The 72,089-nt window shown below is 31.9% G+C and overlaps 1 pseudogene; it reads right to left on the bottom strand.

Moving 5' to 3' along the window:
• Window positions 1-24,075: 24,075 nt before the first annotated feature.
• On the bottom strand, window positions 24,076-69,235 carry LOC149533891 (cytochrome P450 750A1-like; annotated as a pseudogene).
• Between the last annotated feature and the right edge of the window lie 2,854 nt (window positions 69,236-72,089).

The raw sequence follows: 72,089 nt of genomic DNA, 5'->3' as shown, positions 1-72,089 counted from the left end.
GGAGCAAAGAAAATGAAATAAGATTGTTGGATACAAATTTATTGACCAAGCACAACGTGTTAAATAAAAATGACAATATTTAATGCATAAGATATTGTTTTACTCAAATTTTAACATATTAGATAAAATGGATATAGAAAATAATATAATAGAAATAATGAAATCAATTTCACACTAAATATGCATCCTATATTCATCTTATAATTATAGTAATAGTTATTTCTAAATAATATTTATACCTTTTCATAATTCAAGCAAGAAGTAGGGGTGAAAGAAACACTAAAAATTCTAACGTTCCATTTTGTACATGACTACTACATCCTCTCTTTGAGCTAGTAATATTGCTTCCTTTATACATCAAAATAAACTAAATTGGAATTTTAATGGATCTAATTAGAACATCATTATTTAGAAAATTAGAGGTTTCACAACTCCCACATCGATTACTCAAGACAAAAGAAAAGTAATGAATAGACTACTTGCATTAAGTAGTGGTGATAATTTCAATAGAAACTAGATTTTGAGGCAAGAAGGTGCACTTGGTCCTAGCCTCCAAGATGGAATAGCAAAGAGGTGTGCTTTTTTGGGAATGATGGATCAAAAAGATTCTTTCATGTCTAAGTCTACATTACTTCTCCAATCAAAGCAATGGACAAGGTGTACTAATGCAACCTCGATATTAGCAATCGCCAAGGAAGCACCAAGGCAACTTCTCCTTCTTGCTCCAAATGGAATCATGCTCAATTCCAGATCTCTAATCATATCACAATTTTTGCCCATAAATCTTTCTAGCTTAAATTTCAAAGGATCTTCCTATACTCTTGGATCTCTTCCTATTGCCCAAGCATTGACAATAATCCTTTGTTTTGCCAGAATGAAGTAGTTGTGATGAGGTCCTTGCACAACACACACTTTTGTAGAATCATGAGGTATGAACAAAGGGCCTATTGGATATAATCTTAATGTTTCTTTCACCACACAATGCAAGTGGTCCATGTCTACACTATGAGAATTTGTTATTTTCTCATCATTTTTTGCTATAAAATCAATTTCTTCCTCACATGTAGATTCCTAGTAACTCAGTCATTGCCCATTCCAATGCAATTGACGATGACTCTATTCCACCAAGAAACATATCTATTATCCACATAGACAATAATCTCTATCACACCACATATATATAATCAATTAAAAGCACATATATAATTTAACAAAGGTAAAGCCCTCGTAACAATAAAGTCCATAGTATACTCACCATAAATATACCCTTCTTATCTTCATCGCTAGTCTCCAAATCGACAAGCACATAAATGTTCATCTATTATCTTATCCAAAATGGCATCCAAATGCCGGTGGACATTCTTCATACGTCTCTTGATCCCCTGCAAGTCAAGCCACTCCAACCAAAGGATGAAATCATCGACATTAACAGCTCCCATCAATACATTACAACGTTCGGCATTAGTCCCACTCTCCTCTCCTCGCTCTTCTCCCAAGTCGATCCCACCATCCTCTTCCTCCCTCACGCCTTTGAACGACTCGATTCTCTAGGCATTTAGCAGCTCTACTGTGCATTGTTTTCTCATGTTTCGCCAATACTCCCTGTACGGTGCAAACAAAATATCCTTATCATTGTAAAACAAGTATTTGGCAACGCCAACAGACGGCCTGTTGGCAAAGTTCGATTCGTATGTTTTTAAAAAAAGTAATTGCAAACTACAAACATAACCTCTCTTATGTTATCCACCTACTTTAGTTGTAGGTCTAATCTTTGTACATCTCAAATAAAGAGGACGCAACATCAATGTAAAAGCATATGGTAAAAATCACTCATAGAAGATAAGGAGAATCAATGACCAAATTTTCTATTATGATGGAAGCATAAAAAAGTCGTGCATGAATGGTTTGGAGGTTAATGGTAGCTATTTGCAAAATTCGTTGTTATTTTTCATTTTATAGTTATTTCTAAATATCTTCATTTAAAGTTAACAAATACAATAGAAACATTTTTCAAGAGGAATACAATGTAGTAGAGTTTTTTGAATTTTATATTTTAACTTATAGAAAACATAAATAATAAAGGTCTTGTAAAAAAAAAAATTTGTATTCAAAAAAATTATTATATCAATTTTATTTTATAAATATATATTATTATAATTTTATTCTAGAATATCATATATTTATCTATTCTTTTTTTTTTATTGGTGAGAGGCCGAAGTCAAGATTAGTTATTGCGTCGTGATTAATTATTATTATTTATTTAGTGCAAGTAGAATCAAACCCAGGACCTCTTTGATAAGAAGCTCATAATTTACCATTGTGTTGTAGGCTCTTGCCTATTTACTCCTATTTTAATTATATAGGTTAAAAATTTAGAAAATTAAGATATGCAAGCATACTACTCTTTATTTTGTAGCATGCCCATTTAAGTCTTTTTGGAAGAGGAATTTGATGTAAGTATTTTTTAATGTATCAACTAGAGCAAATACATAAAATAGATTAAGTGAAACTATTTCACAATTTTGTTATTAGATTAGATTCTCACGCCTATTTGAAAGAATAAAGTTGGAAATCTATAATTGTAATTTGAGAACCAAATTTACATTGTACAAAAAATATCATAATCTCTACATAGAGTGAAACATTATATGAGTAAGAAGAAATATAACAACTAAATAATTTTTTATTGATTTTGTAATTATTAAATTCTTAAATTTGAATTTGGAATGGAAAATACAAAAAATGAAGGAATCAATTTTTAGTTCTTCCAATTAATTTGTAATATTAAAATAACTCATATGAAAACATTGCCTTCCATATGTAAACTTGGAAAATGTAATCTAACATTAATTTAAAATAATCAATATTTCTAAATTATTCTTCTTCCTTTCTAAGCCCCTCTTCTTAAAATATGTTATATATACATACTTTCTAAAAAGATAGGTTTATAAAGGAAGCAGATAAAAATATACTAACATGTTAATATACATTATTTTCTCAAAACAAATATAAGAAAAAATTCATATGGCAACATTGCTCTTCATATGTAATTTTAGAAAACCTAACCTAATGTTAATATAAGAAAAATAAATTTCAAAGTCTAAAGTAACATTAATCTAAGCAAACTAAATCAAAATTTAACTCCAAAACGTAACATTCATAATAAATCTAATTACTAAACCTAACATGCTAATCTTATTTTAAATTTAAAAATATAATAGAAATCTAAATAAAAATTCAAAATGTAACATGCATATTAAATCTAAATAGTAAAGGTTACTTACAAATCTAAATTCATGACAATCAAATTGTAACTACAATATGTAACATGCAAAGATTAATTGAAATAAAAAATTTAAAAAAGTAACATCTAACATGAATTCTAAGATGTAAAATGTATTTTGAAATCTAAAATCTAACATGCAAAGATAAATTGAAATACAAATTCTAACATGCTTTCTATAATGTAAAATCTAGCATGCATTCCAAACTATAACATGCACCTAAAATCTATAATATCTACCAAAAATTCTAAAATACAACATGCACCTAAAATCTAAAATCTAGATCTAAAATAAAATAAAATATTAAAAGTATCTTACTTTCCGTTTTAATGTCCTTTGTTGATCTTCAAATTTTCCAAATTCGTTTCCAAACTTTGTCTTTTCCTTCCACCATTATAATCTTCTTCCTCAAAAAGTATCTCTTCTACCTCCCTAATATTAAGAATGAATGTGACTAACTTATACTTTCTAGGAAACTCTACTTCATTTAATCCATTTTTTGGTCTTGAGACTTTATAATCAGGTCCAAAAACACTTGAAATGCTCCTTCTAATTTTTTTTTAAAGCTTTGAACCATTTCGTTTACCTCAATTATCAAATTTGTCACAAAAATCATCATTTCTATGGGTGAACCTACAATGGTGGGTTACACTTTATCACAAGAAGAGATTCCTCCAAAAATTGGAAGACCTAAACTTTTGATCGTCGAGTTTTCATAGAAACCTCTTTAATTATACCAAAATAATAAAATGTAATTAATGTTTTTATATTATGTAAAGGAAGAGAAAAAGGATGGTATCTCTAGAATAGTCATAATTCTTTTATGTAGTATTCTTAAGTTATTGTCAACCATTTTGCCTTTGTGTCTTTGGACATTATAGTATTTGTATAATTACTTTACATATTTTATCTCTTGTTTTTATCAATATTTATTTAATGGTTAGATCTTATAATATTGTGATTCTATATACATGGATGTTTATCTAAGGAATAAACCTCAAGGTAACCTTGTACATTTTACTTTTTAAGATGTAATCATATGGGTTTTTGTTGCTTCTTGCTATGTAATACCAAATGTTGTTTGGTAGTTGTGCCATGTTTGTTATATGTATATTATTTTAAGGGATCAAGGCTCTCTCCCTACTATTTTAATAAAAATTATGCTAACAAGGGTATTGAATTTCACCAATAAACCATTTTACACAACCTTTAGAGTCTATGAATTTCTCTTTTTTCCATTTAAAATATTTTTATCAACTCTTCTTACATCTAATCAAACTAAAATGTACCATAAATTTCATTTCATCATAACAATATCTTTGAAAATAAATAAATTTTTTATTCCTTTGTAAAACAAAGAAAGTATTTCATTCTTAAAATATCATAACTTTTTATTTAAATGCATCTTGTTTTACTATAAAAGTGATTTCTTCTTATAATTTGCTGATCAAACTTGACTTTCTCAATAATTCACTCATTGTCCATTCCAATGTAGTTGATGATGTGTCAGTCAACCAATGAAAATTACCTATAAACATATGGATATATTAATTATAATGTGTATAGAACTAAATGTCAGAACTAAATTAGATTAAACAATAGAAATTCTTAAGTACTTTTAATAAATAGAGATTATTATTTTATAAAAGAAACTAAGAGTAGAAAATTTTGATTTGGATGGGCTATACTCGAAGAGAGGATCTCTTAACATTTAGCATCCCAAATTCATCCTTTTTAAAATCTTATATAGAGATTTCAAATCACTCCCAAATTTTTGGGCTATACCACTTGAGAAGTCCACTACTTACAAGTTTGGGGGCCACATTATTGAGTATGAGATATTGCTATCAAATTAATTTTACACAAACTCATTAACTCATGTTTGAAGATCTTATATCTCATGAGAATGAATGCAACACTTAGTAATCATTTCATCTAGGAGATGCTCTTAGAGATGAAGCATAGGACTTCCTTGGATATAAGTCATCTCGTTAATACTCTACCTCAAGTGTACTAAACTAAAGTGTTCCTTTGAGATTAAGCCCACTTTATTTATGACCCTCTTTAAAAAAGCTTGAATAAGTATCATGTCTTAAGAACCATTCATTTATAAAGGAAAATAAGACCCAACACTTACACCCACTCTCTTCTCCTCACTCTTATCCCACATCAATGACACCATCATCCTCGAAAGACACAATTTTCTTTGAATTTAGCAGCTCCAATGTGCATAGTTTTTTCATCTCTCCCTAGTGGACACCATGCAGAGAAAATGCAATGTATTTGGCAATTCCATATGAATATTGTGGCATTTAGCATTAGTCTTGCAAGTCAATATTCATCACATCAAGTCAGAGATGTAGCACACCATAGTCTATCTCACATCCACTCCCACTTTAAAGATTGAGGCTAAGATGAAATTATATAAACACATGATAAGACCCTAATGTAGGAGTCCACTCTAGACCTTTAGGGACAAAGTTAACTAGAAAGGAAATTAAGATTAACACCTCAATGCAAGTTAATCATTATTAATTCCTACTATGGTGGAGAACTCTTGTGAAGGGTTAAACTTTAAATTGTGATTATTCATTTTTTGTTGTAGCCGATAACATTGTTTTATTTTGATTGAGCTATGTTTATCTCTAATGTTTGTTAAAGAGAGATGATCAACTTTTAACATTTGCCTATATAATATTGATGTTGGCACATTTTCTTTGGCCAAATCAAAAGTCTTGTAGGTTTCAATGTATGAGAAGGTATGATTATCAAATGGAAAATGTTGGGTAGCACGTTTGTGCAAATTATGACAACTATTCGATTATAAACTTGCACATATAAGCACAGTTGTTAGATTGGCAAGTTAAGGTTCAGTTGTGTAAATTAGAAGTCCTTAAAAGGATTTAAAACCAGAGAAATAAAAGTAGATGCAATACAAAAATACATAACACCAGATTTATCCTAGTTCAGCACAATAGTGGCTACATCTAGACTGCAGAGTATTAGATTAATGTATAAAAGATAATTACAAATGAACAAGAGCAACATATAAATAGGCTCCAATAATATTACATATGAAAGGTCTCATAAAACCAAGAGACACACTTATTGGAGGGAAAGATAATGTGACCGTTGGCCTTCACCATATCAAAAAACTCCCACCTAAAGGATGACCAATGCTATAACTGATCACCCAATACCCTACTCAAAGAATGATTTATCTTTTCTTCACAAGCATAGGAGAAGTTCTAGCACATTTGAACTTCTCTTGGACATCTACCTTTGTGAATATGTCAGTCGGATTGATCTTGGTGTCAATCTTGACAACTTTTAGCTTTCCCTCTTTGACTGCATGACACACAAAGTGAGCATATGTGTTAATGTGCTTGGAGTGATTTTGTGATGAGTGGTTATGTGCCATGAAGATCACGCTGCAACTATCACAAAATAGATTATATTCACTTTGAAAAACTTTCAAGTCACCAAGCAACCGTTGAAGCCAAGTCATTTCCCTTACACCTTTAGAAAGAGCTAAGTATTCAGCCTCAGTTGAAGAAAGAGCAATACAATATTGTAACCGTGAAGCCCAACTGATCGTAGCTCCAACAAATGTGAAGATATAACTAGTGGTAGACCTTCGTTTATCCAAGTCTCTAACAAGATCAGAATCAATGTAACCTTGTAACTAAACTTTTTTTCCTCCAAAACATAGGATATAATTTGAAGTGCCTTTTAGATACCGTAGTATCTATTTGACAACTTCCCAATGAGCTTTTCTAGGATTGCTCATGAACTTGCTCATAACTCCCACTGCATGAGCAATGTCAGGGTGAGTAGAAACCATAGCATACATAATGCTACCAATTGCTGATTTGTAAGGAATTTTCTCCATGAATTCTTTTTCTTGTTGTGTTTTTGGATATAATTCAAAACTTAATTGAAAATGACTAGCAAGAGAAATAGGAGCTACTTTTGCGTCAGTCATGCCAAATCTTTCAACAACTTTGTCAATGTATTGTTTTTGAGACAAAGTGATTTTCCTCTTTTTCCTATCCCTTGTGATCATCATGCCAAGAATCTTTTTGGCTGCCCTTAAGTATTTCATTGAAAATTTGCTCGCCAATTTCTCCTTCAACTCATTAACTATTATTTTATTTGTGCCAACTACTAACATGTCATCAACATAAAGAAGAAGGATGACAAACTCACCACTAAAAAGTTTCTTGGAGTAGACACATGGGTCTGATTCACATCTTGTGAAATTATGTTCAGCCATGAAGCGATCAAATTTTACATACCACTGTCTTGGGGCTTGTTTGAGGCCATACAAGCTCTATTTTAACCTACAACAAAGATGTTCATGTCCCTTCTTTATGAACCCTTGAGGCTGCTCCATGTACAGTTCCTCTTCTACATCACCATGTAGGAATGTGGTTTTCACATCAAGTTGTTCTAACTCAAGATCCCAAGCTACTGCTAGTCCCAAAATAGTTTGGAAAGTTGTCATCTTGACAATATGTGAGAAGATTTCATTAAAATCTATCTCTTTTTCTTGATCAAATCCCTTTACCACCAATCTAGCTTTGAAGAGTTTGTTTCCTTTTGCTTCCTCTTTCACATGATATACCCACTTGTTCCTAAGTCTTCAATTTGGCAGAAGAGAGACCAAATTCCAAGTTTGATTCTTGAGTAAAGAATCCATTTCTTCACGCATTGTAGCTTGCCATTTTTCACTATTTACATCTTTGAGTGCAGATTTATAAGTGGTTAGTTCAGAGAATTTGGAAATCAAAAGTGAAGGCTCTAACTCTTCAGCAAATAACAATTCATAATTTGAAATTTTAATCGGCATTCTCCTTTCTCTATTGGATCTTCTTAAATGAGTTTCAACATTCTCTGTTTGAGCTTGAATTAATTCGAATGGAGAACCAAAGATAGAGGTTTTCCCATTCAAATTGTTAACTCCTTCTTTACTGTTATGACTGAATTTTACAGTTCCCTACCTCTCTATTTCAGCACACTCATGAATCTGAAGTGATATGCCCATATTGCCCTATGAATTCCGCCTGGCATATTTGTTGGCTGACATTAGGCCCATTAAAGGATTTGTGTGAGCCTGTAGTGAAAGACCATCAATTTCCAATTCACAGTGTCAGGTAAAAGAACCTCCCGTTCTATCGAGGGTATAGTCTTGATGGTCAGTGTGCGTGGTGGAGGACCATCCATGGAGATGAATCACATATCTTATGTCCTATGCGATTTCACAATGTCATGAGGGCTAGTAACCATTGTTAGCCGCTGGTGCAAAGACGAGCAATGTTGACTAATTGCAATCCATCGTTGTGAGTATACACACTATCAAGGGGAGTTCGCACATGTTCATTATAATTGGCCTGCGAAATAACTGAAAATTGTAAAAATAACTTTGACAATCTATGCATTGACGTCCAGCGGATTAGCTTCTACCACGTGTGGATTGACAGTCCCATGCCAAAATCAGGTGTTAAACTTAGCAAAGTCTTCATAGCCAGTGCTATTCACTGTTGGCTGTGAACGTCTGTGGGTGGACTGATGATTAAGTGACTATTCCCCTTGGCTTCCCTCAATGTCATGGAGATGAACAGAGTCTTCTCGGCTGTAGTGGGTGGAGTGCTCAGTCCCACGTCTATCCTCCAAAGATTTACCATCGTGCGTTGTTCCTTTGCAACTACCTTGGCTTCTACCTTAGCATTGAATGTGTTCTATTTCACTAGAATAGACTTGAGGTTCTAAAGAGTTAGGCCAAGCATCTGATTTATTTATGTTGATCAACTGTTCTATGTTTACACTTTCATTGTCATAATTTCCCGAGTTGAAGAGGGAATCTTCTGCCTCAGTATGCCATGTATCCTCTAAGGAAGAGATAGCAGTAGGGGCAAGAACTGATTTAGGAGAGAAATTATTTGTGGGATATAGAAACTTCATATTACCATGCTGAGAGTTTGAGCCATTATTCATCATATCAAGTAGAGGGATGTATTCTGTGGTAGGAATCTCATTCTTGGAATGGGGAAATACTTTCTCATTAAAAACTACATCTCTACTTTTAATAATTATCTTATTAGCTAGACTTCATAATTTGAAGCCAAACTGATCCTCTCCATATCCAACAAATATGTAAGGCTTGGATTTAGGATCCAACTTGCTTCATTTTTCTTTGGGTACATGTACGAAAGCCTGAGAACTAAATACACTAAGATGAGAGTATGAAACTCTTCTACCTTACCATTCCTCTTATAGAATTCTGAAGTTCAACCTTGAATAAGGACTTTGATTAATCAGATATAAGGCTGTATTACATGCCTTAGCCTAGAACTCTTTTCCCAAACTTGCATTTGAAAGCATACACCGAGCTTTCTCCATTATAGTTCAATTGAGTCTTTCCACTACCCCATTTTCTTAAGGGGTGTAGGGGACAACTTTCACCATATGAATGCCATTATTTGCACAATAATTGTTGAACTCTAGTGAAAAAAGCTCACCTCCACTATCCATTTTCAAACATTTAATCTTGTGAACTCTTTGGTTTTCAACAAGAGCTTTAAAAACTTTGAACTTAGAAAATACTTTAGATTTATTGGCCATCATATATATCCATACTTTCTCAGTACAATCATCAAGGAAAGTAACAAAAAACTTTGCACCTCCTAAGGAACTTACCTCGATGGGACCAAAGACATCTAAATGCACAAGTTCCAATGGCTTTTCTTTCAGATCATATCCATCTTTCAAGAAGCTGACCCGCTTTTTCTTTCCATAAAGGCAATGTTCACAATACTCCAAGTTTGCTAATTGGAGACCAAGTAGTTGATCCCTTTTGAGTATTACCTCAAGGCCCTTTTTGCTCATGTGGCCTAACCTTTCATGTCAAAGTGTCACATCGCTGCCCATGACTATCATAACAGCCCCTACTTTAGTAGGCTTTTCGACAAGATAAATATTACCAACTTTATTTCCCTTGGAAATGATCCTCGAACTCTTGGTGACTTTCCAAGTATCTGGATGTAAGGATGGATAATATCCTTGTGCAAAAGGCTAAGTAATAGAAATTAGATTTTTTCTTAATTTGGGAACATGACGAACATCTTTTAACAACCATTATCCTTTGTCTTCCACCTGCAACAAAATGTCACCTTTGCCAACTATTTCACAAGATTTTTTATCTCCAAGAAATACCTCTCTAAATTGTCCTTCATGGTAATTTGTGAAACAATCCATACATGAAGTGGCATGGAAGGAGGCTCTAGAATCTATCACCTAAGAATCTGATTTTGAGTCACTTGTAGAAAGAACTAAAATGGTTTCATCTTTATCATAGGCTATATTTTCTTCAATATTTCTCACTTTTTCTTGTGCTTTCTTGTAAGCCAGAAAATTTCTCTTTGTGTGGCTGGGCTTACCACAAAACCAACATTCTCCATTCCTACCTCTTGACCTTGAACAATTGGGTGATCTAGATTTCCTTTGATTATAATGGTTATTACCTCTATGATGGCTTCTTCCCCTTCGCTCAGTGTTGACCATGGTGAGAGCATCACCAGATGAGGAGTCTTTATTACTTCTTCTCATGTCTTCACTTAGTAAGGTGGAAACAACTTCATTGTAGGCTAACTTTGACTTTGTGGAGTTTGAAGTGCTTATAGCTATAACTATGGAATCCCAACCATTAGGTAAAGACATAACAAGATGATGCCTTTGGCTTCATCATCTTGAGTCATACCAATCAAGGTTGCTTGACATAGTAGAGTGTTCAAGTCATTTATATGATTTGACATTGCAATCCCTTCCTTCATTTTTAGTTTGTAGAGCTTCTTCATAATGAAGATTTTGTTTGTAGCTGACACAATTCGATACATATTTTGAAGTTTGTCCCAAACTTCCTTCATTGTCTTCTCATTTGAGACATTGAACAAAATGTTTTGTGATAGTGAGAGAAAAATTGATGCCACCACCTTCTCATCCATCTTTTGCCAATCTTCATTTGGCATTGTAGCTAGTTTCTTGGACTTTCCTTCAATTGTGACTGATAAGTCTTGCTTAACCAACAAAGAGCACATCTACAGTTTCCATAGGCTATAGTTCCTTCCTGTGAATTTCTCTATCTTCATATCCTCCATCTTTCAAAAAATTCAACACCGATTTCTAGTCTGCACACCTCATGCTATGATACCAATTGAAAGGATTTAAAAAATAGAGAAATAAAAGTAGGTGCAATACAAAAATACATAACACCCGATTTATCCTGGTTCACCACAATAGTGGCTACATCTAGACTACAGAGTATTAGATTAATGTATGAAAGATAATTACAAATGAATAGGAGTAGCATATAAATAGGTTCCAATAATATTACATATGAAAGGTCTCATAAAACCAAGAGACACACTTATTGGAGGGAAAGATAATGTGATCATTGGCCTTCACCATATCAACAGTCCTTGCATATAGAGATGGTTTCAACACTGTTGAGCCATGCGGTGAGTAGGTGAAAGCATGTTGAGGGCATGCTAAACAAGCGCTGAAATTACCTTGAATCATATACTCAATAGTTATTAGGATATATTCACTAGAAAATTGTGTCTCAACTATGAAATTATTTTCAAATGATGCACCATTTTTTTTCTACAGTGAATTCCTTGAATCTCATTCTATTAATCTAATCTAAAAATGAGGGAGCTCTATATTCCAATGTTCCTTCATATGGTATCTAATATTTGCAAGTCCTAAGATCTAGTTTTCCAGGGGCTGTAAGTTTATGGATTGCATGTAAATGTTCAAAGCAATTTATGGATGACCCCTGTGAGCATCTTATGTTTTTTGTGTTCCATTGCATAGAATACAAAGATGAAAAGATTTAAAGCTTCCCTAGTTTTGAACGTCATTTTTTTATAACCCATCTAAAAATATTAGGAATGGGTACCCTTAGCTATCCAAAATTGGATTGATCAATGATTAATGCTTTCTTATTTTGTAAGTATTCTAGGACTTCGAGATGATATTACTCAAATCACTTACAACTGAAAGCTTACACATCATTTGTAGAGTTAAAGATTGCTAACTAGATTTCAAAGATTCATCTTCTAGCTGAAGACTATGAGGTTAACTTCTTATTGGCAACTCATATCTTCCATTTTGAAATTAATTCTAATAAACAATTTAATTTAGATAGTGTTATCTCAATCCTATCCACCAAAATAGATAAAAATATAATGGTTACTATTTATGTCTTTACTCTCTTATAAAATTAAAGTGTTATCTCAATCCTATCCACCTATATAGATAAAAATATAATGGATACTATTTATTTGTTTTACTCTCATATAAATCAATAGTTTTTGTGATGGATAGATTGAAAAGTATTGATTCTTCTCTTTGTTTCAACAAACATTAATAATATTGACTGTGATGGAAAATTTAGATTTCATAATCATGCTTGATAATCATGAATTAGGAAGTGTGGGTGATATGCAATTCTAGATGAATTTGTGTTTATATTTTATAAAAGTTGGTTGAATTTTATAAATTCATTTTTTTCCCTTTTTCTTCAAAAATGCTAATTCTATTATTTATGAAATTCCCTCCAGAGATTTTATTGGTTTTGTTGATACACTTAATCTAATAATGTTTATTTTTGTAATTTTTTCACTTAGAGAGCATCTAAAGCTTACTCTTCATGGATTATAATGTATTTCTCCATCTCATATATTAAAAAAATTAATGCTAGTCTATAAACCTTTCTATGAAAATATAGATGTGGATTAATATAATATAGTATGTCATCAAATTGGATTAGAAGATTTTCTTTGAAAAGTTATAGTGCAAGAATATTTCACATTATATGTTCTCCAATTTTATAAGCCTAAGAGCATATGCAATTTAGCCAAAATATTTATTTATTATCTGTTGTTCAAATTTTATAATAAAAAAACATGAATTTATTATCAATTAGATTATAAAATGAGAAATGGGTATAGCTAGGGTATGTCTCCTTAAATGGCTATTTATTTAAGAGGGGAATTCTTCCTTCTATATAAAATTTTACTCCATTGCTTTCATTCTCATTTCTATGTCATTGCATAAGGATTTGTTTAAGAGTTAAATTTATTAATTAGTGAGTGGATTAGTCTTATATGTTGCAATGCATTGGTCTCTTATCTAGCTTATTATCACACTTTGAAGTCCAATATGTTGCATCTTCATATTAATATTTCATAGCATTTGTTAAGTTTGGATAGTTAAGACAACCAAGCAAAAAATGTTTCTTTCTCTTGACAAATTATTTATAGCCTAAACATGGACTAGAGTGTAGAAGAAATATATATGTTCATTACCAAAATGTATGTTGTAGAAGTTGGCTTTTTTATTATGTAACATATTATATGGAGGTATCACAGTCTCACAGATTGAGAATATTTTAATACTAAGAAAACTTATGTTGTTATCAATTCCAAGAGCATACCCTCTACAAGTTTGTCAATTTCTATTAGTATTTCTCCTTGACAAATATTTCAAAAAACCTTTTCTTTCTATCCTCCTATTATTTATGAAATTGGAAAATAATAAATGGAATTGGCAGGCCCTATAGGATAAGTAGAAGTCGGCCTAATGAATTTTTCTCATTTCCTCCAATGGGGTTGTTGCTATTTTACCACTTTCATAGATTTCCCTTCCACTACTTGTTCCTAATGGATTTTTTAGTGTAAAGTGAAAAGCTAACTAAATGAATTTGGTTTTTGTTTCACAATTCAAGGGATAGATTTAGTGTCAATGCCTACTCTAGAGCATATCTATTAAGTGAATATATTGTTTCTTTCTGTGCCTCCTTTTTCTTGAGCATGTATTTGGAAATTTTAAAAACTATTACAATGAGATGGATAATATAATTTGTAATCTTTTTGGGACTACCCTGCTTTTCATATAGATGTTTATTGTGTTTTGTGATGCTTTTTGTGTAACAAATTCTCATAAAATTCAGAGTTTGTATTTAAGATAAAATAGTTTCAATTGATATATTTGGATTTATGTTTTTTATAAATGTGTTTATAATATCTATATTAATATTATACATAGATGATATTATTATGGTTATGATTAATTGTTATTTTCTTTCAACTAGTTTGTTCTTTTTCTTCTTTCTTCCATACGATGGTCATGAGGTGGATATATATCATTCAAATTCTAAAGCAAGAAGTCTTCATGAAGCAATCAAAGAATGAAGACCAATGATATTATTACAATAATTAGCACAATGAGCAATGCCTAATTGAATGATACATTCAATAAATTAAGAGATTAGTTTTGACTATAGTATTGAACAAGTTAGACATCCTTTAAAATATTTAAGATCCACATCCTTTCATGGCTTCTTCAAAGTTTTTTCAATGTCTACTACACAAGCTTGTCAGTAGATTTTCAATTGTTGCATAATCTTTCATTAAGAAAAGTATAATTTTTATCCTTCATTCACAAAAGTAGACTTTGACCAAATGAGCAGTAATAGTTCCTACCCAAGTATTTCTTTGTGCCCTTCCATAACACTTGAATGTTGAATTCCATTAATTTTGAGATTCTAGTTTTTTCTCAACTAGCAAAATCTATAGAAGGCCCATGTAACCAAAAAAAATCATCGAAAAAGTTCCTCAAAATTTCACTTGCACTCCCTACAAATGGAAAGAACCATGCTTCATTCTTTTCTTATCTTGTTGGAAATGAAAAAGCATGTAAATTCTTAAATTTAACTTTCACTGAAAGAAATATATTAAATTATTTTAATTGTTGTGTCTCTTGTTTTATCAATATTTCTTTAATGGTTCGATCTTATAATATAATGTGATTATAAACATGGATGCTGATTTGAGGAATGGGCTTCAAGGTAACCATGTACATTTTTTTTAATACTTTTTAAGATGTAATTACATGTGGGTTTTTTTTCTTCTTGCTATGTAATACCAAATGTTGTTTGGTAGTTGTGTAAAATTTTAGTATGGATATTATTGTTAGGGGTCAAGGCTCTCTCTCGCTCTCTACTATTTTAATCATAAATATGCTAACAGATGTATTGAATTTCACCAATCAATCATTTTACACAACCTTTATAGAGTCCATGACTTTCTCTTTTTTTCCATTTGGAACTTTGTTATCAATTCTTGTTACCAATAATCGAACTAAAATGTACCATAAATTTAATTTTATCATAACAATATCTTTGAAGATAATAATAAAAGTTAATTTATTTGTGCAATGATAAATATAAATACTAGCTAAATATTTAATTCTCTTGATTAGCTTTTCAAAACACATTTGAGACTTTCTGCATCTATCAATTTCTAGTCAGAGCATAGAAGTTGAATAAAATTCATTGTAATAGTTGTTTTAAATCCACTTGGATAGCTATTTCAATTTTCAGACTTCTTTGTATTCTACATCATCTTTATTAAAGTATATAATATAATTTCTATTATTTTAATACAAATTAGTGCAACTTTTTAAAGATTATGAGTAATTGTACATATAAAAATATAGACTATTTTTTAGAAAATGACCAAGATATGAAATATGCATCACATTAATATCAAAAGATATTTTGATCATGGATAAGATAAAAGAAAAGAAAAGAAAAGTTAACTTGATTTTATTTATTTAATATTGAAAATAAAAAAATATTTCTCTTATAAAATTTCAAAGAAAAAAATATGAAAAAAATATGAAATTTAATCTCTATTTCATTAATTATTGAAATGATATCTTTAATCTTATTTAGTAATAAAATTTTTATTTTTTCATATCTTGATTATATAGACTCATGTGCATTGTGTGATCTTATTTCATCAACTAAAATATGCTTTAGCTAAAATTGAATTTATTACTTGTATCCATATGAACTCTTCAACTAATATTATGGATTAGAAGGGTTAGCTTTGAAGCTATGAATAATAAAATTGCACAATGTATTTAAGATATATATATGAATGCAAAAAATCATCCCTATTTAGTATAGGGTAAATTTATTATGTACTATATTCTATTGTGATTTGGAAGCCTTTTATAAATTCTCCATTTGATCCTATTTATTATAAATATAACTATTTTTGTCTTAGAACATGATTGAGTGATCATAAAAGCTCAACTACTTTCTTGTACAATTAATTTGGAGAGCGGCTACTACTAGAAACTTGAGCATATATCAATATTCAGAAAATTTATTTTTGTAAATCAAAGTAGTACTTATTTCATAGAAAGAAAACAACCCACCCTCAAGGTATTGTAAGAGTCTTAAAGAACAATAATTTCTAAAATAAACAATGATACAACTCTTGCAATTTCCGAAGACATTTTCCTAAGTATTATTTTTTCATGATTTTTATTGATCACTATGTTTACTCCATCTAATATACAAGTCACATATTCTCCATTTTATAAGTTATTATGATCTTTCATTGTAAAATACTATATTGATTGGATATAATGATATACTACTTTGTTTGTTGTTGAATTCATAACATATTTTTGTTTAAAGGTAAAATAGGTTCTAAAGGGATATAGATCCATATAAGAATATATGAAATTATAAAATTATTTTCATTTTTAAATTAAAATAAAATATATTTGTGAATTTTTATGTTATATCTAGTGATATATTTCAATATCATTATATTAGATATGATCTATGTTGATCTTATAATTAAATATAGTTAGATTATAAATATATTAAATTATTTTCTTATAATTTAATATAATTGAAACAATACATGTTGTAGATTATAAAAGATCAAAACTAACATTAAGAAAAAAAAGATATAAAAATTTGAAAAATACATTGAACTAATTGTATTGGATTATAATAATATTGTGTCACTTTGATGAACTTGGTAAGTACTATATTCGTGTGCATTTAAGTTGTCACACAAAAGAATAAATAAATAAATTTTATTTAGAAACATGGATTACAAGAAAAGTTATTATATGTTGAACCATGTCGATTTAGCTAAAATGAATATAAAATGAGCCAATATAATTTGAATTAGTTTAATTCCTAAAGTGTATCAATACACTAAATAATGTTGTCTATTCATTCAACAATAACACAAATATTCATTTACAAATTTAATCAATCACATAGTTTGAGTGAAATTGTAGTAATTATATCTTGAGGAATCAAACTCATTTAGACTTATTTTTAAGTGGGAATACCAAATAGATGTTTGTCTCTAGGAATACTTTCTCCAAAAGATTCATTTATATCTATCTCATCTTCATTTCTCCAAACAACGTATTGAAAGAGATGTGTTAATGCAATATGAACAACCACAATGCCTAAGGAAGTACAAACACAACCTCTTCTTCCTATCCCAAAAAGAAATCTTGCCTAGCTCTTGATCCTTGACGATATCAAGATTTTTATCCTGAAATCTCTCAGACCTGAATTCCAATTTTTCTTTCATTAATCTTATATCTCTTCCTATAGTCCAAGAATTAACTATAATACTTGTTTTCTTTGGTATCAACTATTCATAATTACGTCCATTGAGAACACAATCTTCTCTAGATTCATGAGGGAGGAGTAAACAGAATGGTGAATATAACATTAATGTCTATTTTACCACACAATGCAATTATTTCATTCTTAAAATACCATATTTTGTTATTTATGCATCTTTCTTTTACTATAAAATTGGTTTCCTCTTGTAATTTCCTCATCATACTTGGCTTTCTGAATAATTCACTCATTTAGCTCATTCTAATACAATTGATGATCTATCAATTAACCATTGAAAATTTCCTATAAACATATGGATATAATAATTAAGATGTGTATAATCAATAGAAAAAAATGTCAGAGCTAAATTAGATTAAATAGTAGAAATTCTTAAATACTTTTAACAAATATAGATTGTTATTTTATGAAAGAAATCAAGAGTAGAAATATTTAATTTAGATGGGCTATATGAGGAGAGAGGATATCATGACTTTGAGCATCATAACATCATGCTTTTTAAAATATTATGTGGAAATTTCAAATCAATCCCAAATTTTTAGAGTATACTTCTTGGCAAGTCCCCTACTTATAAGTTTGGGGGTCACATCATTGAATGGCACTGGCTATGGTGCAACTTATTCTCACCCTACCATTTATTTTTGTCAATCTCCATCTCCTCTAACACTTCCATCCTCTATCCTCCTCTTGTTTCTTGTCGTAGAAGTTTGGTACATGTACAGTGTCAAATTTACTATTTACTGTGTATGGTCAACTTGTGCACTCTTCTTACTGATGCAGGAGCATCCAAAGGTATAAGGGCAATCCTGTGTCACCCAAAAAAAATGTACTTAGACTTAGTTTTTGTTTCATGTGTTTTCATTTTTGGATACCCATTTGGGTCAAATAAAGGTTCCAACTCTCACAGTTCCAAAAAAATAGGAGTATGTAATTGGGCTATCATTTTGGCGAACTAGGAGGTGTAAATTGGCTAGATGAATGCAATTATAATTTAGAGCATTCCAGAAAAAGAATAAGGTCAAAAGGCCCCACGGTTTGAAAGTTATTGCAGTTTTTCGAGTTTTGGAGACCTCCTAAGAATGCTTCAAAGTCAGGTTAGGGGCATTAAATGACCTAAAAAAGGGCCAAAAAATGGGGGATGAGAAAAGCTTTTCCATAGGGCTATAGAGTGCTTGGATAGCTTTTCGAAAATGTAAACGGTTCGTCAATCAGAGCTACAGTTCAAAAGTTATGCCTCCCGAAAGTTCGATGACTGTTTCTGGATTCTTCTAGATTTGTGCTGACTTCTAACGCAACTTCTGGAACCTTCTATTTGGTCGGTGGATGCCTACTAGCACTTTCTATAATGTACTCCTAGTCCTTAACCCTCTGGGGTCTATTTAAGGAGATTTTTGGCATTGTAAAAGGCAGTTCGGAGTGGAGTTTGAGAGGAGGTACTGAAAGGAGAAATTATCTCCACATTTATGCTATTGTAAGCCCTTAGGGCATGTTTTGAAGTTTATTTTCTCTATACTGAATGTACTAGCTTATTTTTCAGTTAATACAATTTCACTTTTTTGTTGTGTCCATTCTGTTCTTGGGTTGTGTCCCCATCACTTACCTTGAAGAAAATGATGTCAACTCTAAATGAGAAATCCAAAACCTATATCTTGCACGGTCGAAAGACTGAAAAAATATTGTGGTAACTAAATAAGTTTCGTAACTAAATGGGAAGCATATTTAAAGTATCTAGGTGGTTAAGAGTAGTTGGTTAAATTTTAGCAGTAGAGAAAATAAAGATTTTATTGTTTAGATGTGTTGAAATAAAAAGGAAGTTTGCTCTTAGGTACCTACAACACGTTAAATAGGAATCCTCTTTGTTTTCTTAAATTATAGATTGGGCTTCAATATTGATGGTTAATCTTGTCTCATAAATAATTATCTAATAATTTTGGGACATTGATATTGTTGTTTATAGTGAACATCATTAAGTTCATATGATAAAATTGCTCTTTAATATTTTCTTTTGTAAAAGGTAAGTGTGTGATTGGGAGATGTTAAGTTGATTATTTGGTTGGGATGTTGTCTTTCAAGTGCATTGGTACGTCTTTGATTGGGAGATGTTAAGTTGATTATTTGGTTGAGATGTTTTATTTTAAGTGCATAGGTGTGGATAATTTGAATTTTGTGATTTTTTTAAAAATTATATTTGTTTAGTGTAAATTTTGAATTAAAAGTAAGTGCTTTTTATTAAATGATGTCAATGTTATTCATGTAATTATTTTTAGAATTTATATTTGTTTTTAGTTTTTAATATTATGGCATTTACAATGAGAAATGTTTTTAAATGTTTGGAAGTTATGAATGTTTGAAGGTTTCAATCCAAGAAACTAAAAAATCTAGACTTTTTTTTTTCTTAAATTTGACCCACAATAAGAAATTTGCAATAATTCTAGTCTTAGATTGGTATATGGAAGTGACAAATCCATCCAATATTTTCACATCAAACAAGGAAGAACAAGAATTCTAGTTATAAAGGAGAAAAACTAGTGATGAATTTTGGAGGTACCATAGAAAAAGAGAGGAGAGAACAAGATTTGAAATACTGGGGAATATGTTCTAGATGTTTTGGGTGGCTATTGATTTGATTAGGGGAATCCTAGGTAACATCTAACATTTATTTAGGTGGCTACTAATCCATATTTTAGAAAGGCAAATAGGGTAAGGTAAAAATTGATTGATAAATAAATTAACAATATTTTATAATAAAACTCAATATTTCGCATCTCTTTAACAAGTACAAGGTTTAGACAGTATGATTTAAATTAGATACATAGGAATGATTTAAATTAGATACATAGGTATGATTTAAATTACATTCCATATACCTTATCAAATCAATTTATAAATAAATTGCACCATAGCCAGTGTCATTTTCTCATCTCTCACCAGTGAGCCTTGTGCAGAGAAAACACAATGTATCTGATAGGGCCAATAAGTGGCATATGTACAAAGTTCTACTCATGTGTTTTCAGAAATTGCTTTACCACCATAGAAGAAGATGAGATGACAATGTCAAGAGAACCCAACTTTAGAAAATTTATTGGGCCATGTTTGTTAGCTAGTCGCTACAGAGCCCAGTGAGGAAGACCTCCCTATGGGAATAGAATTGGCCATGATAATCTCCCAATTTTTTTTTAATTCTTATTATTCTTAGGGTCAGTGCAAGAAGTTGGGTCTCACTTTTGGCCAAAAAGTGGAAGTGTTTTTTCTATTTTAAAAATATTTTGTTAATTGATACCAAAATTTGAGCCATTTAGAGATTAAATATAAAAAAATTTAGAAACAAAAATTGTAGTGCTTGGAATCTTCTTTTTGAATATGTAGTTTATTTTTATACCCATATGATGGATTATTTTTTTGATATGGATCTTCAAAACCAACTTTTTCAAAATGCATGTTTCAGGACCATACCACGCTCGTGTACGAACACCATAATTTGACACAAATGAATGAATTTTTGTGAATCCTTTTAAATAGAGTTACCTGACACACCAAAGATTGATGAGAATATTTTTCTTGAATTTTTTAATAAATATTTTTTTAAATTAATTTTTAATTGGCTATAAAGGAAAATTTTAAAACCTCTCGTGTACAAACACCATAATTTGATCAAAATTTCACTTTTTTCAAATTTTATTTTTAAACTTCAAAATAATTGAATGTAGATTGATGAGATATAAATTAATTTAAGAAAAATTATAAAATAAAAAAGTTATTAAAGTTTTAGTGAACGTTGCTATTTTATATTTAGGTACCACCTTTGATTAAAAAATAATACAAAAATAGTAAATAAAATCATAACACTATAAAATTTATATTTCTAAAATCAGGAGAGTGAGAGCTCTAATGGGTTTTTGTTTCGTAAAAAAATTTGATCGGGAAGACCCTCTAAAAATTATGGCAAGGCATGAATTTGTTAGTTCAATGTCTTAGCCAAATCTTGAGAGGCCAAGGCATAGGCTTGTTCTCAACAAGCCTATCCCAAACCAAGATCCTCATGTTGTAAGAAATAGGCACCCATTATTTGAATTTCAAAAAATGGATACCCGTTTTGAAAAGCTAAAAGCAGCATGTAAAATTTGTCAAAAACTTAAAATTTGAATTTTTAAGAAATGGGTACCCATTTCTTAAAAATTCAAAATTTTAATTTTTTTAAAAACGGCTACCTATTTTTTGAAAATAAAAAATGAGTACTTGATTTTTAAAAATAATAGGTGCCCATTTTTTAAATTTAGGGTCGGGCACCCGAGCTGAAGAATGGGTGCCTATTTTTTAAAATCAGGTACTCATTTCTAAGAGGTCTCATTCCGTGGAATTGCGACCCAACTTTTTGCATTCACCCCTTAATAAGGGCCAATAGTGGCATGTTGTGATGGTTAAGTTGTTGCATTGTTATCCTTACCATCAAGGTTCAAATCTAATGGGGATGAGGTCCCATGTTTGTGGCCTCACTAGTTCATAGCTCTAGGTCAAAGCGTTTACCCCTCTTAAAAATAAAAATATTATTCTTAATAAGAGGGAAAGAAACCCAAAAAAAAATGAAATTCCAATGGTTTTTGCAAAAACACTCATATTGAAATCCATTGTTGAGATATGAATAAATATAAATTAGTTTATCTGTTGTGGTGTATGGAATCTTAGATTCTTCGATCTCACCTCTTTCTAACTTTGGATTCATTTTATGTGGCAATTGGAGTCCCTTTACAAACAACTTAAAACATCACACACTAAAGCTTAATTCCTAAGCTAAAAGTGTTAAATAGCCAAAGTCGTAGGTATGATGAAGACAACTAAATATTAAAAAAAACAAGGCACACAATACATGTCATGTTAATTTTTTTTTGTTTTGTTTTTGGTCAATGGTTTAAGAATTTGATACAAGTTAGCACATGCACTTCTTCAGTGTACATCCAAGGATTGAGGGTCATCCATGTTGTCAAAATCCAATCGGGGCACGATCCTAGGCTCAACCCTTATGATGTCAGAGTCTTACACTTATCAAGACTTGATCCCTGGTGCACTTTTTGTGAGCCATTAAACTTCACCAATTTAGGAGAAATGGTTTGATCATTAATAACATCAAGAGATTGGTTTGATAGACTTAACGGTTTATGTTTCTTTCATTTCTCTTTATTTATTTTTGGTTTTACTACCTTGAATGCTTAAGAATATATTTTTTTTAATATAATTTTGGGAGGTTCATCTTACAACTTAAGCATTTCAATATCTCTAAACTCAAAAAATTTCCTTTATATGTCATAAAGACTAAGGTTTCATTAAATATCTACAGTAAACTTACATAAATCAATTCATTTTTTTAAACTCAAGAACCCAAATTGACATTTATGAAATACCATATATTCCACACCTTACAGTTATGGCTACTCTTAAACATCACACACTAAGGAGAAAATTAAGCTTGGAAAAAATAAGTCAACTTTGACTATTTAACACTTTTAGTGTTAGAATAAAGCTTAGTGTGTGATGTTTAAGCCATCCACAGAGGTATACTATATATCAAAGCTTCTTGACATTGGATGTTCAAGAAAATCAAATTAAGAATGCAAATGACACTCTCTCTCAAGTGAGACACCATAATGTTTGAGGCTTAATTAGAGAGATTGAAATAGTATTCTCTCTTCATCAAATATATTGACTTTTAGTCTTCAAGGGAAAATGTATAAAATTGGTGCAAGGAGTAATGGAGCAAAGAAATTGAAATAAGATTGGTGCATACAAATTTATTGACCAAGCGCAATGTGTTAAATAAAATGACCATATTTAGTGCATAGGATACTATTTTACTCAAATTTTAACATATTAGATAAAATGGATATAGAAAATAATATAATAGAAATAATGAAATCAATTTCACACTAAATATGCATTCTATATTCATCTTATAATTACAGTAATAGTTATTTCTAAATAATTTAAACTTTTTCATAATTCAAGCAAGAAGTAGGGGTGAAAGAAATACTAAAAATTCTAACATTCCATTTTGTACATGACTACTCCATCCTCTCTTTGAGCTTTTAATATTGCTTCCTTTATACATCAAAATAAACTAAACCGAAAATTTAATGGATCTTTAATTAGAATATCATTAATTTAGAAAATCAAAGGTTTCACAACTCCCACATCTATCACTCAAGACAAAAGAAAAGTAACAAATAGACTACTTGCATGAAGTAGTAGTGATAATTTCAATAGAAACTAGATTTTGAGGCAAGAAGGTGCACTTGATCCTAGTCTCCAAGATGGAATAGCAAAGAGGTGTGTTTTTCTGGGAATGGTGGATCCAAAAGATTCTTTCATGTCTAACTCTCCATTACTTCTCCAATCAAAGCAATGGACAAGGTGTACTAATGCAACCTCGATATTAGCAATCGCTAAGGAAGCACCAAGGCAACTTCTCCTTCCTGCTCCAAATGGAATCATGCTCAATTTTGGATCTCTAATCATATCAAGATTTTTGCCCATAAAGCTTTCTAGCTTAAATTCCAAAGGATCTTCCCATACTCTTGGATCTCTTCCTATTGCCCAAGCATTGACAATAATCCTTTGTTTTGCCGGAATGAAGTAGTCATGATGAGGCCCTTGCACAACACACGCTTCTGTAGATTCATGAGGTATGAGCAAAGGGCCTATTGGATATAATCTTAATGCCTCTTTCACCACACAATGCAAGTATTCCATGTCTACAAAATTTTACTATAAAATCAATTTCTTCTTCACATGTAGATTCCTCACTAACTCACTCATTGCCCATTCCAATGCAATCGACGATACTCTATTCCACCAAGAAATATATCCTATATCCACATAGACAATAATCTCTCTCACACCACATAAATATATATAAAATCAATTAAAAGCACATATATAATTTAACAAACGACAAAGCCCTAGTAACAATAAAGTACATAGTATACTCACCATAATGATACCCTTCTTTTCTTCATCGCTAGTCTCCAAATCGACAAGCACATCATACAAGTCTTTCTGCCGCTCCTCCCCTTGGCTGTGTCTCCCCTTGCGGACCACATGTTCATCTATTATCTTATCGAAAATGGCATCCAAACGCATGTGGACATTCTTCATACGTCTCTTGATCCCCTGCAAGTCAAGCCACTCCAACCAAGGGATGAAATCACCGACATTAACAGCTCCCATCAAAACATTACCCTCCCAAACAAGGTCCTGGAACCCCGTCCCACCAGATTGGCGTTCTGCGTTAGTCCTGCCAGTCAGTATTCGCCACATCAAGTCGGAGATGTAGCACGCCACGGTCCTGCTCACATCCACTCCCACTCTCCCCTCCTCGCTCTTCTCCCATATCGATCGCACCATCGCCAGCGCCTCTTCCTCCCTCACGCCTTTGAACGACTCGATTCTTTTGGCATTCAGCAACTCCACTGTGCATAGTTTTCTCATGTTTCGCCAATACTCCCCGTACGGTGCAAACACAATTTCCTTATCATTGTAAAACAAGTATTTGGCAGCGCCAACAGACGGCCTGCTGGCAAACTGCAAGTCGTACGTTTTCAGAAACTTCTTGGCCGCCTCAGAGAAGAGGCAACCACAACATCAACAGAACCAAACTTCACAGACATTATCGGGCCGTGTTTCTCAGCCATCCGTTGCAGACTCCGATGAGGAAGAGCTCCCAACTGGTGGAGATTTCCTATGATGGGCAGCGGTAATGGCCCTGGCAAACTTGACAAGCCCCCCTTGCTTTTTCTCCTCCCTCCCAAGATAAGGGAAACCAAAACAGTAAACAAAAAGATTGCAAGTCCAATCGAGGAAACACTCAAATTGAGATCCTATCGAGGGAACACAGAGAGGCAGAGAGAGTTGATTTTCTTTACTGGGGAGGGATGTCTATATATAGAACAGCTTCGACCATATAATTATATTTATAAACAGTAATGTACAATTCACGTGCCCTGATCTTTTGGCCACCAACGTGCCCCCGTAGAATTGCTGACCTATTTTCCGAGGGGCATCAACATGCCCCGCATAAGTAGCACGCGTTGTGAATAGTAAATAATAACTAGCTATATATACCTCTATATATATTACGCCGAGAGTAATCGTTCTCGAGGCACCTATTTTTATTTAATCCCAAAGTTATTTTAATCGAAGTTGAGATTAATGAAAATAAAAATAGGCGCCTCGAGAACGATTACTCTCGGCGTAATATATATAGAGGTATATATAGCTAGTGGCAGTCGCGGCGCAATAGGAAAAATATTTACTTTTTATTTTTTATTTTGATAAGGTTACTATAATTGTTAATTAATTTTTAATTAGAGTTGTATGAAGTTAGTATAAAATTATGCTTCAAAATATTTTTAAAAATTTAATATAAGGAGTTTAATATAGATTAAAAATATATTTTTTATTTTTTGGATATTGTAATGTAAAATGTTATAGTCATACATAGATATATGGTTAGGGACAAAGTTACCATTATAGTTAATGTTAACCTTAGGAATAGAATTAGGGTTAGGGTTAGCATTAGAGTTAGGGTTGGAGTTAGGGTTAGGGTTTGAGCTATGGTTAAGGTTAGGGATAGAGTTATGGTTATGGTTATTGTTAGAGTTATGGTTATGGTTTAGATTAGAGTTATGTTTATGGTTAAGGTTAGGGTTAATGTTATGGTCATGGTTAAGGTTAGGGTTAGAGTTATGGTTATGGTTATGATTAGGGTTAGTGTTAGGGTTATAGTAAGGCTAACGTTAGAGTTATGCTCATGGTTAAGGCTAGGGTTAGAGTTATGCTTATAGTTAGGGTTAGGGATAGGATTAGAGTCCAATTATGGTAGAGTTAGAGTTAGGTGTAGAGTTATGTTTATGGTTAAGGTTAGGGTTAGAGTAATGCTCATGGTTAAGGTTATGGTTACGGTTAAGGTTTGAGTCAAATATTATTTTAAATTTAATATAAGGAGTTTAATTTAGATAAAAATATATATTTTATTTTTTGGATATTGTAATGTAAAATGTTATAGTCATACGTAGATATATGGTTAGGGACAAAGTTAGGGTAAGGGTTTCAGCTAGGGTTAAGGTTAGGGTTAGGGTTAGATTCTAATTATCGTAGAGTTAGATTTATGGTTAGAGTTAGGGGTAGGGTTAAGGTTAGTGTTAGGATTAGAATTAGGGTTAAGATTAGGATTAGAGTTAGGGTTAGGATTAGGGTTATAGATAGGGTTAGGGTTAGGGTTAGGGTAAGGTTCTAGGTTATGGTTAGGGCTAGGGTCAGGGTTAGGGTTAGAGTATGAGTTAGGGTTAGAGTTTGAGTTAGGGTTAGGGTTATAGTTTGAGTTAGGGGTAGACAGAGCATTATAATTGGGGTTAGGATTAAGGTTAGGTTTAGGGTTTGAGTTTGAGTTATGGTTAGAGTTAGGGTTAGAGCTAGAGCTAGAGTTAGAGTTAGAATTAGGGTTAGTTTTAGGGTTTGAGTTACCAATAGAGTTAATTTTATAGTTGGGTTAATGTTAGAGTTAGGGTTAGGGTTAGAGTTTTGAGTCAAGGTTAGGGTTAGAGTTAGGGTTAGGGTTAAAATTAAAATCCAATTATGGTAGAGTTAGATTTACAGTTAGAGTTATGGGTAGGGGTAGGGTTACGCTTACAGTTAGGGTTAGAATTAGATTTAGGGTTAGGGTTAGGGTTAGGGTTAGGGTTAGGTTTATATTTAGAGTTAGGGTTATATATAGAGAGAGTTATATCAATGTTAAGGTTAGGGTAAGGGGATTGAGTCAGGGTTAAGGTTAGAGTTAGGGTTAGGGTTAGGGTTTTAGTCAGCATTAAAGTTAGGGTTAGGGTTAGAGTCTAATTATGGTAGAGTTAGATTTATAGAAAGAGTTAGATTTAGGGTTAGATTTAGGGGTAGGGTTAGGGTTAGGGTTAGGGTTAGAGATAGGGGTAGACAAAGGGTTAGGCTTAGGCTTGGGCTTAGGGTTAGGGTCAAGGTTAGGGTTAGGTTTAGGGTTAGAATATGAGTTACGGTTAGAGTTTGAGGTATAGTTAGGGCTATAGTTTGAGTTAGGGGTAGACAGAGTATTAGAATCCTAGCTACGATTAGGGTTAGGTTTTGGGTTACGGTTATGGTTATGGTTAAGGTTAGAGTTAGGTTTAGGGTTATAGTTATAGTTAGGGTTAAAGTCCAATTATGGTAGAGTTAGATTCAGGGTTACAATTAGTGGTAGGGATAGGGTTACAATTATAGTTAGGGTTAGGGTTAGGGTTAGAGTTAGAGGAAGGGTTATATTTAGAAGTTTTCTTATGGTCACAGTTATAGTTAGGAGGGGAGTAAGGGTTGGGATTTTAGATTATATTTATTATTATATAAGGTGCCCTATATAATAATATGTATATTCCCACGCTCATGGATAAGGTTAGGGAAAGAAGTAGGACTGTGGTTATTAGTGTTACATTTAGAATTTCATTTAGGAGGGCATTGTGTGCTATTTTTTCCCCCTATTCAACCCATCACTGATGTCTGATCTGAGAGACCTTAAATGGGATCGGTTCTTTGCAGAGGGTTAACATCGCTAAAGTTGGCGGCTAACATTTTGTGTTGGCTCAGTTTTTTCATTGACCACGCTGGATCATTTTTTCTTGGTCGGGTTGATTCATGCTGCGAGATTCGATAACTCTTATTTCTTCGCGAGCTATCTTTCCATCTTCCCAAAAGTGCAAGATGTTGCCATGCATTCCCATTCTAACGTTTCTTTATATGCTAGTGTCTTTGAAACACTCTAAAGCCTAGAATTGCACAAGATGCTTCCATGCATCTCCATTCTGATGCATCGTCATGCTACATTGTTTCTTCAATTCTCTGAAGCCCAAAATTGCATCATGCTACCACGCATTGCCTTTCCAACATTTCCTCACTCCACAATGCTTTCATGAGTCTTTAAGACCCAAAATTGTGCCACATGGAGGGGGTTCACACCTTTTGTGCTATCTACTTCGTTTGTTGGGAGGAATCTCTTCACTACATCTTAGTCATCCATTGGAAATAAAGCCAATCTTGATCGACGAATGTGACTTAATCCTTCACTGGGAGGAGTTTCCTCGTTGCATCTCAGTCATCCTTTTTGAGGGGAGAATCTACATCGACGGTTGTGACTTAATCCTTCATTGGTGAGGATTCACGATGCATCTATGCCATCTATTTCGAGAGGAAGACCTTCATCGATGACCATCATTCATTTTTGGGGAAACCAAATTCCCCCTTGGGATCAACCTTGCATTTTTTGTGGGAGGTTAAGACATCATGTTATCTCGTTTCATAGTTTTTTGCCAGTGACATGAATGTCTTCCTCTTCTTTCCATGAGTCTCCATTCTAGCGCCTCCTTAAGCTGCATTGTTTCTGCAATGCTCTAAAGCCCAAAATTGCATCATGCTACTACATGTCACCTTTATGACATTTCCTCACTCTGTAGTGCTTTTGCAAGGCTCCAATACCCAGAATTGTGCCATGTAGCGGGGGTCCCCACCTTTCGTGCTATGGTTACAATTTAGATTTTAGGGTTATGGTTAGAATCAAGGTCAATTCTAGAGTTTATAGAATATTTAGAGTTAAGATTAGGGATTAAATATACATGAGGGTTAGCATTGGGTTGTATGATAATTACAGTTAGGATTATAGTTAGATATATCATTTAGATTAGGTTTTAGTCAGGGTTTAATTAGACTTAAGATTAGGGTGAGGATCAAGGTGAAGTCTATATTAGGGTTCATATCATGGTAGGATTGAAACTAATGTTAGGGTTAACATTGAAATTATGATTAGGGGTAAGGTGAAGATTTATATTTGGTCATGATTGTGGTTTTTGCTAGGATTAGGGTCTAAGCTATGATTAATTTTATGATTGTACCTTTAGGGTTAGGGTTTTGTTTAAGTTTATGATTATGGTTACAACTATGGTTTATGGTTCAAGTTTAAAGTTGGGAATGTGATTAGGATCAGGGATTAGTAAATTTTTTAAGAGTTCGGTTATAGGTTTACACCATGGTTAGGACCTTGGGACTGGATTTAGAGTTTAATATCATGGTTATCCATATAGGTAGGTTTAGGATTTTGATCAATATTTTGGAGTTTTTTTTTACATTATGGTTAAGGGTTAGATTTTAGGGTTAGGACTATAACCAATATTAGTGTGTAGGTTTTTGGTTTAGATTATGGTTTGGACTGAGATTTTCGTTATATCAATAGGGATATGTTTTAGTGCTATAATTATAGTTTAATGTTGGATTATAGTTATATTGTACATCATTGTTGGGGCTAGGGCTAAGGTAGGGGTTTTTGTTAGGGTTAACTAAGGATGACAATTAGGATGGTTTATCTTTTCAAGTAGAAAAAAAACTCATATTGATTCAAAAAAAAAGAAATTATAATTCGAAAATATTTTTCTATGTCATAATAGATTCATTTATTTTAATTATTGTATTAGTTAATTAGTTGTTTGATGTTTCAAAGTAAACATGACTTATTTTATTTAAATTTAAATAATATTATTGTTTTGAATTGAATTTAGCTTAATTGTTAATGATCATATTTATATTTCTAATATTAACTCCAATTTGATCAAAGACCAAATATATTTTTGGTATTTTTGTAAATGAACTTGCTTAACACTTCCCTATTTCAAAGTTAATAAAATATCATTTCTATTGTCTTAGATTTGAGAGTAAGTATATTAAATAAGTAATAATAAATGAACATTATGATTAATATATTTCTAAAATAAAAATATATTACTTAAAAACTTGTTTACTTTAAATGAATAAAGTACTCATTTACTTGTAAATTTTAAAATTAGAAATTAATCTACATATATATAAAATATTTATTCTTTTTCCTATTTGCATACAAATTAATTAAAATCTAAACTTTAAACTACATAAATATTTTTAAAATATATATCCATCAATAAATAGTTTAGAATAAAGTAGTAATCTAAAAATTAGACACATATAGAATCTTTTTAATTTCTATATACATGTTTTTCTAATTTATTTCTACAAACATGCAACTGATATTTCTATTATCCATTTTTTTCCATTCTAAAAAAATCTAGATGTAAATAGAATTTTTTTAGATGCATGCAATCTTTCTAATTTTTTCTACATACATATATTAACATTTCTATTTTATATTTTGTTTTTACATTATGGTTATTTCAATCAAAATATGTAGATGTAAATAGAATTCTTTTAAAAAAAAATTATTTAAATTTAAATAACATTATTGTTTTGAACTGAATTTAGCTTAATTGTTAATGATCATATTTATATTTCTAATATTAACTCCAATTTGATCAAAGACCAAATATATTTTTGGTATTTTTGTAAACGAACTTGCTTAACACTTCCCTATTTCAAAGTTAATAAAATATCATTTCTATTGTCTTAGATTTGAGAGTAAGTATATTAAATAAGTAATAATAAATGAACATTATGATTAATATATTTCTAAAATAAAAATATATTACTTAAAAACTTGTTTACTTTAAATGAATAAAGTACTCATTTACTTGTAAATTTTAAAAATAGAAATTAATCTACATATATATAAAATATTTATTCTTTTTCCTATTTGCATACAAATTAATTAAAATTTAAACTTTAAACTACATAAATATTTTAAAAATATATATCCATCAATAATTAGTTTAGAATAAAGTAAAATCTAAAAATTAGACACATATAGAATCTTTTTAATTTCTAGATACATGTTTTTCTAATTTATTTCTACAAACATGCAACTGATATTTCTATTATCCATTTTTTTCCATTCTAAAAAAATCTAGATGTAAATAGAATTTTTTTAGATGCATGCAATCTTTCTAATTTTTTCTACATACATATATTAACATTTCTATTTTATATTTTGTTTTTACATTATGGTTATTTCAATCAAAATATCTAGATGTAAATAGAATTCTTTTCAATAAATCTAGATGTATATAGAATTCTTTTAATTTTTTACATACATAAAATCTTTCTAATTTTTTTCTACATACATAAAAGAATAATTTCTATTTTCTATTTTAAAAAAAAAACTATCATAAAGATTGATAAAAAAATTGATTGCATATGCATTCTTTAGTTTGTGCACTAAATGCACAAAATAAATTGTATAGATTAAAACTTCCCGTGCTGGGCACGGGAATACACAATAGAAATATCAGTTACCAAGAATAGTCGGCCATAAGCAATCAAATCTTAAACTCTGCAAAATTTCTTGCAAGCAATCTTTGTTCTGTCTTCGGCTGAAAAGGAAAAAAAGAATTTCAGATTTGAGATTGTTTAGATTGCCCTATTCGATTCAAAAAGCCATGGAAGTCACCGCAATTACATCTCCAAGAGGCCTAATGTGCCTTGATTCAATACCCACATGCTTATCTCCACGAAAAACTCTGCACAGGTCCTCCAGTGGCCTCAATTTTGGTCATATGAACAGAATTCTAAATCTAAATGAAATTAATTAAAATTGAAATATAAATCAAAGTAGAATATTATAACTAATTTTGAATTTCAATTTACTTCTACATCTAAATCTAAATGAAAATGTAAATAAAAAATAGAAATCTCACCTGCAAAAATGTTACTCCAAAACTTCAATTTACTCCTATTCAAAAACTCCAATCTAATCCTCCAATAACCTCCACCTCTTCCTTCCTGCAAAAACATAAAATGAAAATGAAATGAGGAGCCTTGGTTTTATAACTTCTGAGAGGCTCCTCATATCCCCCAACAGACGTCTCTTCACATTCCACGAATTTGTTTCAAATTCCCCCACTCCCCGCAAAAAAAAAGCATGAATGTGCATGCAAAATTATATTTAACAAAAAAAAAAAATCATATTGAAATTATTTCGCCCCTATTTTTTCGGGCCCTATTTTTTCGGGTCCTACTTTTTCGGGCCCTACTTTTTCGAGCCTATTATTTCGGCCTCCATTTGGCTTCCTATTATTTCGGCCAGCTATTATTTTGGGAATTCTTTTTTAATATTTAATTTGGAAGTTTGTAACTGCTCCCAATTCTTTTTTATTGACAAGGAATCTTGGCATATTCCCGTGCTGGGCATTTGTGCTGCCATTGTATAGAATGCCTCTCGGCGTAATAACTCGGCTGAGCTCACACCCAATTCTCTTGGGATGTAAAAATCATAAATTGTTTATTTTCTAAACAAGTTGGGATGATGTACGCATGTGAATAAAGATTCTGTAATCTCCTTTTACACTCGGAAAACGATATTCTATTTGAAATGAGAATTGACTTCATGTAAATTGATCTCAATTTACTATGATATAAAACAATAGCCCCCAAACGAAGCAGTTTGTACTTGATAAATACAACCTTTAATTTGTAGGAGAGTAATAATTTTAATTTGACATGTATAAAAATTTAGTTCAAGTCAATGAAGTATTTAAAATGATGGTAGAGGATCAAATATAAATGTTGTGGAAAAAAATATTTAAAAAATAATAATTGCAAACTACAATAATATCCTCTTTTATAATATCTACTTGTTTTATTTGTAGTTCTAATCTTTATACATCTTAAATAAAGAGGAAGCAACTCTAATGTGAAATCATATGGTAAAAATGTCTCACAAAAGACAAGGAGAATCAATGACCAAATTTGCTAGTACGATGGAAGTGTAAACAAGTGGTTCATGAATGGTTTGGAGGTCATTGATTACTAGCAATCACACCTTGGTGTGCCTTGGATAATTGTAACTATTTGTAAGAATCATTGCTATTTTTCATTTGATAGTTATTTCTAAATATCTTCATTTAAAATTAATGAATTCAATAGAAACTTTTTAAAATATCTTCATTGGAAATTAACGATTACAATAGAAACACTCTAAATATCTTCATTTAAAATTAACGAATACAACAGAAACATTTTTCAAGAGTAATACAATGTATTAGAGTTAACTTATAGAAAACCTAAATAAGAAAGGTCTTGTAAAAACTTTTTTTAAAAAAATTGTATTCAAAAAAATTATTATATCAATTTTATTTTATTTATATATGTTATTATTTTATTTTTTCTAATACCAAATATTTATTTATTCCTTTTTTTATTGGTAAGAGGTTGAAGCCAAGATTAATTATTGCATTGTGATTAATTATTACCATTATTTATTTAGCATGAGTAGAATCAAACCTAGGACCTCTTCGATAGGAAGCTCACAAGAAAATTTATTCTGATTTTAATCCTATTTTTATTATATCCATTAAAAGGCTAGAAAATTAAGATATGCAAACATACAACTCATTATTTTGCAGTATGCCCATTTAAATCTTTTTGGAAGAGAAATTTGATGTAAGTACTTTTTAAAGTATAAAGTAAAGAAAATATATAGAATAGATTAAGTGAAAAGGTTCCACAATTTTGTTATTAGATCAAATTCTAGCACCTATTTGAAAGAATAACGTTTAAAGATCTATAATTTTAATTTGAGACCCTAATGTATATTGTACAAAAAATATTATAATCTCTACATTGAGTGAAACATTATGAGTATGAAGAAATAAAACAACTAAATAATTTTTTTATTGATCTCATAAGCATTGAATTTAAAAATTTGAAGTTGGAATGGAAAATATGAATGTAATCAAGGAATCAATTTGTAGTACTTCTAGTTAATTTCTAATATTAAAATAGTTCATATGGAAAGAATGCCTTCCATATATAAAATTAGAAAATGTAATCTAACATTAATTTAAAATAATCAATCTTTCTAAATTATTCTTCTTCCTTTCTAGACCCTTCTTCTTAAGATTTTTCATATATACTTCCTAAAAAGATAGGTTTATGAAGGAAGAAGATAAAAATACACTAACATGTTAATATATAATTTTGTCTCAAAAATAATGTAAAAAATATTCATATGGAGACATTTCTCTTCATGTGTAATTGTAGAAAATCTAATCTCACATTAATCTCAAAAAATTACATTTCAAAATCTAAAGTAATATCAGCAAAAAAAAAAACTAAATCAAAATTCAGTTGAAAATTTAACCTAACATTAATATAAGAATATGAAATTTTAGAACCTAAAATTACATTAATCTAAAAAAACTAAATCAAGATTTAACTACAAAATGTAACATTTATACTAAATATAAGTACTAAACCTAACATGCAAATCTAATTTGAAATTTAAAGTCATAATAGAAATCTAAATATAACTTCAAAACGTAGTATGCATATTTATGTAAATAGTAAAGTTTTCACACACATCTAAAGTCATAACAATCAAATTCTAACTACAATATGTAACATGTATAGATAACTTGAAATTAAAAATAAAAAAAGTAACATCTAACATGCACTATAAAATCTAAAGTGCCTAAAGTGCATTTTAAAATCTAAAATCTAACATTTAAAGATAAATTGAAATACAAATTCTAACATGCTTTCTATAATGTAAAATATAGCATGCATTCTCAAATATAACATGCACCTAAAAATTATAAAATCTAACATGCATTCTAACATACAACATGCACCTAAAATATAAAATCTAAATCTAAAATAAATAAAGAATATTAAAAGTATCTTTCTTTCCCTTTTGATGTGCTTTGTTTCAAATTTTCAAAATTCCTTTCCAAACTTCCTTCTTCTTCCACCAAAATAATATTCTTCCTCTTTATGTCTCTCTTCTTCCTCATAAAGTATATCTTCTACATCCCAAACTTTTTATTATATCTCTCAAAATCTCTCTTCATCCTCTTTAATTTTCTCTTATGTTTCTCTGTAAATCCTTAGAATAACTAAGAGGGGCAAGAGTGAATAAGTTACCCAAGGTCTAGATGTCCTAATTGGACAAAAAAATAGTTAATAAACGTCAAATCTTATCATTCTATTACTTGGTCACTGTTGTAAACTATTAGCAACATCAACTAGCTATCCATTGTTGTAAAAATAAAAGACTTATATAATGTAAAAATTAATTAGTAAAACACTATAATAACATCCACACATGTTTGATTCTAGGATTTAGCATGAAAACTCAATTTGGGAAGACCTACTAGCAACATGTCACTAGAATTTTCATACTTCTAAAGTGAGTTTTGTTAGGAGCTAACCTTGTTAAAGGTTACAAAAATAGCTATTAAATGTGGCAATTTTAAAGGATTTAATCACCCTATTAGGAGTGGCCTTTGTAAGAGGACTTTAGAAAATTTCATCAGAATTTCACCTTGTTAAAGGATTTACATATGACTGTTAGGTCACTATGACTCTTATGTTAACCTTGATTAAAGGATTTCAAATATTCTTCACAATGGTTAACAGGTAATATCAAGTTTTGATCTATTAAATACAACTCACTTTACATGTTGAGATCTGTGTTCTAATCATAAACAAATTTAGCATCCTACATCTTTTGTCATCTCGATCTCTGATTTTCTTAGAAACCCTTCTATTCTTGTAGAGTACTGAACCATGTTCTCACCTTCTGTCATTCTCATTTCATCAAACTTACCTATCAAACTTTCTTATTTGGCTCTCAAGATATTTTCATTTCCTCCATATATGGTCTTAATTTTATCCCAATTTTTTTTCATTCTTGTACCCTTTTATGTCATCAAACTCAACATAGCTTAGGGCTGAAGCAATCTCCAACATTGTCTAGTTGTGTTCTTTCCTTTCTTTCACTTGTATGCAATTAAAGGGATAGTTGTAATATTCACATGTGCATTGTCCAAAAACTCCAATGCAACATTACTAATACTAGCTACAGGTAGCATCATTAACATTTTCGATGTAGAAAATTCTCTTTGTTCAACTTTGGTACCTCCTTTTTGTATGTCATGATCTTTAGCTTTGGGAATCTTCAAAATTCTTCCTACAAGTACCGATGCTCTAATACCAATTGTTAAAATATTTAGAATAATTGAGATGGGGCATGAATCAGTTATCCAAGGTTCATATGTACCAATTGAACAAACAAACACTTAATCATCTTCAGACCTTATGATTCCATTTCTCGATCACTACTATAAACTAATAGCAACACCAAATACCTGCCCACTGCTCTAAATATAACAAACTTGTAGAATGTAAAAATTAATCATTAAAACACCATAATAACATCCACCCAAGTTTGACACTAGGATTTAATATGAAATCGCAATTTGGAAAAAACCACCAATAACATGTCACTAATTTTTACCCTTTTGAAGTGAGCTCTATCAGGAGTCAACCCTATTAAATGTTACAAAACACACTATTAAATGTGACCTTATTAGATGATTTAATCACCCTATTAGGAGTGGACATTATTAGAGGACTTTAGAACATTCCATTAGAACATAACCCTATTAAAGGATCTATATATGACTGTTAAGTCACTATGACTATTAGGTCAACCTTGATTAAAGGATTGAAAATACTATTCACAATTGTTAGAAAGTAATAGCAAGTTTGGATCTATTAAGTACAACTCACTTTGCATATACAAATCTATGTTCTATTCATGGACAGATTCATTGTCTTGCCTCCTTTGTCATCTCGATCTTTGATTCGCTTGGAAACCCTTCAAGTAAACACCCTTTGCTTCTTCTCAACTTGATTCATCCTTCTACTTAGATTCACCAGTCAAAAACATTAGCAATAATACCAACTCTCTAGAACATCTCCTCTAGAACTCCTTGTACATTTTTAAAAGTTCACCCTTGTACCTCCTTCAATCTAAGATTATAATCATTTTCTACTTAAACAACACCACAGATCTTAGGGTTTATGATTAGATCCATCAAATACAATGCATTTGATTGCCATTTTGTTTATCTCTTCTTTCCTAAAAACTTCTCTTGGAATTTGTTTCCTAGACTATTTATGTAATCTTCCCCTAGTATTAAATGATCCAACTCACTGATCCTTATCTTCAACACTCTTTCCATATTCTAAGAAATCAACTTAGTCAAAATGAAATTATTATTTGTCATTAACAATTAAAATGTTATTCCTTGGCTAACACTGTGTTTAGATACTTAGTCATCACTAGGTTACTTGGTCTATATTAATTTTTTTGTTTGGCACATACACTATCACTCAATCAATGTTGATGCTTGGTCAATACTGATTTTTCTTAGCACTTATCATGGCTTAGTTAGCACTAACATCACTCAATATGTACACAAAAAATACTTTTATCTTTTACTTTATTTCTCTGTCAAACCTATGCATTTGATCTCTCTATGATCACACCTTCAAGACATGAGCATTATTATTGTAACATGATTTAAACAATCAAGATCTATCTTGTCAATGTCTAACTAATCAAATGTCAATTTGTAGTTTCCTCTTTCTAACTCAACCTATCCTCTCAATTCTTTTGTTATGAACAACATCTAATATCCTCTAAATCAATCAAAGAGATATGAAATTTATATCAGATAGAAAATTGTCTCACCAATAGGTTTGACATCAATGAAAACATAACAATTATTCCAATTTTAGTTTCCAACAATCTCCCTCTGTGGCATTGATGACAACATCTCTAAAATATTTCAGGAATACTTCAAGTTTCCATATAATCCAAAAGTTGTACACTCTCTGTAGGACCAGAAAATGGGCTAATGTCTAACATACTATGAGCATATCAAAATCCTAATAAACATATGTTAACACCCTCTACTCTACCATGAAAGCCAAATGAACAAAGAAAGAAACACAATGTTAAAACTCAATCTTTTGCTTGTATCTCACATGTCCTTCTTTCTTCTCCATGTGATGTAGCTCCAAATTGCCTATAGTGCACACAATATTGAAGCAAAAGTCTATGATAATGATGGTGCTATGAGAATACTTGAAGTTGTGATTTTAGTGTGAGAATGAAAAGAGTGGAAAACAAGAAGCTAGGAACCAGAAAAGAGAGAAAGAATGCTCATTTTACAATCAACATATAAAGTGAGAGCATTGGATTTGACACCCTTCGATATGTGACTTGGCACAAGATTCCTCTGAGAATCCATGACACATATGACACAAGATGCCAAGTGTAGGATTCTATAACACTTGGAAGTAAAACAAGGCTAAATATGGTTGAAAAATCTATGATGCATCGTATGACACCTCAAGCCCACTTAAAGCCAAGAATCTATGACGAATGAAGCCAAATATGGATGTGCATAAGAGAATAGGAATATGTCGATAATGACATATCTTAGCCATGTGTCAAAGGAGAATCCATGATGTGTCATGCCTACATGTCATGATGATGTGAATATTTTATGCAATATTTGAATTAAAAATCCTTTATTCCACAAAATAGAAATTTAGTGAATAATGGAATTAATGGTGGAAAACATGACTTAGGGAATTGTGAATTTCCATGATTGGTGAATGATGAAACAAATTAATTAATAAAATATCAATTAATTGAGAATTTTAGTTAAGAAGAATAATTAGTAATGACATAGGATTAAATTATGGGTTATTTAATCCTATAGAGAAAATTAGTAAGTGACTAGCCAATTTCATTAAATAAATGCGATATTATCCTTTTCTAAAAATGTGAGAATGATGTGGATTGATTAGGATAATGATGGATAGACCAAATACATGGTCAAATTGACCAATTGATTGAAATTGATAACATGCCAATGACACATGACATGAATTAAAGACATGTAACACTTAACCAATATCGTAAATGCTACAAGATCGAGATTGATTGATATGGTTGATCATAATAACATTGATGGATGCTATCAATATTATTAAAATGGTTGATGATGCCACGATCTAACACTGAGAGACTTGAAAATTTCAAAGATTAGATGATGTGAATGATAGTTTGACCTAGCACTGAGAGCCATGATAGTACAAAGGTCAAATTGATAAGATTTGATACATTGATAGGTTTCCAAGGTGCTGAAAGTCACAACAATGCCTAGGATTGAAAAGATGATGATTGATTTTGGGTGTTTCATTTGTTTCATGATGATTATGGTTGATTTTAGGTGATTAAAAGTTGATTTGGGGTGATTTCGAGTTGATTTGAAATAATTTCGAGTTGATTTGAAATAGTTTCAAAACGATATGAAATGGTTTTGAGTTGTTTTGAAATGGTTTCTGATGATGTTGAAATGGTTCCAAAATGATGTGAAAATTAATGTGAAAGAGGATATGAATGATGATAGACACTATTAAGATACAATCGGGTTGGCCAAAAAGATCAAAGTTAGTGGAATGAGAAAATGGGATAAATTAGTATGAACAAGTGATGTCAATTCAGGGACTTGAAAGTATTTTCAAGAGCTACCACTCAAGATAGTGACCAAATAATTAAAATGATAGCTGAATTTATTCAAAACAAAGATACAAATCCAATGCAACTGAAAATTCCTAAATCAGATTTGAAACACAAAAGTTATACCCTCTAGAGTGCAACATAGGGGCTGTGGGAGCAGTTCTGGGCATCTTATTGCCCCAAGTGCACCCAAAATGCACCCAAGTGTCCTAGTGTGCACTTGGTAAGCCCAAGTGCACTATGATAGTATCGAGTGCACCCATGGTACACTTGGGAAGCCCAAGTGTGGTCTAAAAGTGCAGATTATGCCCTAGAAGGCTCTAGGGGCCAAAAATAGGCTGACAGGACTTGTAATGACTCAAAACTTTGTGTGCATGCCCAAAATGATGGAAAGATGTCATAACATGAGTGAAATAATCAAAAATGGTTAGATTTGGTCAAATATAGTTAGAAAAATTTTAGATTGAGGTTGGACTAGGTGGAAAGCCTTAGAAGGTTGATAGATAGTGTAGGATGATGCAGGAATGTAGGAATGCAAGATGAAGATGATTTGGTGTATCAAAACACATGATCATGGTGGTGAATGAAGATATGAATGAAAGAAGACCTAAGAGATGAGACGAGGACTAGTTAGAATGAGATGAAGACTTTTGCTTTCAAAAGATATGCTATATGTCAAATAGAGCTTCATTTTGATGAAACCATAGACACGAACCATTTTTTAGCGTCTACACTCTCAAGTAGCACCCTCAAGTAAATTGTATGAAATACCTCTAAGCAATCACTCCCTCTTACATAGATGTATCTATCATCATTTTGATCTATTGTTTCTTAATAATTTGTTTGATAATGTCTCCCTTTCCATGATGTCTCTCTCTTTATGATAGTTGAATTATATCTTCTCCCTCATACTAGATGATCTCTCCCTTTCCATGGAAACTTAGAGAATATCTAGTCTTCTTCCTATTTGATAACAATTCCAAAGACACTTTTAACTCATACATCTTTTTCATGTAGCTACTTTCATGTCAGTTTTGAATTCTTCATTTTCCATCTTTATATGAATGATCCATCATTCTATTCTTCTTCCTCACTATTACCTTAGGCAACTCCTAAAGTATAACTATCTACTTCAATGTGTAAGATAGTTTGATCAACAAATTTTATGCAAAGCACCATCTTTGCTTAAGTTGATTTTTCTAGGGGAATCACCCCAAGTTTATCTCTAAGCTATTCATGACCGTCCTTAGGTAAATATTTGGTGAATATGTCAACAATTTTTTCTTTAGTATTTACATATTCTAATTTCACTTCTTTATCCTAAATTATCTCTCTCAAGTAATGATACTTGATAGCAATGTGCTTTTTATTTTTGTGCATTACAAGATTCTTTAATATGTTAATAACACTTGTGTTATCACTGTAGATAACCATGGGATCAATAATTTCTTCCTTCATAACTTTCAACAAATGCTTCATCCATAAGATATTTTAAAAATTTACCGGTCCTACCACATACTCAGGTACAACTGTTCATTGGAAAATGTAGTTCTTCTTCTTGCTTATCCATGAAATCAATCTCTTTCCTACAAAGACTGCACCACCAGTTGTGTTCTTTCTATCATTAATATTTACTGCCTAATCAGAATTAATGAATACATTTAGTTCAAAATTATCAATATTCTTGTAATATAATCCATGGTATTTTATTCCTTTTAGATATCTTACTATCTTTTTCACTGCCATCATGTTGTTTTCTTTAGGCTTCATAGAAAATCATGCAACTATCCCAACTATCAATGCAATATCATGTCTACTATGAACAACATATTGTAGTTTTTTTTTATCAATGATCTATATTATGTCTAGTTCACGTCAATACAATAATCATTCTTAGATAATTTATGTTCAATAGATATAGGTGTACTCACTTGTCATGAATCTTCCATCCCAAAAAAAATTAGTATCTCCTTGATATATTCAGACTGAGTAATGAAGATTCCTTCCTGAATTTGATACACTTGTAAACCAAAAAAGAATTTGATCTCACCAAACATTGACATTTCAAATTCCTTCTTAATTTCATCAACAAATGATTTTCATAATGCTCCCTTTCTGCCTCCAAATATGTTATCATCAACACAAAATTTAGATATCAATTCCTCATTGTTCTTGCTAGTCTTGAAATACATATTGTTGTTATCATTTGTTCTTGTTAAACCAATCTCCTCCAAATAGTTATACAATATTTTGTGCCATACTCTAGGGGCTTGTTTCAAACCATATAAATCTTTGTATGGCTTACACACCATGTTCTTCTTGCTAGGACCTACAAATCCTTGAGATGTTGTATGTATACATCTTCTTCAAGTATCCCATTTAGAAATGCCTATTTTCCATCCATTTGATATACCTTAAATCCTTTATAACTAGAATATCCAAGAAATATTCTAACTCCTTCTAATATTACTACAACAAAAAAAATTTCCCCATAGTCAATACCTTCTTCTTGCACATAACCTTTTTGTATAATCTAGCCTTGTTCCTATTATAAATGTAAGAGGAGTAACTGAGAGGGTAGGGGTGAATTAGTTACCACTAAAATAAATCCCAGATCCCTTAGATGTCAGCACAAAACATAAAATCTACTAAAAATACCATAGTTCAATAAACACATAGGCACTCGGTTAATATTGATAATATGTTGTATCTCGGTAACCACTAAAATAATGATTGTAACTTGGAAAGTTCTTAACATGTAAATCTTAGGATACTATCCATGACTAACTTTAATTAACTTATTTTCATATATGAATGAAATAGCATGAACACAAGTGACACCAAGATTTAACATGGAGACCCAATTTGGGAAAACCACCAATTGCAACTAGTTACTAATTTTCACTATTCTGAAGTAAGCCATGTTATGAGTCAACCCTATTAAAGTTTACAAAAAAAACTATTATGTGTGACCCTGTTAGAGAATTTAATCACCCTGTGATTAGGAGAAGCCTTGTTCGAGGTTTTTAGACACTTCAATCTAGAAATGCCACCTTGTTAGAGAATTCACAAATAACTATTAAGAAAAATTTGTTAAGAGATTTAGATCACCGCTACATTGGTAAGAGAGTAACAATGAGATGACATGATTTTTAATGCAACTACATTGCTTATTTTAGATCTCAATTCTGGCTTCAGGAATATATCCTTCTAATTTGCTTAAATATCTCCTATTCTTCCATGTACTCACACATTCAATCCTCAACTTCACCTTATACTTATATCATACCCATTTTCAAGTCAAATTGAATACATCTTAGAATAATTAATATTCATCTCCTTAGTTGGCTAGAACCAAAAAACAAAATTAAACTCAATATGCCAAAACAAGAAAATTATTCATTAGCGAACCTTGCTCGATCGACACTAACTCATAAATGATTTTCTTATGTTAACCAAGTGAACTTGGTTAACACTACACATCTTCATAGACTTCCTTTGGTAACTAAGTGAGCTTGATTAACACTAGTTTCATCCAACTTTCCTTTGTTACCCAAGTGAGCTCAACTAACACTCAACTTCTATGAACTTCTCTTCAACACCTAAGTGAACTCGATAGAAACTATCTTCTGAACTTGGTAAATACTAGGATGTTCAGTAGATACAGGAAATTGCCTTAATTTCCTGAGTGATCTTGACATTCACTGATTGGTAAAGATATGATATTTTGTGTAACATCAAAGATAATATACAATTAACCAATTTTTTTCAAGAATCTCCCCCTTTGGCATTGATGGAAACACAACATGTCATAATACAATGAAATTTTAGAGCATAATAATAGTAAGGATAATATCCTTAGGTTCATTCTAATTATCATCCATGAAAACACCCTCTATCAGTGTGAACTCCCTCCTCCTTTAGTTTGTCCCTCTATTAGCAAACTCTACCATTTTGATATCAAACCAAGTTCATTCTATTTGACATATTTGACTGATGTGTGACTGAACTGTCCCTATTTGATATGACACACACAATTATCCCTCTATAGAAAATTTGTATGATATGATAGAAAACTCTCCCTCTTTGACATCTAATGCCAAAGAAAATATATAGTGAGTTCCAATGTACCTCATGTATAGATTCATATGCATTTTTCTCTTTTATTACTGCATCAACTTGATTGATCTTCAACATGCACTAGTTGATGCATCACTAAACTTTATTTAGTGAGCTTCAGATAGGGAAATCACACCAAACTTACCTCTTAGATACAAAAATGCACACTTAGGTAATGGTGTAGTGAATATGTCTACAATTTTTTCTTTGGTATTCACATATGCCAATCTTACCTCTTTATCTTGCACCAATTCTCTCGAAAAATGATATTTTATTGCAATGTACTTGGTCCTGGTATGCATCACGGGATTCTTTGATATATTAATTGCACTGGTGTTATGATAGAAGATAGCCACTAGATTTGTGATCTCTACCTTCATTCCTACCAATAGTTTCTTGAACCAAACAACCTTGGAACAATTAACTGCTACAATAACATACTCTATTTCTGTTGTAGATTAAGAAATGAAATTCTACTTCTTACTTGTCCAAGGCACTAGTCTTTTACAAAGAAAGAATGCTCCACATGTTGCTACTCTTCTTGTCATCAACACTTCCTACCCAATCAACATCATTATAGGCTTTCAAATCTAAAGTACCTTGTTTCTTGTACCATAATCCATAGTCTTCAGTACCCTTTAGATACCTCATGATTTTCTTTAGGATTTGTTGAGAATCTTGCCACCATACCATCTGCTAATGCAATATTAATTCTTGGATGCACTACATATTGGATTTTTCCAATCATTGATCTATATGTGGTATGATCTACTTCTTTGGAATCATCATTCTTGGAAATCTTATGTCCAGTAGACATAGGTGTTCCAACTAGTCTTGAATCCTTCATTCCAAATTTCATTAGTATCTCCTTGCTATATTTAAATTGAGTAATGTAGATACCATCTTTTTCCTATTGAACTTGCAATCTAACAAAGATTTTTATCTCTCAAAACATGGACATCTCAAATTCCCTACTCATTTCCTCTAAAAAAGGTTTGCATAAATCATCATTTCTAGAAAACAATGTTTCATCCACAAAGATTTCTACCAACACAATCTTCTTGTCCGCCCATTCTTTGATATATAGGTTGTTATATTTTGTTCTTTGAAAACTAATCTTCATTAAATAGTTATGAATTCTTTCATACCAAGCTCTAGGAGATTTCTTGAGACCATACAATGCTTTGTGTAGTTTACAAACCATATACTTTATTATAAGATCTACAAAACCTTCATGATGTTTTATGCAAACTTCCTCTTCAAGAATTCCATTCAGGAATGTAGAATTTCACATCCATTTGATAAACTTTAAATCCTTTGTATGCACCATAAGAATGTAAAGTCCTAACACCTTCTAATCTTGCAACAAGGGAAATTTTTTCCCCATAATCAATACCTTCTTCTTGAGAATAACCTTTGCATACTAACCTTGCTTTATTTCAATAAATTTCTCCATCTTCATTAATCTTATTTCTAAAAACCCACTTTGTACCAATTACATTTTTATCCTTGGGTCTAGGAACAATAGTCCAATTCTTATTCCTTTCTATCTACTCTATCTCTTCATTCATTGCTTCACTCCACCTTTCATTATCCAAAGCATCTTTAACTGATCTAGGTTCAAATTCAGTAAGAAAACATGTACCTTTCAATTTGTTTCTTGTCATTGTATCATATGACTTGTCTCCAATGATTTGATTAGGTGCATGGTGCCTTTTGACATATCTTGCCAACATAGGTAAATTGGATTTAGAACTTGTTCCACTAGCCTCGCCATGATCTTCTATATCAAGCTTGGGTTCTACTATTTTTTACTCGTGTCCTTTAGAATCAATTTGCTTTGGTTGTAACTTGGTAGCTTCTAACTATGACTTGATTTCTTAAAACTATGACTTGAGTTTCACTAGTTGTAACTCAAGTCCTTACAGAGATTTTGGGGACTTAGGAGGTGAAGTATGTTGACTTCCAATTGGGTTTGGCAATGTATTAGGTTCAAATTAAATAAACTTTATGTAATCCTTAGGTTATCTAGCTGCTCTCTTCTTCACGCTTTTCCTACAAACTCATCAATCCTCACTTGTGAACTTTCTATGATCTTATGAGTAGACAAAGTTAAACATTTTTATGGTTTACTTATGCTAGAGTATCCTAGGAATATGCCTTCATCACCTTTGGCATCAAATTTACCTTTCCTAGTCTCTTTCATAATTAACATTTTCTACCAAATACTTTCAAGTAACTTACATTAGGTTTACAAGTAGCCATGCCATAGTTCATAAGGAGTTTGATTTGAGTCTTTCTTCAGATGTACTCTATTCAAGGTATGCACTGCAGTACTAATTACTTCCTTCTAGTATTTGACTACAACATTATTTTCTATCATCAAAGTTCTTGCACAATCCAAGATGGATCTATTTCTTCTTTAAGCTATACAATTCTGTTGTGGTGTACCAAGGGCTAATAGTTGTCTGTTGATTCCTCTTTCAAGGAAAATTCATTAAATTCATTGGAAATGAATTCACTACCTCTATATGATCTCAAACACTTCAACTTCTTTCCTATTTCCTTTTCCACTCTAGCCAAATACCACTTAAACTTTTGAAAAGCTTCAAACTTATCTTTTAGATATATTACAGTCATCATTATAGAATAATCATCAACAAAAAGAATAAAGTACTTATTTCCACTATAGTTCTCAATTCCAATAGGTCCACATAATTTAGTGTGGAAAAACTCTAAGACTTCTTTAGAAGGATGGTTCATGCTTTTGAAACTTGTCTTGCCCATCTTACCAATTAGACAATTTTTGCATAGGCCCATATTAGGTTTCCTCAAGCTAGGAATACCTATCACTCTTTTGTCTTTTCTTATCTTGATCAAATTATCAAAGTTCAAATGACACAACCTTTTATACCATAACTAGCTTTCTCCTACTTGAGCAATGAAACATGAACTTTTACTAAGATCTAGGTAGAATAAATTACCTTTTGCTTGATTACCAGACCCAACTAGATTTCCTTTTCCATTTAGAAGATTGGCTTCTCATTCATGAATTCTACCTTGAATCCAATGTTATTCAACTGTACCACACTTAGTAGATTATCCTTTAGTCCTTCAACCCAATAAGAATTATCAAATCTAAGTTCATTAGTTAGTGAGATACAACCATTTCTGTTTATGCAACATGATTCATTGTTTCTAAATCTTACACTTCCTCCTTCATAATGTTCCAAATGTGAAAACTTTTTTTTATCACTAGTCATATTATGTGAACAACCACTATCAATAATCCATGTATCATTTTTTTGAACATGAGAGATAAGTGACATTTTATCTTCTTCATCATTAGATTCATCTTTTACAAAAATATAGATGATTTCCTCATCATCACTACTATTTGAATCTTTAGCCATAAAATGAGACTTCTTACATTTTTCTTTGTATGAGCTTCTTTTCATGTCTTTGTCTTCTTTGTTTGGACACCTTGCAGTAATGTGACCAACTTCTTCACAAGAAAAGGAGATTAAAGGAATTTTAACTTTGTGCTTTACTTTTCCTTCGGGATACCTTCTTGCAAGTAATGCTTCAATAGCTTCAAGATCACTATCACAACTATCTTCCTCTTCAATTTTTTATTTATTTATTTTAGAAATTTTAATTTTCTTCTTGAGTGATAACTCGGCTTTGAATGCAGACTTAAGATTCCTAGAACTAGGAATATAATTATCATAGTTATCTAGCTCAAATAGTGTCAATCTTCCAACTAGAACATCCAAAGTTATCTTGTTATTTGGATCACATTGTATCTCTTAAATAATAGATACTATAATTAAAAATATAGGAAGAAGGGTTTTGAGTACCTTTGTTACCACTTTCACATCATCAATTTTCCCTCCAGAGGCTTTGATTTCACTAACACTAGCTTTAATTCTCTCAACATATTTTACAATGTTTTCATTCTCTCTCATCTTCATCTAATCAAACGAACCTCTCAATATTTCTACTTTAGCTCTTTTCACATTATCATCACCTCCATAAATATCCTTTAATTTGGGCCACATGTCATGAGGATGTCATGCCCACAGTTCTACAAGGCAAAAAAAAACTCTATTTTTTTTTTTTTTAAAAGAGTTCAAGAGAGAAAACCGAAGTTAAGACATATAACCTATACTTAAACTTGGAGGTGATGAAGTATGATGATGGACGGAGTTTTCTTTTACTCAGAATCTGGATTCCAAGTTCCCTAAGGGTGGTCACTTGGCTGCTAGCTACTGAGTGCAAAGCTCTGTTATGGTGTTATGGTAATGAGCCATTCACCCTCAAGACTCTCGATTAAGACACTTCACAATACATGTAATGATCCAATTTTGAGACAAGGGTTCTAGTAAATAATGTAACAAATATCTTTTATGATTTTCTTGAATGTTTTTCGAACACATGTTACCCTATCACAACCTACATGCACATCTACCCTATGTATTCTTCTTCTTTTAGTTGTAAAAATATATTTCCCTTCAAGAACTTAATACTATCTATTTTTTCTGGTTTAATCATTTCAGCATTAACATTATTCCTAACTATCTCTAACCAATTTGATGACTTTGACTAGGCTTTCAATCATCCAAAAAATATCTATTAAGACACTTCACAATACATGTAAAGATCCAATTTTGAGACAAGGGTTCTAGTAAATAATGTAACAAAGATCTTTTATGATTTTCTTGAATGTTTTTCGAACACATGTTACCCTATCACAACCTACATGCACATCTACCCTATGTATTCTTCTTCTTTTAGTTGCAAAAATATATTTCCCTTGAAGAACTTAATACTATCTATTTTTTCTGGTTTAATCATTTCAGCATTAAGATTATTCCTAACTATCTCTAACCAATTTGATGACTTTGACTAGGCTTTCAATCATCCAAAAAATATCTATACGTCAATTCTCCATAGGTGCTACTCTTTGATAGCTCTGATATTTTTTCACAACTACTTTATTTCCATTGTATGATATGCATGTTCATACAATCTCCCACATAACCCATAATAATTATTAATAAAAATTTTATTAATATTATTGTTAAGTTGTTCTTATTATTATTACTTTTGAAACACCTATTCCCACCAAGCTTAAATATATATCTATTACTTTAAATTGTCAACATTATTATCATTTATTCTTAAATTAAAATTACTATATTGTTATTACTATTTAATAATTAATGTAATTATCTAACATATAATTCTACACTACCTTTTTATAACACATTCCATCTCACCTTCAATACATACCTTTTCACTAATATGTTGATTTATAACATTACTATACTAATCTTCAATTTTTCACACATTCTCCTAACCACTACATAGAAAAATACTAGCTAAACATAACTTCTAACATAAACATTCTTACTCACTATTACCCTTGCTTTACTCAACAATTCTTAATTCATATCTAATTTACTAGCACTCTGCATCATCACTATAATAACTTAAATATGCTATCCACAGACTCACTTTACCTTTATCAATAAGTTATCACATGTTTAAACTCCCCCTTAACTGCCCCACTAAACTTACCCTTAACTAAGACAATATTAATTCAGGCTAACCTAAACTAGACATGCCCTAACCTTTCTTATTACTAATTCATAGCCTTCCTCCTTTTAAATTTGAATGCATAAGGCATGGGCCATGTATTTACTTAACCCCCTCTCCCCATGGATGTTCATAAATTACATGCTGCACTTTTTCCAAATAAAAGAAATGTGGCAGCAAGGTCTTATCTTTTATATCATGACTTGGAAGACACACCCAAATTTACTTGCTTCTCCCCTTCTCCTAAGTGAATTTTCAAGGCCCTAGGCCTATGTGCCTCCTTCTCCCTTGCTCCAAATGATGTGAAATTAGTCCATCCCTACTACCCATGTGAATTTACTTGGCTGACACCTTTTTAGGCGCCTGTACACAAGGGTCACCTCAACAGATTAGGTTGTATGTGTTTAAAAGAAAATGGGGAAAAAATTATTAAGTCTGTTGGCATAGGTTAGAATGGTTATAAAATTCCATGCACATTTCCTTTGGAGAGCATGGGAAGTTGGCACCCAGGTTGGTGAGAATGGGGGCCTCTAATCATGTGGCAACATTCCTTTCTCATACCCCATAAAATTTGGTTGCCTAAGGAAGTGGGTTTGTCCCAAGGTAAGCATTGTAGCCTTGCTCACATGCACCCAAGGCATTAAAGAGGGTAGGTGAAATGTGGGGCTTACTATTCTTTTTAAAATTTTATACACTAAACTTTCCTCCTCCTTGATGAAGATGGCACCTAGAGCCATGTGATATATGTATATTTTTTATATATTATTATTAATTAAGCACTTGAAGTGAATTTAGATTTATGTCTTGTCTCCTTGGTCTACTTAATCTATTAATTCCTTGCATGGGATTCTAAGGATATTCCTTGAATATTTAATTCATCTATAATAGACCTAGGACTAATTTTTGCATTCCCATACAAAATCTAGAAGCTAAATATGCATGTACATGCATGTTTTCTTATGGAGACTCATCTATTCATTTCTTTCTAACTATAAGGTTGAGGATATTGGTTTGGTAATGGTTGTATCATTATTATTATTTTTCTTCTTCATTATTACAATGTAAATGTCTAATAAACAATCCATTCAAAATCACTTGAGGCATAAATTTAACCCATGAAATGTATCTAGAAGAGGGTCACACATGAACTAATTGAATTTTACATTCTTTCAATGATAAAACTTGATTGACATTTATCATTTCTCTAATGCATAACTATGAGCAACCTATTTTAAATACAATCTTATGAATTGTTTCTTAATTGCCAAAGAATATGATACCAACAATGCATGGTTCATTTCTTGAGTTTCAAAGAAATAGATTTTCCTTAAAGAGAGAGAGAGATAGAGAGAGAGAGAGATTTTGATACATCCCACCTAAGAATATCATGATACATAAATTATTTACATTGCATTCCATCTTGTTGCCTACTAATGAAACTTCAATACAAATATATATGATTTTATCCCAAGTCCTTCATTTCTACCGCAAAACCATATTCACAATAATATATATACTTAAATGAAGACCCTCATTTACAAAACATTACAAAGAAAGAACAGCAATGGATAACTTTTCCCTTACAAATACAATGCTAACTAACATGTAGAAAGATCTCTCCTTCCCAATGCCTTACATAATGACATATCCCTTTCTTGGTACTACGCTATCATACATTGCTACAACATGAATAAGGTGGGAAAGATCTTCCAATTAATGTAAGATAAACATTGACAAGTTTCTCATTCAAGCAACATCTACAAGATGGTCATCCTAAGCATTCTTTTAATAACTTCCTTGAGCACAAACTTGCAACATGACACAACAAATAACAAGAACCATGGAGGCTCACCTCCCAACCTAGGCCACCCCCATGCCAGGGGAAAACAAGACTCAACTAGGTTACATTCAAACAACATCACAATAACAAGAAACAATATTATTGCCACAATTTAACAACACATTTACAATCCCCAACCAAGGCTTGCACAATGATTCACAAATGGAATCATAAACATTGGGTGAAGGTGGGCTCTTCAAGGAGGAGAATTGCATATCCTTGTAAAACATCAAAACTTGCAATTGCAGTATTTCAATAATCCTTCCAAGAAACATGCCACAATAGAGCTAATAATAACACATGCATCAGCAAGGCTATCAACACTTACTTCTCTTCACATATCCTCACTTATACCTCCCATAGAACAATAGAAAGGCATATGGCTTCAATGGAGCCGATACTCCATGAAAATTGTCCCTTCTCCAAAGGAGGATTTCTCAACTTCAATGTTGAACCCAACTAACCCCTTCACCCCAAGGCTTCTCTTCCCTCCCAAGGGTGAGTGAAGCCTTCACACCCATCACAACATTCAATCCACAACCACAATCCAAGAAAACAAAACCAAATGCGAATAGATTCAACATGTTCACTCACATACAAAAACATTTACAACATGCACCACATACAAACACTTAGATCCTACTAGAAACACTCTTACAATTTCCATCATCATTTTCCATGAAATGAAATATATCATGGCATGAAGCACTAACTTCCTTCCAAGTTATGGTTATGAAATGGTGATGAAGATCGTTCCTTCCTTGGCTCCCAAGTCTCTTCTTCCAAAACCCTATCTATCTCTACAATTAGAGAGTGGGTGAACAACCACTAAGTTTGGTACAAGCTCCCTAAAAGGACCTCCACTTCCATCCCCACCTACCCCTCTTACACCCTTGTACCTTTCTACCAATAGGCACTTAACCAAGTGGTGGGATGAGGAAAGAAGTCATGTGATACTCGGATTTTCGAATTGGCTTGAAAATGACTATTTTAGAGGGTCTCCTAGGTCCCCTAGACCATCTTATGATTATATTTAGACCCCCAACCCATACTATTACCATGTGGGTGACTTATTTTCACAAAATTAACACTAGGAAATCACTTTTAGGCTCTCTAAAGTTCCTATCAAATTATAATTTGAATTCCATCATGAAGGTGACTCATCCTAACACTCTCCAAGGTGTGTTAACTTAATTTCATGATGGGGATTAAATTTAGGTTAAGTGACTTGATGCCCAAAATCCTACATGATATGTCATTTTCACAGAAACAACAGAAGTGTCAAATGATACACATAGATTAAATACTTAAACATCACAATGACATGTGACTAATTAACCATGATCTTTAAAATTATAACACCCATGCACAATCACATTACAAAATAAAAACATTACAACGAGGTTTTGAGTCTTCCAAAGATTCACCTTAGCTTTTACCGTGTTCACATAGGTTTGAACCTTGTTTCCTTGAATAATTTCCATGGTTCAATTTTCCTGCACACTCAACTTAAACATCAGTAGCCCAAATGAAATAATATAGTAATGCATACAGATAAGTGCAGAATAATCCAATATCATGTAATTTGCATTAACATATACAATTAACTTCATCTAATCATTTCCATAAAATATTCAAAACATTGAAATATCAAATATGTGTATCAATAGTTATCTTTCTTAGCATAACCAATTATCATTCTAAATATTATAACAACTCTTTCCAACATAACAATGAAACTCTAAGGTCCTTTTTACTAAATCATGAAAACATATAAAATGGATCTTAGCATAAATTCCTAAGTGAAAATCACCAATATGTAGACTTGTTAATGAGTATCCTTCCAATCAATTTAAACATAGTGACATTCCTTGCAATATCCATTTATCACATGACAAGGGTTTTGCGTGTGAGTTTCTAGGGTTAATTTCATCAAAGTGTTAGAATGTTTCCATAATTATGTCATAATAATTTAAAACTAATTTTTAAAAGTAACCATATGTCTTGTTGTCATTATAACCTACATTCATTGATGTTCTCACTAGAGTGGATGTTAATTTATCTTTCCTAATTGCCTTGTAGATCATACCTTGAATCTCATGACCAGGTTCTTAGCTTGAACATATATAGTCTCATTTCCATGCAGTCTTATCTTATCAACCTAATGTTATTGAACAGGTATTATACTTATATTAACAAAAATATTCTTTAGTCTTCTAATAGAATCTCATTAATCATTATTATTAACAAAAATGTCAATCATAACCTAATTAATTCCTAATCATTTTTATTTCATTAAGATCCATAATAGGGTATTAGCGTGGGCCTTACAAAGGAGTAGCACATCCTTTGAGCTCATCAAATTTAGCATAGTTAAAAGCTAATGCAATGTCAATCATCATAATTTTATGATTTTTCTTTTTAGCAATCTCCTCCATAGTCAATGTTCTAATATCAGCCTTGTAAGAATTTTCCAAATATTTCAAATTTGGATCATTAATGGTTTCCTAGTGAAACTTCATTAGTTCCTTCCATGCCTCAAAGTTATCTTTGTTCAGCTTGGGAATCTTTCTTTTGTAAGACATCTTGATCTTTTAGCTTAGGTCCTTGAAACCTTTTCTGCAAGCACCAAGAGATCTGATACCAATTTTTGGAAATATAAGAGGAGTAACTGAGAGGGGAGGGGTGAATTATTTACCATTAAATAAATCTCAAATGTGTTAGATGTCAACACTGGAACATAAACTCTACCAAAATTATTATAGTTGAGTAAACACACAGGCACTCAGTTAATACTTATAATATGATGTAACTCTAGAACCATTGAAATAAAAACTATAACTAAGAAAATTCTTAGCATGCAAATCTTGGGATATTATATATGATTAACTTTAATTAACTTAGTTGCATACATGAAAGAAATAGGATGAACACAAGTGACACCAAGATTTAACGTGGAAACCAAATTTGGGAAAAACCATCAATTGCAACTATTTACTAATTTTCACTCTTTTGAAGTGAGTACTATTAGGATCCAAACCTATTAAAGGTTATAAAACACACTATTAGGTGTGACCCTATTAAAGGATTTAATCACCCTATTAGGAGTGGCCTTATTAGAGGTCTTTAGTGACTTCAATCTAGAAATGCCACCTTGTTAGAGGATTTACATATACCTATTAAGCCAACTTTGTTAAAAGATTTAGATGACTGCTACAATGGTTAGAGAGTAATAATGAGAAGACTTGATTTTTGTTGTAACTATATTGCTGATTTTAGATCTCAATTCTAGCTCAAATACTTGATCCTTCCTATTTGAATGTATCTTTGTAGCACCTCAAGGATATTCTTCTTATCTTTATAATTCACTTTCTCTAATCATCTTCTATTCTTCCATGTACTCACACAATCAATCCTCAACTTGACCTTATACTTATATCATAAAAATTGTTAATTTGGCTTGAATACATCTTAGAATAATTAGTATTCATCTCCTTAGGTGGCTAGAACTAACAAACAAATCCGTTAAACTCAATATGCCAAAATAATAAAATCCTTCATTAACTGATCTTGCTTGGTAGACAATAACTCATAAATTATTTTCCTATATTAACCAAGTAAACTTCATTAATACTACATCTTCACAAACTTCCTTTGGTAACTGAGTGAACTCACTTAACATTGGTTCCATCCAAGTTTCCTTTGTTACTTGAGAGAGCTCTATTAACATTCAACCTATGTGAACTTCTCTTCGATGCTCAAGTGAACTTGATAGACACTATCTTCTAAACTTGGAAAACACTAGAATGCTCACCAGACATAGGAAACTACCTTCATTTCCTGAGTGAGCTTGACATACACTAATTGGTAAAGATACAACATTTTGTGTAACTTCAATGAAAATTTACAATTAACCAAATATTTTCAACAATTCCTTGTGACTTCACATATTTCATCTAGCTTGTTCCTGCATACCCACTTGGTTCCAATAATTTTTTTGTCTTTAGATATGGATACTAGTGTTCATGTTTTCTTCTTTTCAATCTATTGAATTTCCTCATTCATTTCTTATATCCAATCTTTATTCTATAAAGCATCTTTCACAAATTTGGGCTCAAACTCACAAAGTAAGCATGTATCACTTCTGAATCATTTTCTTTTTACAACACCACATTCTTTATCTCTGATAATTTTTTTAGGTGCAAGGTGTCTTCTCACATATTTTACTAACACAGGTTCTTATCTTCTTTGTTCTTCAACAATTTCATATTGAAAAATGATTTCAAGATCATTTACTCTCTCTTGATCAAAATTTGGTTCATATTTTTCATGCTCAGCATTTCATTCCTCATGTTTGTCTTCCTTTCTCTGTGACTTAGTATCATTTTCCTATTTCTGAACACTTATATTGTGTTTCTTGGCAACTGGCTATTGCAACTTAGCATTCCTAGTCTACTGGTAATTTGCATATATTTTTTGTTATTTAGGTGGAGTACTAGGAGCACTATCATCCACATATATGAATGAGTTGTAATCTTCAAGTTCTTTCTTGCATTCAACTTTATTTTTCTCTATATATTCATCAAGTTTCACATTTGCACTTTCTAAAAAAAAAATTATTGGTAGATTTCAAACACTTATAAGCTTTTCTCTTAGTGGGATATGGTAGGAATATACCTTCATTAGCTTTAGCATCAATTTTTCATTTCTATTATCTTTAAGAATGCAACATTTTCTTCCAAAGATTTTGAAATACTTTGCACTAGGTGCATATCCATACCATAATTCAAAACGTGTAGCATTTTTACCTTTCTTGACTTGTACTCTATTCAGAGTATAAACATATGTACTTAGAGCTTCTCTCTAGTATTTTTGTAACACATTTTTCTCCATCATCAATATTCTAGCATAATCTATTATTGATCTATTCCTTCCTTTAACTATTCCATTTTGACAAGGGGTCCTAAGTGCTGACATCTATTTTTTTATTTGTCTATCATTGTAGAATATGTTGAACTCATTGGAAATTAATTCACTTCCTCTATTAGATCTCAAGTAATTTAAAATGTTCCATGTCTCTTTTTCAACTCTAGCCAAACACCACTTACATAATTTAAAAGAATCATTTTCTTTTGGTAAGAAACATCACAATTATCATTCTAGAAGATTCATTAACAATTAGAATGAAATATTTGTCTTGATAATAGCTTTGAACACCAATATGTCCACATAAGTTAGTATGAACCAATTCCAAAATATCATCAAATGAATATGTTTTCTCTTGAAACTAGACTCTGTCACTTTTTCCAATTGATATTGTTTACACATACCATGTTTCTTCAATTTTTGAAAACCTCTTACTCTTTTCATTTTACCAATACTAGCCAAATCGTCAAAATTTACATGAAATAACCTCTTGTGCCATAACTAAATATCTTTGTGTTGTGAAAATAGACATGTCTCATCAAATAAGTCTAGATAATCAATTTACCATTAGCATCAAATATTCTAGTCTTTTGGTGATGGAATTCAACTATGTACCCTAATTTGTTTAATTGCAAAACACTTAATAGATTATAGTTAAGTCCTTCAACCCAATAATCATTGCCACATTTGATCTTATCAATTAGTTGAATTGATCCTTTACCTTTCATAAGACATGAAACATCATTACCAAATTTAATACAACTACCCTTGGTCCAATGTCCTCAATTTTACTTCTATCACCAGTCATATGATTTGAACAACCACTATCAATTATCCTTCTATAAATTTTATTCAGATAAGAGATTAAATAAGTTTTATCATCTTCATCAAAATATTGTTTCATAGCAACATAGACTACCTCTTCATCATTACTTTTAGATTCAATATTAGCATCTTCTTTAGAAATATAACATAATTGGTTATCATTTTCTTTGTAGTCCTCATTCTTCTTGAATTCTTGATCATATCTTCTTCCTTTTTACTTTCTCTCCTTGCTTTCATCCTTGTCTTCTCTATCAATCATATAGGAGAAATATGACCAACCTTGTTGCATGAAAAATAGATTAAGAGAAGTTGACCTTTATACTTTCCTTTTCCTCTTCTAAATCTTCTAGCTATCAATGCTTTTTGCTCATCATGTTGATCATCAAAAGTATCACTACCACTTTTCATTTGTTTTCCTTTTCCTTTCTTGCTAAGAATAAGTTGTGGTTTAAAAGAAGATTCAACAATAGTAGTAGTGTAATTATCAAAATTAGACATCTCAAAAAAAGTAAGCCTACCAATTAGACCTTCTAGGGTTAGGTCATTACCTGGTGTACATCTTAGTTCTTGTATTTTAGAAACCCTAATAACATAAATATGAAGTAGATTTCTCAATACCTTATTATTGTTGTATCCTCAATCTTTCCTTTAGCACCTCAAATAGCTATAGCAACCTCTTTGATTCTTGTAGAGTACTAAACTATGTTCTCACATTATATCATTCTCATTTAATCAAACATACCTCTCAGGCTTTCTAATTTGGCTCTCATGACATTTTCATCTCCTCCATAGATGGTCTTCAATTTATCACACATTTCTTTTTTATTCTTACACCCTTTTATGCCATCAAACTCAACATAGCTTAGGGCTGAAGAAATCCCCAACATTGTTTGGTTGTGTTCTTTCTTTTCTTTCAGTTGTTGAGTAGTCAAAGCCTAAACAGTTGTAATATTCACATATGCATTGTCTAAAAACTCCAATGCAACATCACCAATACTAGCTATACATAGCCTCATCAACATTTTCCATCTAGGCAAGTGTTTCATCAACATCTTAGTTCTTGTATTACAGAAACCCTAATAGAATATATAAGAAGTAGAATTCTCAATACCTTGCTTATTATTTTTTCATCCTTAATCTTTCTATAGCACTTCAAATAGCATTGACAACCTCTTTTATTCTTGCATAGTACCAAACTATGGTCTCACCTTCTATCATTCTCATTTCATCAAACTTACCTATAAGACTCTAATTTGGCTCTCAAGAAATTTTTATCTCCTCCATATATGGTCTTCATTTTATCCCATATTTATTTTTCATTCTTGCACCCTTTTATGCCATCAAACTTAGTATAGATTAAGGCTGAAGCAATCTCCAACATTGCCTAGTTGTTTTCTTTCTTTTCTTTCACTTGGTGAGCAGTACGAGGGACAACTATAATATTCACATGTGCATTCTCTAGAAACTCCAATGCAACATTACCAATACTAGCTATATGTATCCTCATAAACATTTTCCATGTAAGAAAATTCTCTTTGTTCAACTTTGGTACCTGCTTTTTGTACACATCATCATCTTTATCTTTGAACACCTTTAAACCTCCTTCTACAAGAACTACTTTTAACCCTAAAATAGAAAAAAATACTTGTATAAAAGGGCTTAGGGTTAGGGATTGTCTCATAAGGTGTGATGTGAGAAATGGTTCTTGTAGCAGTATTGAGCTGTAAGGGATTATAGATTGTAATCAGTTTGTAATCACTAGATCATAATAATATTGGACTTCTTGTTTGGTGAATGTAGCCGAGGGATTAGGTGAATCACATTAAATCTTGGTGTCTTGTGCTCTCTTCTATGCAATCTATTATTTTCTATTATGGTTTATATTTGCATGTAATTGTTATTTCTATCCATGGTTAAATCCTAATAACTGGTATCAGAGTGAGGTTGTCTTTTAAGTTATCCTCTACAAGAAATTCTCATGGTTGAGTGGAAGAAATGGTAGATTAGGGTAAACTAAGAGTTGAAAATTTTAATGGCCAGAACTTTTAGTTATGAAAGATGCAAATGGAAGACTATCTTTATTAGAAGGATTTATGGAAGCAATTGGAAGGAAAAACCAAGAATTCAGGATCTATGACAAATGATGTCTGTGATATTTTAGATAGAAAGACACTTGGAAGAATTTGATTATGCTTGGCACCATTAGTGGCATTTAATATTACAAAAGTGAAGATGACAGAAGAGTTGATGGAAACCCTAAAGAAATTGTATGAAAAGCCCTTTGCTTCAAACAAGGTATTTCTCATGAATAGTTTACTTAATATGAAAATGAAAGAAGTTCAATCTATTGTGGATCATTTAAATGATTTTAGTACTATTACTAGTTAGTTATCTTCTATGGGTATTAATTTTGATGAAGAATTTAGGGCTCTCTTGATTTTGTCTTCTTGGCATGAAAACTGGAATGGCTTGATAATGGCTATGAGTAATTTTGTTTCTTAATCTAATACCTTAAAATATGATTATGTGATTAGTGTTATTTTGAGTGAAGAAAATCATAGAAAAACCTCAGGCGGATCTACATCTGGAAGTGCTTTGAATGCACAAAGCAGAGGTAGAACAACTAAAAGAGGAAATAATTCTAGAAATCATGGGAGATCAAGAGAAAAGTTAAAGGGGAAGAGGTCTCAATCTAGAAGACTAAGAGGTTGCTAGTATTGTAGTAAAATAGGGCATACTACATGAGGTAAGACATGTTCCAAGGTTGAGTAAGAATTTAATTTCAGCAGGTTAATTCGGTGATGAGGGTTATGTCATTACTTTTAATGATAAAAATTGGAAGGTTTCAAAAGGTTCCCTTGTAATAGAAAAGGTGAGAAAGTAGACACTTTATATATTTGTACAAATCATTTTGTTCCTTCTATTTGAATTTTTTTAGAGAAAAATGAATGTTCAGGAACAAATATTGCAATTGTGAAATGAGAACAAATAGCTATTGTAGATTTCGATACAACATTGTGGCACAACAGACTTGGGCACATGAGTGATAAAGGTATGAAACTACTTCATTTAAAGAATGTTTTATGAGGTATGAAATGTTCTAATATGGATTTATGTAAAATTTGTGTGTATAGAAAACAAAAGAGAGTGAGTTTTGTGAAGATTGGGAAGGAAAATAAAAGGGAGAAATTAGAGCTTGTGCATACATATTTATGGGAACTAGCTTAGGTACTTCCCTCAGTGGCTCTCATTATTATGTAACATTTATTGATGATGCAACTAGAAAAGTATGGGTTTATTTCCTTACATAGAAATCTGATGCATTTCAAACTTTTAAGAAATGGAAATGCTTGGTTGAAAAGGAGTCTGGTAAGAAATTAAAATGTCTAAGATCTGATAATGGTGATGAGTATTGAGGCCATGAATTTGAAAATGATTTCTCCACTAATGGCATTTGTAGACAAAAAACTATTCCAAGGACTCTACAAAAAAAATGGAGTGGCTGAACACAATAATAGGACTATAATGGAGCATGCAAGGAGCATGAGGTTGCATGTTGAGTTGCCCTTAAACATGTGGGAAGAGTTCATTACTACTACTATACATTTGATTAATAGATGTCCCTCTACTCCTTTGGGTTGTGGTATTCTAGAGGAACCATGGTCTGGTAAGAAGGTGAGTTATTCTTTTCTCAAAACCTTCGGTTGTGAAGCATTTTCTCATATAGATTCTAAAAATAGAAACAAGTTCAAAGCTGTTGTGGTCTCCACAACACACGCCCCATTCCTAGCTAGGAATGTAGACCCCGTACTTTTTTCGACTCCTAGACTCATAGTTCGGGAGTCGTGAGAAGAAGAGTTTTTTTATACCTTAAGATTTTAGAGTCAATATTCAAAAAAATACAAAAAATCAAAACATTGAAAAAATAAAAAATTCAATAATAATAATAATAATAATAATATTTAAAAAAAAAAATCACACATTTGCACTGCACACATTCGCACCACCGCGACCTACGCATTTGTGCCACCACAGCTCATGCATTCACATCTCCATGACTCACATGTGCATGTGTTCACACCTCTGTTGTGCACAGGCGTCTTCATGCTGCCACGACTCACGCACGTCTCTAGGCCACTATGGCGCATGCGTGCACCTTCGTGTCGTCATGGCTCGCACTCGCACGTGCGTGCCTCCTCGGCCCACGCTCGCCTGCACATGAGCCACTTAGGAGTTTGCACACCTTTTTAAGTTGTCATGTAGACAAAATAGGAGAATGCAACTCTATTTTAGCACATAGTGTCTACAACATTGATTTGCATGTCACACCCTTGTAGGCTTATCCTCTCATAACTACACTTACTTTCGTGTTTAATGGAGGATAACCCATATCTAGTGGACATGTGCCTGGTTGTATGACTTATCATGATGCTGATTACGAGGCATTCTAGACATGTATCTCAAAGGCCTTTATATATAGGTACTCCTAATGTACTCTAATCATGACATATTGAATATATCATCATTCAAATCATACTCTCTCTTTTTGTCTACATTTGTGAGTTCTTAGTTTCTGGGTGAATTTTTCCCTTAGGAAAATTTTTACAAATTGTTAGTTTGTGGTGACTGATTAGGGAAGTACCACACATACTTCATAAATTCTTTTGAGCTACTATTCATCAATGGTTGGCTATTATTCACCAATGGCTAATAGTACTTGAAATAGGGGAAGCATCAAGCCAAGCAATGGAAGTTGATGAAGAGGACTTGGAATTAGGGGAAGAAATTCAAATCAAAACTATTAAGAACTTGTTGATTTGTAAAATAAATGCCTTGAAATTGGTCTCACAAAATGTGCACAGCGACTACGTTACATTGCAAAGAGCATAGTATAGATGTTTAGAGGTTGTTCCCTAATGTCTTGACTTTTCACTACATGGGGTCCATATACTGCAATTTTTTATATTTTGGTACTTGTGCTAGCACAAAAGAAGGATCTATCTAAAATAACAATCATAAACACCAAAAAAATGATAAATAAGGTGAAATATATGAATAGTTTCTTTGGTGGAAAATTACAACTGATGCAAAATAAAATGAAGACAATTTCCAAAGGAACACCCAATTTTGTGCCTACAATATTGGAGAGTGATGGAAGAGTTATAGACATGGTAGAATGGTCAACAATGATGGGGCAAGTGTAGTAGTGGTATATGATTTAATTGACATGCTTTACAAGATAGAAACAAAGATGTCTAAAATAATTGAAAAAATTAAGGCTATAATTGATGCCAAGTGGAACAAGTTACTTGAAGAATTAGATGCAGTTAGAGATACCACTTGGCTTGATATAGATATAGATATTCTCATCTAGGAGGTCATAGAAGATATCAATGCTTTACCATTTAGTGATTATGACTAGTATGGCATAAAGATGGAGTTAAGATGTAGTTAGAGGCAAAAGGAGCATATAAAAGGAAAAGATAATGGTGGGAGCTTCAAGACAAATAAAGTTTGTTAATGACACCTGCTAAGAGTGCCACCTATCAGTTTTACAACTGCATCCATAAATTTGATCAAGTACAAAAAATATTTTGTACTATAATAAAAGATAAAATACATTTGTATTTGTCTCCCAATTGAATTTTGACAAGTTTCCTCCCATTTGAAGCCTTTTACATTCCTTCCTATAAAGAAATTTCCAAGATGATGAGTTGAAATCCAAAATCAATATAATTTTAAGTGCTATTGATTCAGGAGCATCTTGGGTTGCCTTATTATCCTACTCATTTTGTTCACTCTACATCTTGGATGCCAAGTTATTGTAGCTCTAGTTAGTGTTGAGTTACTGTAGTACTTAGTTGGTGTCGAGTTACTATAGCACTTATTTACTGTCAAGTTACTGTAGCAATTAGTTGGTGTCAAGTTTCTATAGCAATCTAGTGTTGACCATGTGTTCCTTCATGTGTTGAGTTGCCCAGTGTATGCCAAGTGACTCTTCATGTTCCAAGTTACCTAGTGTATGTCCAGTGACCCTTCATGTGCCAAGTTTTCCTATTTATGTTGAGTGTCAACATTTAGACATGATTTAGTGAGCTGACTTGCATGATTTATTTCAATCATGATAATTATGTTAAGATCTTTTCTTGGGATGTGTCTAGAGCATTGTTAGGTCAGCCTTCCTATTATGTGATGTTCTATAATGATCTATAAACCATTTTGACAAGTATATATATAGCATTTAGGATTAAAGTTTTGGGAGAGGTAATTTTTAGAAGAGGATTGTAGAGCAAAAATGGAAAGTGCAAATTTTCTATTGGATCTTTGAATGTCAATGTATTTGCATTTGGTTGAACCTAGAAGGCCTTACAGTTGGGCATGTATGTTGAATATTTGAAGAATCAATGAAAGTGTTTTACTTCTTCCTCCTTTGGTGTCTATTCTTTATGTTTTCTTCTATTGTGTTAACTCTTGCAGGGTGGTTTGGAGAGCTAGGTGTGCCATTGGCCCTAGTTTTCCCTATCCTTCCTTGCATTAGGTGGTATCATAGCTTGAGGTTCATCCTTGTGGAGAATGGATAGTGTAGAACCCTGATTTGGATTTGGTTGCAGGATGGTAGATTTGTAGATTTGACTTATAACTTTAGAGGCTTACAATCTTGTAGGAATCTAATTTTTAAAGATGGTTCAAGATAGATGAAATGTATATATTGCAATATTAGATGTTTTGGAGACATCCTAGAGGACAGGAGCACATCTAGATGATGTAAGTGACGATGAAACAGTAGCAACAAACCCTAGTCTAGAACATGAAGAAGACCAAGATGAAGCAAGGTTGTTGAGAATGTTGTCTTGGGAAAATTCAAAGCCTGCCATAGAAGTTGTTCTTTATGATGGAAAATTGTGTTAGATTAGTTCTCAAATATGGAGAAGTTCTTTGAGTATGAAAACACTCCTAATAATAGAAAGGTGAAGATTGTAGTCACTAGGTTGAAAGGTCATGCATCACTATAGTGGGAGCACTTGCAAACTGATAAACAAAGGAGAGGAAAGGAGAAGACCAGAACTTGGCCAAAGATAGTAAACAAGGTAAAGAAAAAATTCCTTCCTACTAATTACCAAGTTATCTTGTTGAGAAAGATGCAAAATTTGAAACAAAAGGACATGACTATGAAAGAGTATACTAAGGAATCCTAGAGACTGGACATTAGATCTAGACATGTGGATGATAATGTTGAGAAAATTGCAAGGTACATAAATTGATTAAGATATAGAATCCAAGATGAAATAAGTCTAATGATGTTGGAAAGTGTTGAAGAAGCATATCGATATGCCTTGAATGTTGAGGAGATCTTAGCAAGGAAGCATGAAAAAAGACAAAGAGGTAGAAATTGTAGATTCCAGAGAGGCAGAGGTAAATCTTATGGTGAAGGTGGTAGATCTGAAAGTTTTGTGCAGGATAAAGGTAAATATGAATGGAAGAATGATGAAAAAGAAAAGACTGAATGAAAAAGTAGTAATTCTTACCTAGGAGGTACTAATTCTTACTAAGGAAGAGGTAATTCTTATTCTAGAGGTGGATTTCATGGTAATTGTTTTAGATATGGTAAAGAGGAACATAGATCTTTTGAATGTAGATCTTTTGAAAGTAGGCAGAATAATAGAAATTTTGTGATTCAAGAAGACATTGAGAGTTCACCAAGTGGACCTAAGGCTACAAAAAATATGATGGTAAGAAGAACCTTATGTAATAAGGGAAGTGATGAGGAACCTATTTTAAGCAGAAGTCTTTTCAAGACAAGATGTAAGATGGCTGGAAAATGCTACAAAGTGATCATTCATAGTGAAAGTATTTGGCATTAGAAGAGCTAGTTACAAATCTGCAATTGTAGAGGCTGAAGCATCCTAAACCTTATCATGTTCCATGGATCAAAGATGAGTATAAGATATTGGTAAGTGAGCAATGCCTTGTGAAGTTCAAAATTGGACATTACTTTGATGAAGTTTTGTGTAATACTATGCCCCTAGATTGTTGTCATATTTTGTTGGCTAGACCTTGGCAATATGATAGATATGTTCTACATGATGGAAGATTGAATCAATATACTCTTTGGGTAAATGGGAAGAAACAAACATTGATGCCTTTGATTGAAAGTCCAGATGAGGTCATTTGTACTACAATAAAATTTTGTATGGTTAATGGAAAGCAATTTGAAAAGGAAGTAAAGAAGAATCAAATTTGTTTTTCTATAGTTCCTATAGGATTGAGTTGGTAGTAATGACCAAGTATCAAAAGTTGGTATGACAACAAAAATTGCTGAATTGCTGAATGAGTATAAGGATATTGCTAGTGAGGATATTGTTGATGGTTTATCACCAATGAGAAGTATAAGTCATTGTATGGATCTAGTTCTTGGAGCTAGTTTTTTGAACAAAGCACCATATAAATTGACACCTACAAAGAATGAAGAACTTAATATACAAGTTCATGAGTTGTTGTAGAAAGTTTTGATCAGAGCAAGCTTGAGTCCATGTGTTGTACCTATTGCATTAACACCTAAAAAGAATGGACAAGGAAGAATGTGTACTGATTCCAGAGCTATTAACAAGATAATAGTGAAATATATGTTTCCTATGCCGAGGATGGATGACATAATGGATTTTTTGAGTCTAGGAAAAAGTATTTTATCAAGATTGATTCAAAGAGTGGCTATCATCAAATTAGAATTAGAGAAGGTGATGAATGAAAGACTACTTTCAAGACAAAAAATGGTTTTTATGAATGGTTGGTTTTGCCTTTCGATTTGACTAATGCACCTAGTACTTTCATGAAGCTGATGAATGAAGTTCTAAAAAGATTTTTGGGTGAGTTTGTGATTGTCTACTTGGATGATATTTTTTTATTCAGTAAGAGTAAGGAAGAACATCTTGATCATATTAGACAAGTATTGCAGAGGTTGAAATAGGAAAAATTGCTAATTAATCTTAAAAAGTATCTTTTTATTCAAGAGGAGATTGTGTATTTGGGATTTTTGATTTTAGATTATGGTTTGAAAATGGATTCTGAGAAGGTTAAAGTAATTTTGGAATGGCCTACACTTGAGAATGTGGGTGATGTAAGATCATTTCATGGTTTGGCTAGTTTTTATAGAAAGTTTATAAAGAATTTCAATATTGTTTGTAATGCTATGACTAGGAAAATGAGGGGAGATAAAAAGGAATTTAAGTGAACACATGGAGCTGATAAGAGTTTTGAGACTTTGAAACAAAAGGTTGTTGAATTACATATATTGGATTAGTCTGATTTCAACAAACTATTTCAAGTTGAATGTGATGCAAGTGGTAATGCAATAGGAGCTATATTAAGTCAAGAAGATAAACCCATTTCTTTCTTTAGTGAAAAGTTGAATGATGCAAAAGGAAGTATTCTATGTATGATCAACAATTTTATGCTATTGTTCAAGCTTTGAAGAAGTGGAGACATTATTTGATTTCTAAAGAGTTTGTATTGTATATTGATCATAAAACTTTACAATACTTGGGAAGTCAACATAAATTGAATCAGGGACATATGAAGTGGGTTCAATACTTGTAGAATTTTACATTTTTCATTAAGTAGAAGAGTGAAGTTACTAATAGAGTTGTTGATGCATTGAGTAGAAGATGATCTTTTTTGACTGAAATGAAGGTTGAAGTTCTTGGTTTTGATTAAATGAAATATTTGTATGATGCTAATCCTAATTTTTCTGAGTTGTGGAGAGAGTGCAAAGCAATAAATCTAATAGAATACATAAGCATGATGAGTATTTCATTCAAGAAGGTATTTTTTTCAAAGGCATTCAGTTTTGTATTCCTAGAAGTTCTATGAGGTTGAATCTGATTAAGGAAAAGCATAGTGGTGGATTGGCTGGATATTTTAGAATTCATAAGACATTGAGTTTGTTGAAAGAGAAGTATTATTAGCCACAAATGTATAAGAATTTTTAGAAAATTTTTAAGAGTTGTGTAGTTTGTCAAATTATAAAAAGAGTAAGTCAAAATATTAGTTTGTATACACCTATTACTGTTCTTGAGAAACCTTGGAGTGACATTAGTATGGATTTTGTTCTTGGATTACCTAAGATAGTGAAGGGGTATGATTCCATATTTGTTGTAGTAGATAGAATTTTAAGATGGCTCATTTCATACCATGTAAGAAGACATAAGATGTAGAGTATGTTGTTGAAATTTTTCTTAAAGAGATTGTGAGATTGCATGGATTACCAAGAAGTATTATTTTTGATAGAGATAGTAAGTTTGTTGGTTATTTTTGGAAGACTTTGTGGAAGAAGATGGGTACTAAATTAGATTTTAGTTCTACATTCCATCCGTAGATGGATGGAAAAATAGAGGTTGTGAATAGAAGCTTTGGTGATTTGTTGAGATATTTAGTTGGGAATAAGCCAAGTAATTGGGAGATGGTATTGGCACAAGCTAAATTTGAATATAATAATTTTGTGAATAGGAGTGCATGGAAGACACCTTTTGATATTGTTAATGGAATGAAGCCTAGAGGAGTATCAGATTTGAGAGATGTTGCTAGTGAAGAAAAGAGAAGAGCTATAGGAGAAGAATTTATTGATTTTATGATATCTTTGCATAAGGAAGTGAAGTTGATGTTGGAACAAACTAATCAGAAGTATAAGAAGAATGCTAATAAGTCTAGAAGACATCATTATTTTGAAGTTGGTGATGAGGTAATGGTTCATTTAAAGAAAGGAAGATTTCTTGTTGGAACATACAATAAGATGAAGATGAAGAAATTTGGACCTTGTAAGATCTTGAAGAAGTTTAATAGTGGTAATTCTTATGAAGTTGAGTTACTTGATGACATGGATATATCTCCTATATTCAATATTGTTGATTTGTATAAGTATCATGAGTTAGATGATGAAGTTGTTGCATCACAAGATTATCCTAAGAAGTAGATTGAAGAAGTTGAATAGATATTGGTGTTAGAGAAATTATTTGTTTGCACTTATTATTTAAATCACTTTGATTTAATTAAATAAGTTGCCTATTACTCTAGTTTTCTTAAGCTATGTTGTAAGTGCATATAATTAATAGTTTATTAATTATAATGTGCAACCCTAGTGTTTTTAGGCTTTAGGTTACCCTTTTTTGAGTTTTGATCTCCATTATAAGGATTGATCTCTTTATATTTCATTGAATCTGTTGAATAATATTTTTCTTTGTCTAAGCTTTTTAGATCAAACCCTTGCATCTTCTTGTCTTTTTCTTCTCCATGATAGGTTTTCTAGATGTAGGTTTTCTTAAGCTTCATGGATTTGTTATGTATTTTTTCTCAAATCCTACATGGTATCAGAGCTAGATCTACTATAGCTTGTTTGATGTTTCAAGAAAAAAGGAGAACAAGGATTTGGTGGATTAGATCTGGTGTTTTTACATGTTTTTCTAAGAAAATAGGGGGGTCACTAATTTTTAGAGCAGTTTCAGGCAAAATAGACCTCACGGATGGATTCAAAAGGCATCAAAACCCTTGTTTTGATATAAAATTTGTTCGATTTGGACAATGTTGATTTGCGAGGCAAAAAGAATTTTCCAACAGGGCCATACGACCTTTGGCATGCACTTTGAGGTACAAAAATATCAAAAATCACCAAAAAAAAAAAAAATGGCATTTTGAGCTGCCGCAGTTAGGAAACCGCTAGTGGCTCCACTGCGGCTACCGCAGTGGTCACCACCGGCAGCCTGCTTAGCGGTCACCATTAGTGGCTCTACCTATGGTTCTATAGTGACACCATGGGGCTCCATTGTAGCGGACACCAAATTGCCACTCCACCATAGCTTGCGGTGGCCAGCATTTTTTTATTTGTTTTTTTATTTAATTTTATTTTTTATTAAAAAAAAAATTTATTGAATTCCAGAGGCCCTAGAGGTTTTTTTTCCGTAACTTGAGCATACGGATGTATTTTTTCAATCTAAAAAATGCATTAGAAAGTTGGTTTTGAGATAGAGACATTTATGTAGATGTTTTTGAGTTTTGGTGTAGTTTGGTTGCCTATTTTGGTAGTCAAAGTTGGATGTTCTATTTTGCACTCTGAGAGGCATATCTTGAGCATCCGATCTCCAATTTTGGACTTCTTTATATCGTTGGAAAGTTTTTTCTATGCTATTTTTGGTGATGCTAGTTGTTGTTCTAGATTTTTTCTAGGAACTTTTTATTCAGTCTTATGGTTTTTTGCATTCTAGTGGATATTCTAGTTGTTTCAAGTTCAGGGATCAATTTTGTTGCTTCAATTGCTTCAGTTTGGCTTGTACTTTCTATTGTACTAGTCGTATGCTTTTTCTAATCATTGTTGATATCATTTCTAAGAATCTTTATGCAAACACACTGAGATAAAGTGCGACTCTTGCATTTCAGGATCCTTTTCATCATTGTGATTCATTGTACTCACACTATTTTATAAGGTGCCATGGGGGGGGATGGTTTTTTTCCACTTATGTGCCCTCTTCCTCTTTTTTCCTCATGTAGTGTTGATGACACATGCCTTTATAGGTGTTTGTACCTCACTCTTGATGTGTTTGGTGTGTTGTAGGAGATTTTTGGCCCACCTTTTTAGTTGCCTATCACCTCACCCCGTCTACATTAAGGGGGGGTTATATTGTTGCTTCTAATGCTTCCTTGGTTTGATGGTTTCTTACTGTGAGCTATGTATTTAGTATTTGATCCTACATAGTACGTGATTATAGTGGCTGGCTACCTATGCATTTCAGTGAGATGGATCATCTACCATATAGACATGCTCGGTTCATGCCTTCTATTTTTGTAAAGGTTCTATAGATCAACTCTTTTTTATAGAGTTTTGTGACTTTTCATGCTTTAGTAGTTCTCTTCATGATCTCTCTTTGTTCCTTCTTCTGGAACATTCTTTTCTTTCTCTTTTTGGAGTAGGGTTTTTCCCATGTGGTTTTCTCTATTTCTCCATTTCATAGAGATTTTGTTGTGATTGGGTAACTAATCAAGCCTTGTTGACAAGACCCATCTCTTTGCTTTCATAGCTGTGCTAGGTTAGCTTACCTCCTGAGCTTCTCTTAAGGGGGGTGTTAGAGTAATTATTTGTTCGCACTTATTAATTAAATCACTTTGATTTAATTAAATAAGTTGCCTATTACTCTAGTTTTCTTAAGTTATCTTTTAGGTGGATATAATTAATATTTTATTAATTATAATGTGCAACCCTAGCTTTTTTAGGCTTTAGGTTACCCTTTTTTGGGTTTCCATCTCCTTTATAAGGATTGATCTCTTTCTATTTCATTGAATCTATTGAATAATATATTTCTTTGTTTGAACTTTTCAAATCAAACCCTTGCCTCTTCTTGTCTTTTTCTTGTCCATGATAGGTTTTTTGCATGCAGATTTTCTTAGACTTCGTGGATTTGTTATGCATTTTTTCTCAAATCCTACAATTGGATCAGAGAGTTGGAAAGAGCACAAGAGAAAAAGATTACTCCGAATATTTGGTGAAGTGGAAGAATAGACCTATTGAAGGTGCTTCATGGATTTCTTAATCTGAGTTGGATTCAACTTAGATTGTGACATCTTAATGATTTAGGAGAATCATTTCTTTCAACCCTAGTTGTCTGATGCAAGAGAATCATGGGTTGCCTTGTTATCCTACTCATTTTGTTCATTATGCATGAAAAATGCCAAGTTACTATAGCTCTAGTTGGTACCAAGTTACTGTAGCACTTAGATGGTGCCAGGTGACTATAGCACTTGGTGTCAAGTTATTGTAGCACTTGGTGTCAAGTTATTGTAGCATTTGGTGCCAAGTATCTGTAGCAATCCAGTGTTGACCATGTGTTCCTTCATGTGTCAAGTTACCCGGTGTATGCCAAGTGACTCTTCATGTGTTGAGTTACCCAATGTATGCTAAGTGACCCTTCATGTGCCAAGTTTTCCTATTTATGTTGAGCATCAGCATTTGGATGTGATTTCTACGAGCCAACTTGTAGGATTTATTTTGATCACGATACTTATGTTAAGATCTTTTCTTGGGATATGTCCAAATGGTTGTTGGGTTGACCTTTCTCTTATGTAATGTTCTAGAATGATCTGTAAGCCATTTTGGAAAGTATATAGAGTGTTTAGGCTTAGAGTTTTGGGAGAGGCAATTTTAGAAGAGGATTGTAGATCATAACTGAAAAGTTGGAATTTGTTGTTGGATCTTTGAATGTGAATGTATTTGCATTTGGTTGTAACCTAGAAGGCCTTACAGCTAGGCATGCATGTTGAATATTTGAAGAATCAATGAAAGTGTTTTACTCTTCTTTCTGCTTTGGTTGTTGTTCTTTATGTTTTCTTCCATTGTGTTAACTCTTGCAGGGTGGTTCAGAGAGCTAGGTGTGCTATTGGCCCTAGTTTTTCCTATCCTTCATTGCATCACTTATGTTATTTTGCAATGGGTCCAGTTAGCATTTGTGTCAATTTTATATGATGTATTGATTTTACAAAATTAGAGAATACAAGTAAATAGTGAATGATAGATTGTCACGTCCAGGGTTATGTTTGAGTATTATACTAGTATTGTATGATTTTCAGGGAAGATTAATACAATAG

The sequence above is a fragment of the Cupressus sempervirens genome, chromosome 10, assembly GCF_028749045.1.
Source record: "Cupressus sempervirens isolate cs-2001-9-10 chromosome 10, ASM2874904v1, whole genome shotgun sequence".
Lineage (NCBI taxonomy): Eukaryota > Viridiplantae > Streptophyta > Pinopsida > Cupressales > Cupressaceae > Cupressus > Cupressus sempervirens.
The sequence above is the reverse complement of the archived record's forward strand: the minus strand, read 5'-3'. Positions and strand labels throughout refer to the sequence as shown.